The sequence below is a fragment of the Hordeum vulgare genome, chromosome 5H, assembly GCF_904849725.1.
Source record: "Hordeum vulgare subsp. vulgare chromosome 5H, MorexV3_pseudomolecules_assembly, whole genome shotgun sequence".
Taxonomy (NCBI): Eukaryota; Viridiplantae; Streptophyta; class Magnoliopsida; order Poales; family Poaceae; genus Hordeum; species Hordeum vulgare.
The window spans coordinates 426238350-426310438 of record NC_058522.1 but is presented as its reverse complement, the minus strand read 5'-3'; the positions used below and the strand labels follow the sequence as shown (position 1 = coordinate 426310438).

Here is a 72089-nt window from a genome sequence, read left to right as displayed (position 1 = left end):
ACCACTATATATAGGAGGGAGGGGGAGGAGGCTTTCCTTGAGGGCCAAGCCCTCAAGGGTGCGCCGTCTAGGGAGGAGGAGGAGTCCTTCTCCAATCCTAGTCCATCTAGTATTGGAAAGTGGAGTCCTTCTCTCCCTTCCCACCTTTTTTTTCTTTGGTTTTTCTCTTCTTGGTGCATAGGCCCTCTTGGGTTGTCCCACCAGCCCACTAAGGGCTGGTGCACCACCCACAGGTCCTTTGGGCTTCCCCCAGGAGGGTTGCCCCCCTCCCGGTGAACTTCCCGAACCCATTCGTCACTCCCGGTACATTCCCGGTAATGCCCGAAAACTTTCCGGTAACCAAATGAAGTCATCCTATATATCAATCTTCGTCACCGAACCACTCCGGAAAACCTCGTGACGTCTGCGATCTCATCCGGGACTCCGAACAACATTCGGTAACCACACATATAACTCAACTATACTAAAACATCGCCGAACCTTAAGTGTGCAGACCCTGCGAGTTCGAGAACTATGTAGACATGCCCCGAGGTACTCCTCGGTCAATATCCAATAGCCGGACCTGGATGCCCATATTGGATCCTACGTATTCTTCGAAGATCTTATCGGTTGAACCTCAGTGTCAAGGATTCATATAATCTTGTATGTCATTCCCTTTGTCCTTCGATATGTTACTTGCCCGAGATTCGATCGTCGGTATCCACATACCTATTTCAATCTCTTTACCGGAAAGTCTCTTTACTCGTTCCGTAATACAAGATCCCGTGACTTACTCTTAGTCACATTGCTTGCAAGGCTTGTGTGTGATGTTGTATTACCGAGTGGGCCCCGAGATACCTCTCCGTCACACGGAGTGACAAATCCCAGTCTTGATCCATACTAACTCAACGGACACCTTCGGAGATACCTGTAGAACACCTTTATAGCCACTCAGTTACGTTGCGACGTTTGATGCACACAAGGTACTCCTCCAGTGCCAGTGAGTTACATGATCTCATGGTCATAAGAACAAATACTTGACACGCAGAAAACTATAGCAATAAAACGACACGATCAATATGCTACATTCATAGTTTGGGTCTAGTCCATCACATGATTCTCCTAATGACGTGATCCATTTATCAAGCAACAACACTTTGCACATAGTTAGAAAACCTTGACTATCCTTGATCAACTGGCTAGCCAACTAGAGGCTTGCTAGGGACATTGTTGTGTCTATGTATCCACACATGTATCTATGTTTTCATTCAATACAATTATAGCATGGATAATAAACGATTATCTTTAAACAGGAAATATAATACTCCCTCCGTCCCGAAATAAGTGTCTCAAGCTTAGTGCAACTTTGTACTAAAGTTAGTACAAAGTTAAGACAGTTATTCTGGGACGGGGGGAGTAATAACTATTTATCATTGCCTCTAGGGCATATTTCCAACACATAATGTGTTATTGAAATGTTTAGCATGCATTGCATTGTTCATGGTTTTGCATATTAGAGTGGTATTTCCCTTCGGAGAGTTTTTGGATTGACTTGGCACATGCTTACACATGTTTATGACTAGAAGTCTATGAAGCCTTAACGATCTTTTTATTTCAGAATAGTTATATCGCTTTCATGCCCGATTCAATGTTGCTTTGTCGCTGTGCATGATTATGGCCGTTATTGCTCTCTAGTTGGTCGCTTCCCCGTCTTCTGCTAGACTTCACCTGTACTAAGCGGACTGACTGCTTGTGCATCCAAAATCCTTAAAACCAGTTGTGCCATATGAGTCGACCATACCTACCTATATGCAGTATGCATATGTCGTTCTAAGTAAATTTGCATGTGCCGTACTCTAAATTTTCAAATAAATATTTTCTTTTGTATGTCTGAACTGCTCATGTAGCGATTAGGGGCTATCAGTATCTTCCATGCTAAGTAGGCCATTCTCAAGATATGTGTTGATTCACTATCACTCACAAGAAAGTGGCTGGTAACCGAGATGCCCAGTTCCATGCTCAAAGTCAATTCGAATTTAATGAAACAAAACTCCCCTAGGATTGTTGTTTGTATGGATGGTACCCGTGCATTCGGCCCGCCGTGGAGTGTGATCGATTGGTGGAGGGGGAGTAAAAACTTTACTATTCTGTTTGGGAACCGCCTATAATGTATTTAGCATGGAAGATATTGAGATCTCTTAGTTGTTACATTGACAATGAAAGCATACCAACCAAAATTTGATTTATCTCTGTTTTAAAGCTCAAACTCTGGCACCTCTGCAAATCAATGCTTCCCTCTGCGAAGGGCCTATCTATTTTACTTTTCTGTTGAGTCATCCTCTTCTATAAAAAACACCAACTATAGAGAGCATACTGTTGGAATTATGCCCTAGAGGCAATAATAAATGTATAGTTATTATTATAATTCCTGTATCAAGATAATAGTTTATTATCCATGCTATAATTGTATTGAATGAAGACTCATTTACATGTGTGGATACATAGACAAAACACCGTCCCTAGCATGCCTCTAGTTGGCTAGCCAGTTGATCAATGATAGTCAGTGTCTTCTGATTATGAACAAGGTGTTGTTGCTTGATAATTGGATCACGTCATTGGGAGAATCACGTGATGGACTAGACCCAAACTAATAGACGTAGCATGTTGATCGTGTCATTTTGTTGCTACTGTTTTCTGCGTGTCAAGTATTTATTCCTATGACCATGAGATCATATAACTTACTGACACCGGAGGAATGCTTTGTGTGTATCAAACGTCGCAACTTAACTGGGTGACTATAAAGATACTCTACAGGTATCTCCGAAGGTGTTAGTTGAGTTAGTATGGATCAAGACTGGGATTTGTCACTCCGTGTGACGGAGAGGTATCTCGGGGCCCACTCGGTAATGCAACATCACACACAAGCCTTGCAAGCAATGTAACTTAGTGTAAGTTGCGGGATCTTGTATTACGGAACGAGTAAAGAGACTTACCGGTAAACGAGATTGAAATAGGTATGCGGATACTGACGATCGAATCTCGGGCAAGTAACATACCGAAGGACAAAGGGAATGACATACGGGATTATACGAATCCTTGGCACTGAGGTTCGAACGATAAGATCTTCGTAGAATATGTAGGATCCAATATGGGCATCCAGGTCCCGCTATTGGATATTGACCGAGGAGTCTCTCGGGTCATGTCTACATAGTTCTCGAACCCGCAGGGTCTGCACACTTAAGGTTCGACGTTGTTTTATGCGTATTTGAGTTATATGGTTGGTTACCGAATGTTGTTCGGAGTCCCGGATGAGATCACGGACGTCACGAGGGTTTTCGGAATGGTCCGGAAACGAAGATTGATATATAGGATGACCTCATTTGATTACCGGAAGGTTTTCGGAGTTACCGGGAATGTACCGGGAATGACGAATGGGTTCCGGGAGTTCACCGGGGGGGCAACCCACCCCGGGGAAGCCCATAGGCATTGGGGGATCCACACCAGCCCTTAGTGGGCTGGTGGGACAGCCCACAAGTGCCCAATGCGCCAAGAGAAGAAAAATCAAGAGGAAAGAAAAAAAAAGGAAGGAGGTGGGAAGGAAGGGGGACTCCTCCCACCAAACCAAGTCCAACTCGGTTTGGGGGGGAGTCCTCCCCCCTTTGGCTCGGCAGACTCCTTGGGGGTCCTTGGACCCCAAGGCAAGGCCCCCCCCCTCCCTCCTCCTATATATATGGAGCAATTAGGGCTGATTTGAGACGACTTTCTCACGGCTGCCCGACCACATACCTCCACGGTTTTTCCTCTAGATCGCGTTTCTGCGGAGCTCGGGCGGAGCTCTGCTGAGACAAGGTCATCACCAACCTCCGGAGCACCGTCACGCTGCCGGAGAACTCTTCTACCTCTCCGTATCTCTTGCTGGATCGAGAAGGCCGAGATCATCGTCGAGTTGTACGTGTGTTGAACACGGAGGTGCCGTCCGTTCGGTACTAGATCGTGGGACTGATCGCGGGATTTTTCGCGGGGCGGATCGAGGGACGTGAGGACGTTCCACGACATCAACCGTGTTCTCTAACGCTTCTGCTGTACGGTCTACAAGGGTACGTAGATCACTCATCCCCTCTCGTAGATGGACATCACCATGATAGGTCTTCGTGCGCGTAGGAAAATTTTTGTTTCCCATGCGACGTTCCCCAACATAATTGTCATTCTCAGTGTAATGTGCATTGTCCCAAAGCACCACATTGTCTTCTGCATGATTGTGATATTCCTTATTCTGAGTTATTTATTTCTAGTCTCCTTTAATACTCTGAGGAGCGTCTGCATTTATGTTTTGCTTCACTCATGGGGGCTAGCGAGATACCATTCTATTATATCCAAGTCATGTGCATTGTGATCTCGTTATGCTTTTCAGTTACACATTATTCATTCTTAGTTGTTTGAAACTCTTCACATGATCGAAGAATTGCTTCGTACATTGTCTTTGTAGCATTACTTGAATACTTGTTGGACTTGTTCCTAGTGCATGCTTATATACATCTGATGAAGCAGATGAGTTTGTCAAGTTTTCTTTGTCGCGTTCAGTTCGTTGAACTGAATTGCTTGAGGACAAGCAATATGCTAAGCTTGGGGGAGTTGATACATCTCAAACATATCGATTTTTCCAAACACTTTTGCTATAGTTTTAGCCTCATTCTTGCATGATCTGAATGAAACTAACCCGAACTGACGCTATTTTCAGCAAAGCTGCATATATGGTTTTCTTGTGTGCATGAAAATGGATATTTAGACGTCCTGGAAAATTCCCATAAAAATAGAGAAAATCCACGCACCAGGAGGGACCATGGGCCAAAAGATGGGCCAAAGGGGAGCCACAGGGCCCCGAGGCGGCCTGCTGGCGTGGCCTGCCCCTGGCCACGCTGAGAGGCCGCCTGGGTGGGGCCCACCCCCTCTGGTGCCCTACTTTGGCTCCTATTTTTACCCGTGATGGAGAAATCCTAGAACAGAAGTCCTTTTGCAAGTTCTCGATGTGGAGCCGCCGCCATCCTCGGTTCTTCTTCGGGAGAGCTAATCTGGAGGTTGTTTTGGACCCGGAGAGGGGAAATCGACGCCATCGTCATCAGCATCACCACTCCATCATCCTTCCATGGCTTATCCCATCGTGTGTGAGTAATTCCCTGATGTAGGTGAAGGGGATGGGAGAGATTGGATGAGTTAGATCATGTAATAGTTCGTCGGATTGTTGGGGGCATGTTGCCTATCATCTACTATGGTGTTTATCATCTTTCCTACTACTTGTTACACTTAATGCTTGTCACTTTGGGACCGAGTACCATGATTTTAGATCTAAATACCTTATGTTTTCATGAATATATTTGTGTTCTAGATCCTATCTATGAGTAGTATGCACCTATTATAGTCCGGAATCGACGATCCCAATGGTGACAGCTTGGGACACCAAAGGGGATGGGCTATAGTTTGAGGATTCCATGTATCCATTGATTGTTAATGCTTTGTTCTGGTGCTCTTTGACAGGAGCACCTTAATCTCCCTAAGTTCCTTTTGGCCCCGTTGATAGCGGGATGGTAGGACAAAAGATGTTGTGCAAGTTCTTATTGCAAGCACGCACGACTACCTCGGGATACATTCCTTATATTTGATATATGCCAAGATGATCATTACTTTTCTATGTGCCTTGCCCCAAGTGAAATACATGATATCTCTCATCCATGACCAACCATCCATCTCCCTAGCCTACAGTGTTTTAATATTACTAGTTACAAGTTACTTTACTTTTGTTGTTTTACTTTTGTTGCTTTGCCACCATTATTTCCATTGCCACCATCACCTCCATATCACCGTTGGTACTAATATTTCGTTGCCAAGCAAGTATCCTTCAGTTGTGGTTGAATTGACAACTCAACTGTTAAAGCTTATAAATATTCTTTCTTTCCCCTTGTGTCGAATCAATAAATTGGGTAAACTTACCCGCGAAAACTGTTGTGATCCCCTACACTTGTGGGTTATCAGTGAACATCACACAACTCCGGTCCATATCACCACCATTGCTTACACCTCCATCATTTACTTATTTCATTTACTTTCCCGTTGCAATCACTATCACTTTTCCCGCTTGTGTTTTGATCCTTTGGAAACTACAGGGTCGGAGAGATTGACAACCTCTTTGTACTCCTTGGGAGCAAAGTTATTTCTGTGTGTGCAGGTCCACGCCTTCTGCTAGCGCCAGGGTAGGAGGTACCTACTTGTTGATCCTCGGAGTCCTCCTCGTTCGATAAACCTTACAGTCTTTGTGTAAGGGAAAACTAGCTGCTGGCTACATCTCAACCTTCCACTTGGGGTAACCAACGAGGAGCGAGAAGTATATGCATCATCTCGTTATCAATATCATATACACCTTGACCTGGCTGACCGTTTCTGTTGCATTCACCAATAGAAAACAGTTCATTCGAGCGAACTGTATGTCGTATATCGCATAAACCTTGATATAGCTGCCCATTTTTGTTGTCCTCCCTCATCGCAAATAGTTCTTATGGATTAACCGTATATCACGCATCGTACACACAACTATAATATGAACCATGTTTGATGTATCCTCCATCACAAACATTTTTCATCCTTTTTTACAGTTTTTTACATCACCGTTTGCGATTAATGCATCGCACATAGTTTCGTTGAAGGGTCTCTGATTGTAGTTTTGTGTTAGCAGCATCCTACAGTAGTGAACCTTGTCTATGCCATCATGGCTTACGTCCACGAAGTACTAGCCTCAATTGGGGCAAATATTCACAAAGTAGGCGTTCTCCTCGCCCTTACAAACTTCTTTGTTCAACTCCACACGATTTGGAGGCTCCTAAGCGAGACCTAACCAATCTAGGTGACACCACTTTCCAAAAGGTAATAGATTGTGTATGGATGATGAACTCCTTGCTCTTGTGCTTCAAAATATAGTCTCCTCAACACTCCATAACTCTCTCACATAATTTGTCTTGGTAGAAGAGGATGATTGGGTGGAAATCTACTTGGGGAGGCTAGAAATCAAGATTCATATGGTTGGATTGGAATATCTTGTCTCAAAATGTTAGTAGGTGGTTCTCTCTCAAAAATGAATTGTGGAAGTGTGAAAATCTTCTAAGTGATCTCTCCATGAAAGAGAGGGCGTGGGGTGGTATTTATAGCCATATCCAAAAATCCAACTATTACAACATTATTGCCCAACTCGGTGAAACCCGAGTAAAAACTCGGTTCTGCCGACTAGTGCAAAATGTCCTAACTTTTGAGTTCTCGATGAGAATGAAGGATAATAACTCGGTGAGACCTATTTGGTTGACCTAGCCAGTTCTAGTGAGTCGGTGGCACCGAAATGCAAAACTCAAACATTCCAATTTTTGACAATTAGATACTAGCAACGTGGTCACTTCTTTTAGGTTGTACCAAACCAAAACTTGATGGTACCGAGATGCTACGATTTCGCTTGGGTTATGCCTAAGGAAAACTTGGTGGGGCCAAAATGGAATATGTTGGTGGCATCGATATTGATCATTTAGATTTTGGACATAATGTTTTTGTGAGAGTTTGGCTGAGGTTTCTCGTGGCATATCCCTATGCACTTGAGCAACCAGATCATTATCAATAACTCATCCCCTTTTAATAGTATTGCCTTTCCTATGGACTCAAATGTGATTTCTCACAAAAAGTAAAATGTAGAGTCTTGAAGCTTGAAACTTTTCCAATAAGATAAATTTCCATCTTGGATATCCTTCTCACAATTCCTAGCCACTCCACTCATTGGACTATATCTTAAATAGACTAGATATAACTCTTAGTCCAATAGGCAATGTATGTTACCATTAATTATTAAAACCACCAAGGGAGCATTTTTGCTTCGAGACACGTATTTGTATTGTTGCTACTAAGGATAAAACAGCGGGGTGTGAACATATTGCTTGTCTTAGTTTATCTACATCATGTCATCTTGCTCCAAGCATTACTCTTGTTTTCATGAACTTTATACCTAGAGAGGCAAGCATAGAAGCACTCTCAAAGTGGAGTTATAGTAGTAGATGCACGCACGAGTCGGTCGACTTTTTTATGGATGTGCTGCCTATATACACATAATCATTACCGTGAATAACATGTCATAACTATGCAATATTCTATCAATTGCCCAACAGTAATTTGTTTACCCACCGTGTGCTATGTTCGAGAGAGAAGCCTCTAGTGAAAACTATGGCCCCCGGGTCTACTTAATCCTATTGTTTAATACTCAATTTACCTTGTTGCATTTTATTTACTTTTGTTATTTATATCAGCTATTTATAGAATTAATCCTTGCAAGTAACGAGTTCAACTGGCTTGACAACCCTTTTGCCCGTATTGGTTGCAAGTGTTCGGTTTTGTGTGTGTACGTGTTCACAACGATAATTTTCTTGGTTCTGTCTGATAACCTTGATTCTCATTGCGGGAAATACTAGTCTCTACTATACTGCATCTCGCTCCTCTTCGGGGGAAAACCTAACACAGTTTACAAGTAGAAAATAATGAAAGCGATTTCATAACGCGTGATTTCAGTAGGTGGAGGCTCATCTCTTACCAATTGTTCTTGAGGTGAAGATACCCCCAAACAGGCCTCTCAAATGATTGTTCTCTATAGTAACAGGTGTAGATCAAATTTAGGACATGTAATAAAACAATTCTTACCAAATTCCACTTTCCAAGAGCTCTACGCTCCCAGCAACGACGCCGGATAGAGTCTAGGGAAGGACGTGATAACCCACAAGTATAGGGGATCGCAACAGTTTTCGAGGGTAGAGTATTCAACCCAAATTTGTTGGTTCGCCAAAGGGGAAGCGAAAGAATATTCTCAAGTATTAGCAGCTGAGTTTGTCAGATTCAACCACACCTGAAAGATTCGTGTCTGCAAGAAAAGTATCAGTGGCAAAGTAGTATGATAGCAACGATGCCAGAAACGATATGTTGACGGCAGACTATTCCTAACTGTTGTATCAATGGCGCCAGTAGGTTGCACATGGGCGAGTAACTATTCTTCCCCGACAACAGTGTCAGAAAAGATCTTGCAACAAGTAACAGCAAAGTAGCAAGGAACAGCAGTAGCAGCAGCAGCATGGTAACAGCAGTAGAAACAGTAGCAGCAAAGTGGCCCAATCCCTTTTGTAGCAAGGGACAAGCCTAGACAAAGTAACATAGCAAGAACCAGTAGTAAAAGACTCGTAGGCAGTGGATCGGTGATGGATGAGTATGACGGATGTGATTCATCATGTAACAGCTATAACACGGAGAGATATGTAACTAGCTCCCGTTCGTCAATCTAATGTAGGCATGTATTCCGTATGTACTCATACGTGCTTGGGAAAAGAACTTGCATGACATCTATTGTCCATCCCTCCCGTGGCAGCGGAGTCGTAATGGAAACTAGGGGATATTAAGGTTCTCCTTTTATTAAAGAACCAGACCAACGCATTAACATGCGGTGAATACATGAACTCCTCATACTACGGTCATATCCGGGAGTGGTTCCGGCTATTGTCACTCCGGGGTTGCCGGGTCATAACACATAGTAGGTGACTACAGCTTACAAGATAGGATCTAAAACACAGATATATTGGCGACAACATAATAGGTTCAGATCTGAAATCATGGCACTCGGGCCCTAGTGACAAGCATTAAGCATAGCCAAGTAGTAGCAACATTAATCTAGAACATAGTGGATACTAGGGATCAATCCCCGTCAAAAACTAACTCGATTACATGATAGATCTCATCCCACTCATCACCGTCCAGCAAGCTTGCAATGAGATTACTCACGAACGATGAAGAGCATCATGGAATTGTCGATGGAGGAAGGTTGATGATGACGATGACGATGATTTCCCCTCTCCGGAGCCCAAAACGGACTCCAGATCTGCCCTCCAGCTGAAGAACAGGAGGTGGCGGCGCCTTCGTATCGTAAAACGTGATGAAACCTTCTCTCTGATTTTTTTTCTAGGCGAGACGGAAGATATAGAGCTGAGTTTGGAGGCGGTGGTGACACGTGGGCCCCACAAGCCCTCACGGCGCGGCCTAGGGGGGTGGCCGCGGCCTGTGGGCTTGTGGCCCACTGGCACGCCCCCTCCGGTGGATCTTTGCGCAGGTATTTTTCTTTTATTCCAGAAAAAATCTCCGTAAATTTTCAGGACATTCCGAGAACTTTTATTTCTGCACAAAAACAACACCATGGCAATTCTGCTGAAAACAGCGTTAGTCCGGGTTATTTCCATTCAAATCATGCAAATTAGAGTCCAAAACAATGGCAAAAGAGTTCGGAAAAGTAGATACGACGGAGACGTATCAACTCCCCCAAGCTTAAAGCCTTGCTTGTCCTCAAGCAATTCAGTTGACAAACTGAAAGAGACAAAAGAAAAACTTTGACGAACTCTGTTTGATCTTGTTGTTGCAACTATGTCTAGCTCATAACCAGAATTTCAGCAAGATCACAAGCAAACCACATAAGCAAATGACATCTAGGTCTCACGGTAAACTCATATCAGTGGCATAATCAACTAGCGAGCAAATAATAATAAGCCTCAAGTGTCAACACTTCAATCAAAACAACATGAAGCAGTACGAATAGATGGTATCTCGCTAGCTCTTTCTGAGACCCAAAAACATAAATGCAGAGCACCTTCAAAGACCAAGGGCTGACTAAACATTGTAATTCAAGGCAATGAAGATCCAGTCATAGTCATACTCAACACAGTTAAAAGCAAAGCATAAAAATGACAGAGGTGCTCTCTAATTGGTGCTTTTGTAAGAGGAGGATGACTCAACAGGAACATAAATTGACAAGCCCTTCACGGAGGGAAGCATTGATTTGTAGAGGTGCCAGAGCTCAAGCTTTGAAAACAAAGATAATAATTTTGGGTGGCATGCTTTTCATTGTCAATGCAATGACTCAGAGTTCTCAACATCTTCCATGCTACACATGCTATAGGCGGTTCCCAAATAGAAAAGTAAAGTTTTGACTCCCCCACCACCAATCAATCACACTCCACGGCTAGCCGAATCATCGGGTACCGTCCATACCAACATCAATCCTGGGGGAGTTTTGTTTGCAATTATCTTTTCGATTTGAGTATGGAACTGGGAATTCCAATTACCGGCCCCTTTCTCGTGAATGATAGTGAATAAATACATATCGAGGATAACACGCCTAGCATGGAATATACCAATAGCCCCCTGTCACCACATGAGCGGTTCGGGCATGCAAAACAGACTATTTCTTGAAGGTTTAGAGAGTGGCGCATGCAAATTTACTTGGAACGGCAGGTAGATACCACACATAGGTAGGTATGGTGGACTCATATGGCACAACTTTGGGTTTATGGAAGTGGATGCACAAGCAGTATTCCCGCTTAGTACAAGTGAAGGCTAGCAAAAGACTGGGAAGCGACCAACTAGAGAGCGACAACAGTCATCAAAATGCATTGAGATTAACTAACATTGAGTGCAAGCATGAGTAGGACACAAATCACCATGAACATGAATATCATAGAGGCTATGTTGATTTTGTTTCAACTACATGCGGGAACATGTGCCAAGTCAAGCCACTAGAATCATTCAAAGGAGGATACCATTGATACGTCCATTTTGCATCATGTTTTCATGTTGATATTTATCACTTCTTGGGCTGTTATTTCACTTCACGGTACAATTCTTATGTCTTTTCTCTCTTATTTTGCAAGGTTTACATGAAGAGGGAGAATGTCGGCAACTGGAATTCTGGCCTGAAAGTGGAGCAAAGTTGAGATGCCTATTCTGCGCAATCTAAACACTGTAAAAATCAACGAGGATTTTTTTCCTGATTTATCAAAAATACTGGGCCGAAGAAGTGCCAGAGAGGGGCATGCAGGTGGCCACAAGCCTGCACGGCACGGCCACCCCCCCAGGCCGCGCCATGAGGGCTTGTGGGCAGCCTGCAGGCCCACTTGCCCCCCCTCTTTTGCTATATGAAGGGTTTCGTCCAGGAAAAAATTAGGGAGGAGCTTTTTCGTGGATTCGCTGCCGCCACGAGGTGGAACTTGAGCAGAACCAATCTAGAGCTCCGGCAGGACGATCCTACCGGGGAAACTTCCCTCCCGGAGGGGGAAATCGTCGCCATCGTCATCACCAACACTCCTCTCATAGGAGGGGACTCGTCACCATCAATATCTTCATCAGCACCATCTCATCTCCAAACCCTAGTTCATCACTTGTAACCAATCTCCGTCTCGCAACTCCGATTGGTACTTGTAAGGTTGCTAGTAGTGTTAATTACTCTTTGTAGTTGATGCTAGTTGGATTGTTTGGTGGAAGAGTTTATGTTCAGATCCTTGATGCTACTCATTACCTGTCTGATCATGAATATGATTATGCTTTGTGAGTAGTTACTTTTGTTCCTGAGGACATGGGATAAGTCATGCTAATAGTAGTCATGTGAATTTGGTATTCGTTCGGTAATTTGATGTGTTGTATGTTGTTTTTCCTCTAGTGGTGTTATGTGAACGTCGACTACATAACACTTCACCATTATTTGGGCCTAGAGGAAGGCATTGGTAAGTAGTAAGTAGATGATGGGTTGCTAGAGTGACAGAAGCTTAAACCCTAATTTATGTGTTTCTTCACAAGGGGCTGATTTGGATCCACTAGTTTAATGCTATGGATAGACTTCGTCTTAATTCTTCTTTCGTAATTGCGGATGCTTGCGAGAGGGGTTAATCATAAGTGGGATGCTTGTCCAAGTAAGGGCAGTACCCAAGCGCCGGTCCACCCACATATCAAACTATCAAAGTAACGAACGCGAATCATATGAACATGATGAAACTAGCATGACAAAAATTCTCGTGTGTCCTCGGGAGCGTTTTTCCTCCAATAAGACTTTGTCCAGGCTTGTCCCTTGCTACAAAAGGTATTGGGCCACTTTGCTGCACTGTTGCTAGTCATCTCAACATTCATGTGGGCAACCAAGACAAACCATTATAAGCTACTAGCTAAGTAAGCATGGCATAAGCAACTATGATCTCTAAGTTGTCATTGCAAACATGTTTCTCTCACAACAAAGCTAAATCAGGCATGATGAGCTAGTCATATTTACAAAAACAAAATAGATCGAGTTCATACCAGCTTTTCCAGGCTCAGTCACTTCATCATATATCGTCATTATTGCCTTTCACTTGCACGACCGAACGATGTGAACAATAATAAGAGTGCTCGTGCATTGGACTACGCTGGAATCTGCAGGCAAACACAAAGGAGAAGACAAAGTAATATGGCTCTTTGAAAATTAAACAGGTATGCATGCAAGAGCCACTAAACATTGTGACCATTATCTTCTACCTTGACCCAATGAAAAAGAAAACTATCTACACAGGAAAACTCCCAACAAGCAAAAGAAGAAAAGAAAATCTTTTTGGGTTTTTCTCAAACTAGACAGACACACGAAAAGAAAACGAGAAAGAGAAAATAAACTAGCATGGATGATACAGTGGCAAAGTGTGAACACCGGCTAACAAAGTGAAAGCATAAGCAAGAATGTAAAGTCGGTGAGAACACGTACTCCCCCAAGCTTAGGCTTTTGGCCTAAGTTGCTCTACTCCCAAGGATGGTCCTGGCGAAACCCAAAATCATAATGAGGGTTATACGGGAGCACTACAGCCACAGCCTGAATAGATGCCTCATGGAGACGAGCAACCTTTGCCTCCCTCTCATACTCCTCTGCCTCTTCTCTGGTTATGTAATATCTCTGTTTTACCTGAAAGTCAAAGAAGGCAGGAGCAGGAAGGGTAATATGGAAAACACGCTGCCGGTTAAATATCAGACGGTATAGGAGGGATTCGTCATCCCTCTCAAGGAACTGGTAGCGTGTCAACACGACGCGGTCAAGGAAAGTTGTATGGAGCGGGGGATCTCCTTCGCGGATGGGTACTCCAAGAAAATTTGATATGCGAGTGGCATAGATACCACCAAAGAAATCCCCTTCAATAGCATTCTTATTCAGCCTCCTTGCTATAATAGCTCCCATGTTCAAGCTTTTGTCACCCATCACTGCGCTCTTAAGGAAACAGAGGTCGGGTGCGCAGAGGTGACAATGTTCAATCTTGTCACTAATGCATCTGCCTATGAAGAGGGCAAAGTAATGAAAGGCAGGAAAATGAATACTCCCCATGGTAGCTTGCATAATGTCTCTAGTTTCTCCAACTGTAATACCAGAGCAAAATTCTCTAACCGAAGATTTAGGAGGATCAATGAGGCTACCCCAAATAGGTGTTTTACAAATTCTATTGAAATCCTCTAAATCCATGGTATATGATTTATCATAAAGATCAAACAGTACTGATGTCTCACGGCCAGCTGAAAATTTGAATCTACGAACAAAAGAGGCAGTGAGAGCAACATACTGTTCACATTTATCAGAGATGAATTCTTCGAGTCCAACGTTGTGAACAAGTGCATCAAACTCATCTTTGAAACCTGCCTCAATCATAAATTCATCAGAAGGCCATTCACATGGTTGTACCTGCGCGTCCCTTGGTTGGTAAGGATGAGGCTCCCGAATCGCAAGACGGGGACCTCTCTTGCTTGAGGAACCACCATGAAAGTTTCTCCTGAACATCTTCCTTTTCTAAAATTTTCAGTGACCCAAAGGAAAAGTGAACAAGGCTCAACTAAACTAGTAGCAACTACACCCACAAGTGCCTAGAGGCCATATTACGCATCAAAACTACTTGGGACCAGCTAAAATCAGCATGCAAAGCTCAAGAACAGGGTCACCAAGGCATCAAAAATACGTGGAGTATAAGGCACTAGAGCAAAAACTAATTGGACCAATGGAGGAGTCACTTACCAAGGAGTAATTTCCCCAAAACAATTCGGAGAACGGTGATTTGAGCAAAGAGATCAAAAATCCCAGCAAGAGGAGCAAGAACACGGGTTTGAGCTGCGAAACGATTTTTTCTGGAGGAAGGAGAACTAGATGAGAGCAAGAATGAGTGGAGGGGGTGCCTGTGGGCCCCACAAGCCTGGGTGGCGTGACCAGGGGGTGCCCGCGCCGTCAGGGCTTGTGGCCCACTGGTACAGCCCCCAGACAAACTCTTTGTCTCAGAATTTCTCAAAAATTCCAGAAAAAATCATACTTGATTTTCAGGACGTTCGGAGAACTTTTATTTTCGGGGTACTTTTCTACCGGACGCTAAAACAGAAAACAGGGAAAACTAAACTAAACCTATCATTTTTCTTCTAAGCAACCTAAAGTGAAAGCTTGGAACAGAGGTTTGTGACTCCTCGATTCATCCATCTCATGGTCATCGAAAGAAATCCGTCAGTGAGGTTGATCAAGCCTCTTTGACAAACCTTTTCAAATCGCAAAAGAGAACGGAGAATTTTCGAATAGTCACTAGGTTAACTCAATGGGGATGTGTATCTCCCCAACAAGCAAGTCATACTTCATCTTGAAACGAGGAATGGGGCATTCAAAGCTCCCAATAAGAATCGATGAAGTTTTTTCGATAGCATTGATGCAATGTACTCGATATTGTTTCTTTGGAAAGTGCACCGTATGCTCATTACCGTTGACATGGAAAGTGACATTGCCTTTGTTGCAATCTATAACAGCCCCTGTAGTGTTTAAAAAGGGTCTTCCGAGGATGACAGCCATGGCATCGTCCTCTGGAATATCCAAGATAACAAAGTCTGTTAAGATAGTGACGTTAGCAACCACAACAGGCACATCCTCGCAAATGCCGATAGGGAAAGAAGTTGATTTGTTGGCCATTTGCAGAGAAATTTCAGTGGGTGTCAACTTATCCAGTTCAAGTCTATGATAAAGAGAGAGACGCATAACACTGACACCAGCTCCAAGGTCGCATAAAGCAGTTCTAACGTAGTTGCCTTTAATGGGGCAAGGTATAGTGGGCACACCGGGATCACCTAGTTTCTTAGGAGTTCTACCCTTGAAAGTGTAATTGGCAAGCATGGCGGAGATCTCAAGATCAGGTATCCTCCTTTTATTAGTCACAATATCTTTCATGTACTTAGCATACGGAGACATCTTGAGCATATCCGTCAAACGCATTTGCAGAAAGACAGGTCTGATCATTTCAACGAATCGCTCAAAATCCTCATCATCTTTTTTCTTGGATGGTTTGGGAGGAAAGGATATAGGTTTCTGAACCCATGGTTCCCTTTCTTTACCATGCTTCCTAGCAGTGAAGTCATTCTTATCATATCTTTTAGTCTTAGGCTGTTGGTTATCAAGATCAATAGGTTCACTCTCCACATCCTTATCATTGCTAGGTTGAGCATCAACATGAACATCACTATTGATATCATCGTTAGGCTCATGTTCATCATCAGATTGTGTTTCAGCATCAGAGACAGAAGCATCGTTTGGACTCTCGGGTGTAGCAGCAACAAGGTTGCTAGCGTGCAGGTTCCTATCATCTTTCTTCTTCTTTCTAGGATGACTAGGTGCATCAGTGCTAACTCCTTGAGAATCTTGTTCAATTCTCTTCGGATGACCCTCGGGATAGAAAGGTTCCTCAGTTATTCTACCGCCTCTAGTAACGACTCTGACAGAATTATCATTCAACTCATTGAGCAAGTCATTTTGAGCTTTAAGTACTTGTTCTACCTGAGTAGTAACCATAGAGGCATGTTTACTCAAAAGCTTAAGATCATTGACATTTCTGTCCACACAAGCGCTTAAATGACTAAGCATACGAGCATTTTGTTCCAACTGTCTGTTAACATAATCATTGAAACTTTGTTGTTTGTCAACGAAGTTATCAAATTCATCCATGCATAAGCTAGCAGGTTTATCAAAAGGAATATCACTCTCATCAAACCTAGGCAGAGAATTTACTTCTACTACCTGTATCGGGTTATCGACACCATGGATCTCTTCGATAGGTGGTAGATTTTTTACATCTTCAGATTTAATGCCTTTCTCTCGCATAGATTTCTTGGCTTCTTGCATCTCTTCGGGACTGAGGAATAGAATACCTCTTTTCTTCAGAGTTGGCTTAGTAGGTTGTTCGGGAATAGTCCAAGCATTCTCATTGCACAAGATGTTATTCAGTAGAATCTCAGCTTGTTCTACGGTTCGTTCCCTAAAAACACTATCGGCACAACTATCTAGGTGGTCTTTGGAAGCATCAGTAAGTCCATTATAGAAGATATCAAGTATTTCATTCTTCTCAAGAGGGTGATCAGGCAAAGCATTCAGTAGCTGGATAAGTCTCCCCCAAGCTTGTGGGAGACTCTCTTCTTCAGCTTGAGCAATGTTGTATATTTCCTACAAGGCAGCTTGCTTCTTATGGGCAGGAAATATTTTTCAAAGAAGTAGTAGACCATATCCTGGGGGCTACGCACACAACCAGGAGCAAGAGAAGTGAACCAGGTCTTAGCATCATCCTTTAGCGAGAAAGGAAACAGCTTGAGCATGTAGTAGTGGCGGATCTTTTCCTCACTAGTGAATAGGGTGGCTATATCGTGCAGTTTGGTAAGATGGGCTACAACCGTTTCACACTCGTAACCGTGAAAAGGATCAGATTCGACCAGAGTGATTAACTCAGGGTCGACAGAGAATTCATAATCCTTATCGGTCACAAAGATAGGTGAAGTGGCAAACTTCGGGTCGTATTTCATCCTAGCATTCAGAGATTTTTCTTTCCACTTGCGCAGTAATTTCTCAACATCAAAGCTATCCTTACACGCAAGAAAATCCTCAGCTATCTCTCCCTCCATAACATAGCGCGTATCAGGCATATCAGGCAATTCAGGCATAGTAGCAGGCTCTACTTCAATAGTATTAGCAGTTTCAGAAGTATCATCACATCTAGCAGCAACTCTAGCAATTTGTGCATCAAGGGCACCTAGTGGCAAAGCAGTATCAGGCATAGCATCATCAGGCATAGTATCAAGCATAGCATCATCAAGCATAGTATCAAGCATAGCATCATCAGGTGTAGTATCAAGCATAGCATCATCAGGCATAGTATCAAGCATAGCATCATCATAAGCATCATGGGCAGCAGAAGTAGCATCATCAAGCACATGCGACATATCAAGATTTCTAGCAGGAGGTGATGTCGCAAACTTACTCAAAACTAAAGGTTAATCAAGTGCAGAGCTAGATGGCAGTTCCTTACCTCTCCTCGTAGTGGAAGGCAAGATTTTAGTTCTTGGATCTTTTGGATTCCTCATAGTGATCAACAGACGTCAATCCCAAGTGACTCAGAGAATATAGTTGTGCTTCCCCGGCAACGGCGCCAGAAAAAGGTCTTGATAACCCACAAGTATAGGGGATCGCAACAGTTTTCGAGGGTAGAGTATTCAACCCAAATTTTTTGGTTAGCCAAAGGGGAAGCGAAAGAATATTCTCAAGTATTAGCAGCTGAGTTTGTCAGATTCAACCACACCTGAAAGATTAGTGTGTGCAAGCAAAGTATCAGTAGCAAAGTAGTATGATAGCAACGGTGCCAGAAATGATCTGTTGATGGCAGACTATTCCTAACTGTTGTATCAATGGCGCGAGTAGGTTGCACGTGGGTGAGTAACTATTCTTCCCCGACAACAGTGTCAGAAAATATCTTGCAACAAGTAACAGCGAAGTAGCAAGGAACGGGAGTAGCGCCAGCAGCAAGGTAACAGCAGTAGCAACAGTAGCAGCAAAGTTGCCCAATCCCTTTTGTAGCAAGGGACAAGCCTAGACAAAGCAACGTAGCAAGGACCAGTAGTAAAAGACTCGTAGGCAGTCGATCGATGATGGATGAGTATGACAGATGTGATTCATCATGTAACAGCTATAACATGGAGAGATATGTAACTAGCTCCCGTTCGTCAATCTAATGTAGGCATGTATTCCGTATGTAGTCATACGTGCTTAGGGAAAAGAAGTTGCATGACATCTATTGTCCATCCCTCCCGTGGCAGCGGGGTCCTAATGGAAACTACGGGATATTAAGGTTCTCCTTTTAATAAAGAACTGGACCAACGCATTAACACGCGGTGAATACATGAACTCCTCATACTATGGTCATCTCCGGGAGTGGTTCCGGCTATTGCCACTCCGGGGTTGCCAGGTCATAACACATAGTAGGTGACTACAACTTGCAAGATAGGATCTAAAACACACATATATTGGCGACAACATAATAGGTTCAGATCTGAAATCATGGCACTCGGGCCCTAGTGACAAGCATTAAGCATAGCCAAGTAGTAGCAACATCAATCTAGAACATAGTGGATACTAGGAATCAATCCCCGTCAAAAACTAACTCGATTACATGATAGATCTCATCCCACTCATCACCGTCCAGCAGGCCTATGATGAGATTACTCACGAACGATGAAGAGCATCATGGAATCGTCGATGGAGGAAGGTTGATGATGACGATGGCGACGATTTCCCCTCTCCGGAACCCAAAACGGACTTCGGATCTGCCCTCCCGGTGAAGAACAGGAAGTGGCGGCGCTTCCGTATCGTAAAACGCGATGAAATCTTCTCTCTCATTTTTTTCCCGGGCGAGACGGAAGATATAGAGCTGAGTTTAGAGGCGGTGGTGCCACGTGGGCCCCACAAGCCCTCACGGCGCGGCCTAGGGGGTGGCTGCGGCCTATGGGCTTGTGGCCCACTCGCACGCCCCCTCCGGTGGACCTTTGCGTAGGTATTTTTCTTTAATTCCAGAAAAAATCTCCGTAAATTTTCAGAACATTCCGAGAACTTTTATTTCTGCACAAAAACAACACCATGGCAATTCTGCTAAAAACAGCGTCAGTCCGGGTTAGTTCCATTCAAATCATGCAAATTAGAGTCCAAAACAAGGGCAAAAGAGTTCGGAAAAGTAGATACGACGGAGACGTATTAGGATGCATTGGCAAGAGACGGTGGGATTAGTCGTAGACTCCAGGGGCAATCAAGATCGCCATGGAGGACACGCAAATTGTAAGCCGCTGATACGTCTCAAACGTATCTATAATTTTTGATGGTTTCATGATGTTATCTTGTCATCTTTGGATGTTTTATGTACCTTTTATATCTTTTTTGGGACTAACTTATTAATTCAGTGCCAAGTGCCAGTTCCTGTTTTTTTTGTGTTTTTGGCTCTTTTCAGATCTGATTTTGGAACGGAGTCCAAATGGAATAAAATCCCCGAAATGATTTTTTTCCCGAACGGAAGAAGATCAGGGGGCCTGTGGGCCAAGCCAGGAGGGCTGCAGGGAGTCCACAAGCCCCCACTCCGCCACCAGGGGAGGCGGCGGTGGGCAGGCTTGTGGCCTCCCTGGCGCCCCCTGACCTAGATCTTGCGCCTATATATTCCCTAAAAATCAGAAAAAAAATCAGGGGAGCCTCGAAAATACTTTTCCGCCGCCGCAAGCTTCCGTTTCTGCGAGATCTCGTCTGGAGACCCTTCCCGGCGCCCTGTCGGAGGGGACTTTGGAGTTGGAGGGCTTCTTCATCATCATCATCGCCCCTCCAACAAGTCAGTAGTTCACTTTAGACCTACGGGTCCGTAGTTAGTAGCTAGATGGCTTCTTCTCTCTCTTGGATCTTCAATACAAAGTTCTCCATGATCTTCATGGAGATCTATCCGATGTAATCTTCTTTGGCGGTGTGTTTGTCGAGATCCGATGAATTGTGGATTTGTGATCAGATTATCTATGATATATATTTGAGTCTTTGCTGATTTATTATATGCATGATTTGATATCCTTGTAAGTCTCTCTCAGTCTTGGGTTTTGTTTGGCCAACTAGATCTATGATTCTTGCAATGGGAGAAGTGCTTGGTTTTGGGTACTTACCATGTGGTGACCTTTCCAAGTGACAGTAGGGGCAGCAAGGCACACATTGAGTGGTTGCCATCAAGGGTAACAAGGTGGGCTCTGTCGTTGATATGAGATTGTCCATCTACATCATGTCATCTTGCTTAAGGCGTTACTCTGTTCTTTTGGACTTAATACACTAGATGCATGTTGTATAGCGGTCAACGTGTGGAGTAATAGTAATAGATGCAGAAAGTATCGGTCTACTTGTTTTGGACGTGATGCCTATAGATATAATCACTGCCGTAGATGACGTCACAACTTTGCGCGGTTCTATCAATTGCTCGACAATAATTTGTTCACCCACCGTCTACTTGCTTTCATGAGAGAAGCCACTAGTAAACACTACGGCCCCCGGGTCTATTCACATCTATCGTTTACACCTCCGCTTTTACTTTGCTTTGTTACTTTGTTGCTTTCAGTTCTCACTTTGCGAACAATCTATAAGGGATTGACAACCCCTTCATAGTGTTGGGAGCAGGTTCTTTGTGTTTGTGCAGGCACTTGTGATACTCCTTCGCTGGATCGATACCTTGGTTCTCAAAACTGAGGGAAATACTTACCACCGCTGCGCTACATCACCCTTTCCGCTTCGAGGGAACACCAACGCAAGGCTCCAAGGCCATGGGGAAATCCTTTGCATATTTTCCTAGGAAGTCCCTAAAGGCGTAGCCGTAGCAGAACAATTCCTGGTGCCGTTGCTGAGGAGAATCAAGACAAGAACAGTCTCCCGTCAGCACGTGTTTCTAGCGTCGTTGGAAGGTCTTTTGTTGCAGTAGCAGAAGTATTTCTGGCGCCGTTGCCGGGGAGGAGAGATCTATCCAAGTAGGTCTCACAAACTCATCTCCTCCATTTACTTTTTTTGCCAGTTGCCTCTCGTTTTCCACTCCCCCACTTCACATTTGCCGTTTTCGTTTGCCTTTCTCCTTTGTCGTTTTCTTTTGCCTTTGCCGGTTTTCTTGCTTGCTTGTGTGCTTGTTTGTTTGTTGAAGTCATCATGGCTGAAAACACCAAACTTTGCGACTTCTCGGGCACTAATAATAATGATTTTATTAGTACTTCGGTTGCTCCCGCCACTAGTGCGGAATCGTATGAAATCAACGCAGCTCTGCTGAATCTTGTTATGAAAGAGCAATTCTCTGGCCTTCCTAGTGAAGATCTCGAATCCCATCTCAATACCTTCATTGAGCTTTGTGATATGCAGAAGAAAAGAGATGTGGATAATGACGTGATTAAGTTGAAACTTTTTCCTTTCTCGTTGTGAGGTCGCGCAAAAACTTGGTTTTCTTCTTTGCCTAAAAATAGTATCGATTCTTGGGATAAGTGCAAAGATGCTTACATATCCAAGTATTTTCCGCCGGCTAAGATCATCTCCTTACGTAACGATATCATGAATTTCAAGCAACTTGATCATGAACACGTTGCACAATCTTGGGAGAGGATGAAGCTTATGATTAGAAATTGTCCCCCTCATGGCTTGAGTTTGTGGATGATTATACAAATCTTTTACGCTGGCTTGAATTTCGCTTCTCACAATATCTTGGACTCCGCCTCAGGTGGAATGTTCATGGAAATCATGTTAGGAGACGCTACAAAACTCCTAGACAATATCATGACCAACTACTCTCAGTGACACACTGAAAGGTCGCGTGCTAGCAAAAAGGTACACGCTATAGAAGAGATTAACTCGCTTAGTGCTAAGATGGACGAGTTGATGAATTTTGTTGCTAGTAGAAATGCTACCGTAGATCCTAATTACATGCCACTATCTTCCTTGACTGAGAATAGCAACGCTAGTTTGGACGTGAATTTTGTTGGTAGGAACAATTTTGGCAACAACAATGCTTTTAGAGGAAATTATGTTCCTAGGCCTTTTCCTAGTAACTCCTCTAACAACTATGGAAATTCCTACAACAACGCTTATGGAAATCACAACAAATTACCCTCTGATTTAGAGAGTAATATCAAAGAGTTCATCAACTCTCAAAAGATTTTCAATGCGTCCATAGAGGAAAAACTACTCAAAATTGACGATTTGGGTAAGAGCGTTGATAGGATGTCTTGTGATATTGATGCTTTGAAAGTTAGATGCGCTCCTCCCAAGGTCAACTTGGATGAAACTTTGAAAGCTATGTGTGTCTCCATGAATGAGAGCAAAGAAAGAACTGCCCAAATTCGCGCTAGGCATGAATGGTTTAAAAGGGTGCGTTCTAGTGATGCAAATCACAAAGATCTTAAAGTGCTTGGTGTGTCTCCTCTTGAATCTTTGTTTTCTCGTGTCAAACCTATTTATGGAGGGGCTGGATATGAATCCACTTTGGTTGAAAAACGCCCCAATGATTCGGAGTCCATCCATCTTGATGATAAAGGTGTGGAGAGTGGAGTAGAAGAAATCAAAAATTTGGGTAGTAATGAAACTCCCACTTTGGATTTCAAGGAATTCAATTATGATAATTTCTCCTTGTTTGAATGCATTTCTTTGATGCAATCCATTGCAAACTCTCCACATGCTTATAGCCAAAGCAAAGCCTTTACTGCGCACATCGTAGATGCTATGATGAAATCTCTTGAAGAGAAGCTCGAACTAGAAGTCTCTATACCTAGAAAACTTCATGATGAGTGGGAACCTACTAACAAAATCAAGATAAAAAACTATGAGTGCAATGCTTTATGTGATTTGGGTGCTAGTGTTTCCGCGATTCCAAAGTCTTTATGTGATATTCTTGGTTTTCATGAGATTGAAGAGTGTTCTCTTAATTTGCATCTTGCGGATTCTACCGTCAAGAAACCCATGTGAAGCATCGATGATGTTCTTATTGTTGCAAATAAGAACTATGTACCCGTGGATTTCATTGTACTTGACATAGATTGCAATCCTTCATGTCCCATTATTCTTGGTAGACCTTTCCTAATGACTATTGGTGCTATCATCGATATGAAGGAAGGAATATTAGATTTCAATTTCCTTTAAAGAAGGGCATGGAGCACTTTCCTAGAAAGAAAATAAGATTGCCTTATGAATCTATTATGAGGGCTACTTATGGTCTGAGCACCAAAGATGACTATACGTGATTCCATCACCATTCGCCTAGCTAAGGGTGTTAAACAAAAGCGCTTGTTGGGAGGCAACCCAACGAATCTATCCTTTTTCTTTCTTTTTTTTGTTTTCCACACTTTCATAATTCTGTTATGATTGTGTTTTTTGTGTTCCTTTTTACGTTTGTACCAATCAAAACCGTTATGATTAATCTTGGGGATGATCGTTTGGTCATGCCGGAAAAGACAGAAACTTTCTGCTCACGAAAAGAATTTTCATTTTTTTCTGTAAGAGCTTTTGAGTTGATTCTTTCTGCTGCTGATTTATACGCAAATTCTTCAGACTGTCATAATTTTTCAGAATTTTTGAAGTACCAGAGGTATACGAAATATACATATTGCTACAGACTGGTCTGATGTTAACAGATTCTGTTTTTGTTGTGTTGGTTGCTTATTTTGATGAAACTATTGATAGTATCGGGGGGTATTAGCCATGGAAGATTGAAAATATAGTAAGCCAACATCAGCACAAGTAGAATTTAAGTTTTCTACAGTACCTAAGGAAGTGGTGGTTTGCTTTCTCATACTAATGTTATCACGAGTTTCTGTTTAAGTTTCGTGTTGTGAAGTTTTCAAGTTTTGGGTGAAGTTCTTATGGACAAAGAGATAAAGAGTGGCAAGAGCTCAAGCTTAGGGATGCCCAAGGCACCCCAAGAGATTCAAGGATGTCGTAAAATCCTAAGCTTGGGGATGCCCCGGGAAGGCATCCCCTCTCTCGTCTTCAATCCATCGGTAACGTTACTTGGGGCTATATTTTTATTCACCACATGTTATGTGTTTTTGCTTGGAGCGTCTTGTATCGTAGGAGTCTTTTTTTTGTCATAATCATCCTTGCTACACACCTAGAGAGAGACATGCACTCATCGTGATTTTGTCGAGCTTCACTTATATCTTTTGGTAGACAATCCAGCTCACATGTGCTTCACTTATATCTTTTGAGCTAGATACTTTTGCTCTATGTGCTTCACTTATATCTTTTAGAGCGCAGCGGTGCGTGGCTTGGTAGTTGATCTATGCTTTGAAAGTAGTCTCAAAAGGGGTAGTTATCCAAAGGGATACGAAAACTTCCACATTCATGTGCATTGAATAGTTAGAGAAGTTTGATTCATCTCAATTAGTTTTGAGTTGTGGTTATGGTAATATTGAAGTCATGCTAGTAAGGTGTTGTGGATCTAGAAATACTTGTGTTGAAGTTAGTGATTCCCGTAGCATGCACGTATGGTGAACCGCTATGTGATGAAATCTGAGCATGATTAGTCTATTGATTGTCATCCTTTGCGTGGCGGTCGTGATCGCGCGATGGTTTATACCTACCAACCCTTCCCCTAGGAGTATGTGTCGAATGCTTTGTTTCGATTACTAATAAAACTTTTGCAACAAGTATATGATTTCTTCATGACTAATGTTGAGTCCATGGTTTAGATGCACTTTCACCTTCCACCATCACTATCTTCTTAGTGCCGTGCAACTTTCGCCGTTGCACAAAACCCACCATTAGCCTCCCTCAAAACAGCCACCATACCTACCTACTATGTCTTTTTCAAAGTCATTCCGAGATATATTGCCATGCAACTACCACCATGACATGTGCCATCACGTCTACATTTCCATTGCATGATCGTAAGATAGCTAGCATGATGTTTCCATTAATGTCTATGCCATGCTAGATCATTACCACGGTACACTATCGAAGGCATTCCATATAGAGTCATAGTTGCTCTAAGTTCTGAGTTGAAAGTGTCATGATCATCATTGATGGAGCATTATCCCATGTGAGGAAATAAAAGAGGCCAAAGAAGGCCACCAAAAAAAAAAGAGGCCAAAGAGCCCACCAAAAAAATAAAAAAAAATGAGAGAAAAAGAGAGAAGGGGCAATGTTACCACTTTTTCCACACTTGTGCATATTAAGCACCATGATCTTCATGATTGAGAGTTTCTCGTTTGTCACCACCATATAGCTAGTGGGAAATTTTCATTATATAACTTGGCTTGTATATTCAAATGATAGGCTTCCTCAAAATTGCCTTAGGTCTTCGTGAGCAAGCAAGTTGGATGCACACCCACTAGTTTTATTTTGAGAGCTTTCACATACTCTTAGCTCTAGTGCATCATTTGTATGGAAATCCCTACTCATTCACATTGATATCTATTGATGAGCATCTCCACAGCTCATTGATATGCCTAGTTAATGTGACTATCTTCTCCTTTTTTGTCTTGCAACCTCCACCACACTCCACACCATCTATAGTGCTATAACCATGGCTCACGCTCATGTATTGCGTGAGAGTTGAAAAGGTTTGAGAAAGTAAAGGTGTGAAACGATTGCTTGGCCAATACCGGGGTTGTGCATGATTTAAATTCGTTGTGTAATGATGATAGAGCATAGCCAGACTATATGCTTTTGTAGGGATAACTTTATTTTGGCCTTGTTATTTTGAAAGTTCATGATTACCTTGCTACTTTGCTTGAATTATTATTGTTTCCACGTCAATAGCAAACTATTGTTTTGAATCTAATGGATCTGAACATTCATGTCACATAAGAGGAGTTACAAAGGACATCTATGCTAGGTAGCATGAAAGCATCAAAAATTCATTCTTTATCACTTCCCTACTCGAGGACGAGCAGGAGTTAAGCTTGGGGATGCTTGATGCGTCTCAAACGTATCTATAATTTTTTATGGTTTCATGCTGTTATCTTGTCATCTTTGGATCTTTTATGTACCTTTTATATCTTTTTGGGACTAACTTATTAATTCAGTGCCAAGTGTCAGTTCCTGTTTTTTCTGCGTTTTTGGCTCTTTTCAGATCTGATTTTGGAACGAAGTCCAAACGGAATAAAATTCCTGAAATGATTTTTTCCCGAACGGAAGAAGATCAGGGGGCCTGTGGGCCAAGCCAGGAGGGCTGCACGTAGCCCACAAGCCCCCACTCCGCCACCAGGGGGAGGCGGCGGTGGGCAGGCTTGTGGCCTCCCTAGCGCCCCCCTGACCTAGATCTTGCGCCTATATATTCCCTAAAAATCAGAAGAAAAAATCAGGGGAGCCTCGAAAATACTTTTCCGCCGCCGCAAGCTTCCGTTTCCGCGAGATCTCATCTGGAGACCCTTACCGGCGCCCTGCCGGAGGGGACTTTAGAGTTGGAGGGCTTCTTCATCATCGTCATCGCCCCTCCAATGACTCGTGAGTAGTTCACTTCAAACCTACGGGTCCGTAGTTAGTAGCTAGATGGCTTCTTCTCTCTCTTGGATCTTCAATACAAAGTTCTCCATGATCTTCATGGAGATCTATCCGATGTAATCTTCTTTGGCGGTGTGTTTGTCGAGATCCGATGAATTGTGGATTTGTGATCAGATTATCTATGATATATATTTGAGTCTTTGTTGATTTCTTATATGCATGATTTGATATCCTTGTAAGTCTCTCCGAGTCTTGGGTTTTGTTTGGCCAACTAGATCTATGATTCTTGCAATGGGAGAAGTGCTTGGTTTTGGGTTCTTACCATGTGGTGACCTTTCGCAGTGACAGTAGGGGCAGCAAGGCACACATTGAGTGGTTGCCATCAATGGTAACAAGGTGGGCTCTGTCGTTGATATGAGATTGTCCATCTACATCATGTCATCTTGCTTAAGGTGTTACTCTATTCTTTTGGACTTAATACACTAGATGCATGTTGGATAGCGGTCGACGTGTGGAGTAATAGTAGTAGATGCAGAAAGTATCGGTCTACTTGTTTTGGACATGATGCCTATAGATATAATCATTGCCATAGATGACATCACGACTTTGCGCGGTTCTATCAGTTGCTCGACAATAATTTGTTCACCCACCGTCTACTTGCTTTCATGAGAGAATCCACTAGTAAACACTACGGCCCCCGGGTCTATTCACATCTATCATTTACACCTCCGCTTTTACTTTGCTTTGTTACTTTGTTGCTTTCAGTTCTCACTTTGCGAACAATCTATAAGGGATTGACAACCCCTTCATAGCGTTGGGAGCATGTTCTTTGGGTTTGTGCAGGCACTTGTGATACTCCTTCACTGCATCGATACCTTGGTTCTCAAAACTCAGGGAAAACCACCGCTGCGCTACATCACCCTTTCCGCTTTGAGGGAACACCGACGCAAGGCTCCAAGGCCACGGGGAAATCCTTTGCATATTTGCCTAGGAAGTCCCTAAAGGCGTAGCCGTAGCAGAAGGATTCCTGGTGTCGTTGCTGAGGAGAATCAAGACAAGAACAGTCTCCCGTCAGCACGTGTTTCTGGCGACGTTGGAAGGTCTTTTGTTGCAGTAGCAGCCGCCTGTTAGAGCATATTTCTCCATATGTGTTTTTGGTAATTGATGACAATCTCTATGGACTAATAGTTTTCTTCAGTTATATTCTAAGGATTTGTCCATAGGCACTTCTTGAAGTCCATATGTTGGTTTCAAGGAGTTTATATGATGACTAAGGTGGTATTCAAGGTTTTATCCAAAAATTGGTCATAGAGAAGATAAGACACAAGGTTGATCAAGACTAAGTCAAAGAGTGAATCAAGTTGATCAACACACAAATCATACAAGATGTACCGAGAGGGATCAAGTGATCCCATGGTATGGTAAGCATTGTCCATTATGCTTTGTGTACTAACCCATGGTCCTCGTGAGAGTTCTGTGTGGGGTTAGGTGTGTTATCATCGGCCTGCGTCAAGAGGAATATCTCATACAACCCATGGAGGATGACATCAAGTGGTGATCGTTATCAAGATTGTGGTGTGAAAGTTCAAGTGGAGCATCGCGAAGAGGTCATCCTTGAAGCTTGTTATCCATTGTGGTGGCAATGGACTTGTGAAGATGTGCTGAAGAGCGGCTCACCCATAGTGGAGTATGGGAAGGAATCTACTAGTCTTCGTCTAGCCGGCGCAATCAAAAAAGGTGGTACATCTTTAGGAGGACAACATCACCATCATCTAGCTCAAGTGTACTATGCGCAAGGAACATGTTTGTCCTTGATAGGTTTTCTATTTTAACCGGTTTCGGTGTGTTTGTTGGGAGACCGGGTTATAGGATAGATTGTCGTACTATCAAGGGGGTCTCCCAAGTGAGTAGCTTGATCGTATCATTTGTTGAGATTTGAAACCATTCCATCCTTGGCATCATCATCTTTCTTGGTTCTTAGTTGGCTTTTCTCTTTGTGGGTGATTGAGCTTATGGTCATCTTCATGACAAGCTCGAGTTCATCGAAAATGAAGTTCATGTGCATCATCTATGATGTTTTTTGTGATTGGAGTTTTTGTTGGTTCTTCATTCATAGAGGTTTCACATCTCTATATCATTGACATTTTGATCGTTGTTTGGATAGTACTTGTCGTGTGCTATCCAACAAGCTTGAGTTTGTTCAATTCGGAGCTCGTGTGCAAAAGTTATGGCAGTTTTAGTGCCAAGGCAGGTTTTCTCTCTCAAGCGGAAGTACCGCACTCAAGAGCAGGAGTACCGCCCCAACGGTACTACCGTCCTCCAGTTCCGGTCCCACTTCCGCTTAAATTTTCTTTCTCGCATCTTAGGTGTTTTTTACATTTCAAGTAGAAGTACCGCTTGGGGAGGAGCGGTAGTACCGCTCCAGCGGTACTACCGCCCTCCCCTTCCGTCCTCACTTCTGCTTAGTTTTTCCTTCCGGCATCTTCGGTCCATGTCATCCATGTTGAGCGTAAGTACCGCTGGGATCAGGGCGGTAGTACCGCTCTGGCGGAATTACCGTCTCCCGGACCGTGTCCATTTGCCCGTGATGCCCGGTACTTCCATGCAAGCAGAAGTACCGCTCCCCTGCGCGGTACTACCGCTTGTGCGCGGGTTGAGTGCATAATAGTTGGATTTCGATGGACCTATTTAAGGGGGTCTTCTTCCATAATGGTCCCTAACTCTTGAGCTCATGTTCTTCCCCCATTGTTGACCTTCTTCGAGCTTGCTAACTCCCAATCCCTCCAATGATTCTTGCTAGTTCTTGAGGAAAAAGAGAGAGGAGATCTAGATCCACATTTGCACCAATCACTTTCTCCTCTTTGTGAGGGGAACCCCTTGGATGTTGATCTTGTAGTTCTTCATGTTCTTCCTCTAATTTTCTTCCATAAAATTAGTTGTTGTGGCGGGATTTGTGAGATAATGACTTGGGCACTTCGTGTGCCCTTGCCATTGCATTCGATTGATAGGTTTGAGTTCTCCACGGTGATACGTGGAAGTGAAGTTTGAGAAGCTTATTACTCTTGGGTGTTTCAGCACCCTAGAGCTTGTTCCTCTTCGGTGCCTCGGTGCCCTTGACGGTTGGTGGTGCCTCGGAGCTCAATCATTGTGGTGTAAAGCTCCCCGCAAGCGTCGGGGTCTCTAATTAGGTTGTGGAGATTGCCCCGAGCATTTGAGGTTACCTCGAAGCCATATTCCATTACGGTGAAGCTCCGTGGTGGTGTTGGGACCCTCCAATTAAGTTGTGGAGATTGCCCCAACTTTGTTTGTACAGGTTCAGTAACCGCCCTCAAGGGTCCCTTAGTGGAATCACGGCATCTTGCATTGTGTGAGGGTGTGAGGAGATTACGGTGGCCCTAGTGTCTTCTTGTGGAGCATTATGTCTCCACATCGCTCCAAACGGAGATTAGCATCCGCAAGAGTGTGAACTTCAGGATACATCATCGTCTCCTCGTGCCTCGGTTATCTCTTATCCGAGCCCTTTACTTATGCACTTTACTTTGTGATAGCCATGTTGTTTCTTGTTATATATCTTGCTATCACTTAGTTACTTATCTTGCTTAGCATAAGTTGTTGGTGCACATAGATGAGCCTAGTTGTTTTAGGTTTTGTGCTTGACTAATTAAATTAGTTTTATTCCGCATTTGTTCAAGCCTAAACCATAATTACTTTAAAGCGCCTATTCACCCCCTAGGCAACATCCACGTCCTTTCACCGCCCCTAAGGGAAAGTTTATTAGGAATTACCAGTGGCTGGTGTAATCCCTTTCCATTTGTGTATCTTGCATTTTAAGAGACAAAGTGCATTATAATTACGTCATAATCTGAAATATAACTTCAAAATAAGATAAAGAACATTATAAAAATATGATATGAAATAGACATATCACTTCGTTAACTGATTGTGTATAAATGTAAAGTATGCAATGATGGCATTCTTCACGCACCGAAAGGTCAATAATGTTTTTTGCTCATACACTGAAATGTTAGAATTGATAATAACAACATTTTTTTCATGTAGATAAACATATTTCAATGTACGTGGGAGTTTTTTCAATTCAAACACGCAATCACCCTTAGGTGGAGGCGCATTTCCCAAAATTTCAACAAGCATATTACACTTAAGGATAGGTTCTTGCCTAATGAATATTTCATCTATTTCATTTCTTTCATTCATATATATATCATTTTCATGATATAACAAATATTTCTCTAAAAGATCAGTACGAGGCACAACAATAAAAGTAAGACCAATAATAACATCCTCATTCGATAAATCTTTCGCGTGATGTTGTTTGGTGAACTTCAAAAAATTAAATTCATGAGATTCATCACCAAACTTAACTCTAACTTCCATTTTAAGACAATCAATTTCCAGTATTTAGAAAGGGTCTATCAATGAAACAAAAATTATCTTGTTCAGATCCAAGTGTTAAGAAATCAATAGGATATTTGATCTTACCATAAAATAGTTCAACATTCCTTACAGTAATTCACATAGTTCATCCATAAAAATTAAGTGCATTTCAGGATATCGTTCCATCTCCTGAATAAGGATTAACATGTATTTTTTTTAAATGCCGAGAGTGATTTCATAACAAGTGTAAGCCTCTGGCCAAACCATCAGTAATATAATTTCTTTTACCCCAAAAAAAAAAGATGCAAAGTTTTCCAAAGAAAAGTTTGTTTGGAAAAAGGAAACATCCCAAACACGCGCACCCCCTCGATTTAGGCCGATCAAAGCCATCGCACGACGCCACGCTCAAAGAGAAACGGATCGTGTGCCTAACAGCATCTACGACCAGGAAGGACTCCAACTCCACCCTAGTCACAGATCGCAATGATGGAGTCACCAGTGCCCTTTTCTCACGCGGCGGCTCCGATCGGCGAAGGCACTCCGGCCGCAGCAGGAACAGCAAGGCGCGTGGGGCAACCCCGCGATCGCCGCAAGCGCAGGAGGATCGCCGAGGAGAGCGGCGGCTGGGCGTCGCTCCCCGGCGACCTGGTCCGCCTCGTCGCCGAGCGGGTGCGGCTCGTCGGGGACGTGGTCGACTACCTCTCTCTCCGCGCCGCCTGCTCCGGCTGGCGCTCCAGCACGGATTTCCCCCTCAGCCCGCAGGAGCAGTTCCATTACTGCCGCCCCGGCGACTTGGTCGCGCTCTGCGACGGCGACGAGACGCGCCCGGACGACGCATGCCACATCGCCTTCTTCAAGCCCAGCACGGGACGGCGCCTCCGCGTCCGCTTGAAGCTCAAGGGCTACAGGATCGTCTCCTTCAGCGGCGGCCTCCTCGTCCTCGTCCACAAGCGCTTCTCCACTCTTCGCTTGCTCCACCCCTTCACCCGGAGCGACGTCGACCTCCCGCCCATGGCCTCGACCTTTCGCATCGTGGTAGGCGTCAAAGACAAAAAGGGGTGCTTCCTCCGCATGAACGCCGCCATCTGCGCGAGCGCCGCGGCGGCGGCCCCCGACGCCTCCATCGACGTGGTGGCCTGGTTCCCGAGGGAGAAGGCCATGCTCTGGGCCAAGCCCGGCGATGCCAGCTGGAACGCCATCTACCTCGACGTCGTGCTCCAGAGCGTCCTCGCCTACCGTGGCCGCCTCTATGCCACCACCCGGGACTCGGCAAACATCCTTCAGGTCTACCCTCAGAGCAATATCTTTCCGGTGGATACTCCTATCCCCGACGAGCTCGGCCCTCCATCGGAATGCCGCTCCTTCCTCGTCGAGTCCAACGGCCGCATGCTGCTAGCTGTTCGCTACTATGACGCGCCTCCCAACAGGACACACACCGCCGTCAGGATCTTCGACGTGGATCTCGACCGCCGGCAGCTGGCCCCGGTGAGCAACATCGGCGATCGCGCCCTGTTCCTTGGTCAGGACAGATGCCTGTCCGTCTCGTCCAAACACCTGCCGTCCATCAGAGCAAACTCTGTCTACTACTCGTCATCTGAAAGCCCTGTCATGTTATACTCTCTCAGCAGTGACTGCCCCGACGACCACGAGTGTTCGTGGGCGTCGTGCCGCGCGCGGCCCTTCGCCATTGCTGACCATCTCATCACATACTGCAACCATCTCGAGTGGTAAGCATACCCTGTACTCTACACCCCTTGTACTATGACTATGAGGTAACTAGGATCATGACTTCCAGATCGAGCCTAGGTTTTATCCAGTAAAAAAAAAAAGATCAAGCTTAGTTTCAGACTCACATCCTAATCTATTTTCTGAATCCTCTCTTGTTTGTTGTAGGGCGAGAGGACTCATGTTTTGTGAGCATTGGTGTGGGCTAGGTTTTTCCAAGGAACTAAAGGAGAAAGTCAGGAAGCAAGATTCACAGATGCGTATTCCAACTGATGCCGCCAAGGAGAAGACGAATTTTACACAATATATATAATATGATCCAAATACAATACAAGAAGTGAGGCCAAATTACGGGTACTCTTATAAATATACTACTAGTACGAAGCATTGAGTAGTACTCTCCTAAATATAAGACATTTTAGATATTTCACTACAAGACTACGTATGAAACAAAATGAATGAATCCACACTCTAAAATATGTCTATGTGCATTCGTATGTATTTCATAGTGCAATCTCTAAAAAGTCTTGTATTTAGGAACGGAGGGAGTATATCGTAGTTATCCTAACCATTGGTTTCCTTGGTCAATCATTTTTCAGCTGTCGAAACCAGCATTGTAGTCATTGGGGATGCAAGCTGGGCGGGCTGATCCCCTGATGTATAATAACATAGTACTACAAAGATAGTGTTAATTTTTTATGAATGATATGTGAATTATGAGCTAATTGATGAGTTTTGCGGGGCGAAGCAGAATACCGCTTGCACCCCTACTAGCCACGGAGGCGCCGTAGTGGCGCCTGCCTGGCCAGCGGCAGAGACAAGGGCGACCAATAGAGGCCCTGCCCTTCCACTGACAACACTGAGTTATGTCTAAGACTAGTTGTAATGGGGAGTATTATATACTGGTATCATGTATATGATACTAGTGTATGGTACTATATTCGTAATGCATAGTATCATATGTTATTATCATAGGATAGTTCATTTATTATCATGCATGACACATAATAGCATAATATTTAATATGATACAGTCTCATGATATGATACTCAACCTTCTTTTTTCCGTTTAATTCTATATCGTCTCATCAAAATTAATTAGTTGGCATGCATGATACTATCTATGATACTTTTATTACGACCAGCGTAACATGCATGTAAATAGATAATTGTTGGCTGCTAAAACAATACTAGTTCTCTTCAACTATAAATATTTAGATATAAAAAATATATAATTTTAATGGGCTGGCCCTTTCCAACAAGGATTAAAAACACTCTCGCCCTTCCCACTCATTTTTCTTGGCTTCGCCACAGCCTATGGTCACAACATGGTGCACGCTCCGAGCACCAGCTTATTACGAGCCCCTGGGCTAAAATGTACTACTCCTTCCAATAGAATTAATTAACATTGTCTCTACACAAAATAGTCATTGTATACAGACTACGTCATTTCACTAGATTGTAGGGAGTACAAACGAATTGAAGTTGAACGAAATAAAAGCCTTTGCAACTGTAAACAAGACACCATTGGATGATTATTCACTGTTCCTCAAGGCACCCTGGGTATGCATCTTGACCGGCTGGATCTGGCCGCTCCACTGCCGTCGGCGGATCGTCGCCCTGCGTGTGGTGATGGGTTGGGCCCCTCCCCCACTCGATTCGGATGTTGTCCCCGACGTCGTTGTGCACTCACCGTAGCCGTCGTTGGCTGCATCATGGGCCGCCCTCGCCGACGACGATGGCGGCAGTGACGATGACGACGAGCTCACCCCAATGACGTCGTTGACTGCCAGATCCAGCATGGTGCGCGTTCAGGATGCGGTTGTAGTCGATGCTGCTCATGAGGCGGCTTCGGAGCTGGGATGGGAGAAGGTGGGGGGCCGGCGTCGGTGCAGCAGGAGTTGGCACCCGTGCCGTCGCACAAGATGGAGACTGCCAGCTCCCTCGCCTTCAAGCGGAGAGCCTTCGGCCTTCGTTATTGCTCCTTGGCACTGAAGCATTTCGTCACCGTTGTTGCGGTCCTGTCAGATGCCTCGCATGTGGTCTCCCGGGCCATCGTGAGCGTGGTTGTCCCTCGTGCCGGCCTTTGGGGGGAGGTCCTCACCTCCGTCCCCGCTCGCCTCCGGCTTCCCCGATCGTCCCAAGGACCTGCCGGCCTGCCGAGTTCCTCGCCACTGTAGCCTTTCGACTCCTGGATCTCCGCATCCGTAACAACGTTTCTGGGGTGCTTGATCTTCGGTCTCTCGGCTTGTTCTCTTGGATTGAATTGTCGTTGTAGTTTGGGGTACCCGATGTCTTGTGTCGGGATCACTTTGCATGGTGATCGTGTTGGTGAGTTGTTCGTATGTGGTCAGTTTGTGTCGGTTTTCATCCGGTTTTTTGTGAATTAACTGGGCAATTTTTTTTCTTTTAAATTAATTGATGAGGCAAAGTTTTTGCATCCCTTTTGGAAAAAAAATTAACCAGGATGTTCACCATACCTCAACGAGCGGTAGCATGGATGGAGACAGTCTTATGCCTCAGCCCAGGGCATCACTCGCGCCGGCGCCAGCCGCCTTCGCTTTGAAGTACTGAATGACGAGGTTCCAAATCATTTGTCTTTCCTCCTGGTATCAAAAGGTCTTGGGAAGATCAATTTCTGAAACGGAATTACCTGTGTATGACAGTATCGCCTCCTGCGTTTGTACGATGATACAATGGATTGTGAAGATGCTGCATCAAGTTGCAACCAACGCTGCCTATCATGCCGGGATCAGATAACTTTTGTCGTACATGAAACATTGCTCTTTTTGTAAGCCAGATGCTGGTCTGCTCCATGCCTTCACTGGTGCTGCTCTTGGTTGTTTATCACGACAGAAAATGCTTGAACTCCACGGTCCACTTTTTTTTTTTGAACTCCACGGTCCACCTCAGTGCATAGAAAACAATGTTTTCTAAAGTTCTTCTGCCCCACCAACATTACGATGGGTGTTGAGATGACGATTTTTCTCATTTTAGTTGTGCTTGTATTTGAATTCAACTTTTTTCTATCCACTTCTAGCTTTACATTTCCTTTGTTCTATGTTTCTTTTCTAGGTTTATCTGTCCATTGTGTTGTTTTGTTCATCTGTAATAACATAGTGTCCCTCTTTTCAGTAACATACCCTTGTATAACATTACCGCAAGCTTCAGTTGTGTAATCGTTATTCCAGTATTTGAACCACGAGCTTCAGGAATCCAAATAATCTACACATCCATGTGATCGTTGTTGAATGGTTCATGGTGTCAGCTGAACCTCAAAGAATTTAGTATTAGCATTAGTTTCACAATATATATGCATGCTAATCAACTAATATTAGTTGGTTAATTTCCAGTTATATCCCGTGTTTGTTTCAATGTGTAATTTGTCGTAATGTTGTGGCCTCCCCACATTGCTCCACCTCATGTGTTCTATGAATCCCACCCTACCCTTTATCGCTGTTTGAATCGAATGATGGAATAGCATGGAGTATATATATCCTCTGAAGAGATGCGACGATCTAAAAAGCGTCGGTTCCAGGAGACAGAGGGACAAACCGCACAACGGTTTGGATAAGGGGAGATTTCCTCCTAATTATAATATGTAATTTAATCTTAACCGCCACGGCAAGTAGCATGGCAATCATGCTCGCCATGGGCTCCTTAAGCCTTGTACAAGCTAGGTGTTTAAAGAAGTGCTTAGAAAAATAAACTGAATTTTACTAAGCATCTACCCTCTATAAATAAACACCAATGCATAAAGAAAGACTAATTTATTTCTCCCTGCATTGTACAAGGCCTTAGAAGCTCTCATGTTGATGGAAGAATCTACTACGGACATAAACCCATTTTGCTGGAAAATGGATAGAAGTAAACAATAATATTCTTCTATGTTTGACTGGAAGGGGTGTCTCTTTATTGTAGACAATACTTGATCACAAGCCCATAATTCATTCAAACTCTAATACGATCTTTAAACTGATCGGACTCTTTCCTAGCAAAAGTTATTTGATCAACTAGGGCTCTGATAAGGGACAACACACCATGCTTGATTGGTTGTCCCACATACATAACATCTCACCCTTTTTTGAAAAATAGGTTGCCCGCAAGTTGTAACTTGTCAAGTGCAGACAAAAGACCGAAAGTGGTCGGACCCTTCCCCTGCACAAGAAGGAGCTACAAGCACCAGGCTGCCCTTTTTATTGAAAATGCTCTAAGAACAGGGTCAGTCAGTCACACGCTTAGGCTGCCTGGCACCCAGTGTGTTCCACGCAGGCACTTCATCTATTAATAGATCGGCAGATGCAGTAAAACTGACAGAACTTTTATACGATGTCGTTAAGTCTGTAAATTAACATTTCAAGACAATCTAGAGTATGTACTAATAGCAAGGCAGAAAAGAATTACAGACTAAGGAAGTGACAAAATCTCAAAAAGATCTCTAAGGCCTGCCCTGTGAGTGCGGGAGTATCAATCTCCCCACAATCCTTGCTCCCATGGGCTTGTGCATGTAATTCAGAAACAACTTGCTTGCCTTACTGCGGCGCTCCGTCGTCAAACTCGTTCATGTGGTCTAACAGGTAGTTTGCGGCTAGGGTCTCATCCTTGTTGCAGGCGAAGTAAACCTCCAGAACAAGCGCCCGGTCAAAGCCCATTCCCTCAAGCTGCATAAGCAAAATGTAGTGAGGTTTTATCATGGTGCCACAAACAAGTATGACAAAGTAGACAAAAATGCAGATGCAGGCAGTTGTGGAGAAACTTTCTCAACATCAATGAACTTACACGAAGTATAGCTTCATTCTCCTCAGGAGTAACAGCTATGGTCTGAGGCACTCCCTCAGCAAACTGCTCTAGGAGATTCCTGGTGAAGCAAGTATGAGATTGTCAAGCAACATGCAAAAGCCCAAAGTAAAATGTCACGGCGATGAAAAAAATTCATACTCGTCTTCATCGCCCTCAGCTGGCTCATTGATTAAACGAAGGAACTCAGCCTGGTTGTCCTGAATCAACTGCAAAATCTGAGGGTTTTGCTTTCCCAGCTCTTGAAGCAGTGGCTGTAAAAAAAATGATCCTGTTAGTCAGCTGTCATAAGTAGATTTGGGACAAAGAAAAAGAGCAGCAGCACAAAATGTACCTGTAAGATCTGAGGGTTAGCCTGCACTAAAGAAAGTAAGCTTCGGAACTGCGCATTGTTACGCAAAACATCCAGATTTCCCTCACCAGCAGCATTTGTGGAAGCATTTGGAAGGGCCTGCAAGGTACAAAGGGCAAGCATTAAAAATATGCAAAAGAGGTAACCGCAGACCACACAGAGGGAGAGAGGGAGAGAGTACTTGAGGGAAGAGGTCCAAGGGACTAGCATTAGGACCAGAGGAGGCAACTGCAGGTTGAGTTGCTAGTGAAGCCTGGGCAGGATCAGCTGGCTGGGCACTTGGTGCTGGTGCAGGAATCTCCATCGGCTCCGGAATACCCTACAATTAAGATCAAAGGGTATTAGTTGTATAGCCAAGAGATCTGCAATATAAGTTGTGTCAACATGTATTTCCTGTAGTACATATTTACACAGATTCAAAGACGGGTAAAGCTTGTAAAAGACATAAAGTCAATAATTTAGTAATTTACTCATCTGTAGCTTTATGTAAGCAAGGCATTATGTGTTCTATTGAAGAACACTGAGTCATAATCAAACTAAGGGAGGATATCTTCTTACAGAATATAAATACTCAACAGCCCGCTCCGGGTTGTTGAATGCAGCACGTAGGGCACGAAGCACAGTATCTCTGTCCCATGTTCCACCGCCCATTTCAAGAATTGACTGAATTGTTGCCTCTAGGGTGCCTCCCGCAACAAGGTTTGAAGCAGCCTGACCATAAGTTTCTGCTTCGGTGCTGCACAGATGACAGTAGTAAAGATCATGTCAAAGGTTAAGAGGTAGTAATATAACTTCTTGAAATAGGAAACACATTTTATGAGATTACAAATCAAAATAAGATGAAATAAAGAATATAAATCAACTCACGAGACAGCAACAGCAGGAGCTGGTGAGGCTGTGGCAGCTGGAGCAGGAGCACTGACAGGTACACTACTTCAGTAAAGATAAGGATAGGGTTATCTAGCTGGCAACAACCACTAGCCATATAACATAACAATAATAATACAAATCAATAATAGGAAGCTATCATTTACTAACAACCTTTGGAGACTTTCCTGATTATAAGTTAAAAAGAAACTATAGCCAAGATACTATGGGCCAGTTCTTTTGACGGCTTAAAAAATAAGCCGCCTCCCTGATTTATTGGGGCTTCTAAACTAGATATTGGATAACTAATTTAGAAGCCTCAACAAATTTAATAGGAGGCTTATTTCTTAAGCTGGAGAGAGGCAGTTTATTTTTTAAGCCAGCCAAAAGAACTGACCCTAAAATACATATCTTCTGTGACTGATTAAGAAAGATAGAAATACAGACTTGTGCATCTCATGGCATGTCAATTAAAATGGCAAGGCAGCACTTCTATACCAAAAAATATCTTTAAAGAGACCAAAAGAAACACTGAACACAACAAAATATATCTGAAAAGGATCAAATCATTTTTTTCATATGAGTAAAACTCACATAGGTGCTGGCGCAGACACTGCTTGAGGTGCTGGTGTGGCTGGTGCTTGAGAGGCAGGAGTAGCAGGCACTGTCTGAGTAGGGGGTGCCTGCATAATAAATGCAAGTCAAAAAGTAGAATCACACCAATAGAAGAACATAGGCACCATAACATAATAACACTATAGTATATATTTTTGGTGAGTTAATGAGAAATTCAACTTTACACCAGAAAAAAACAAAAATAGATAACAAAAATACATAGAGTCAAGAGCTCGTAGTTGTGAACTTCGTAAAAATCTGCTATTCTAACTCAACTATATAGTTGGCTGAGAGCTTAACTATCTCTGCCTATTAAAGGAACAACGAACTTAAAGTGTACCATCATAGTTTCAATGAAAAAAAAATGGCGAAAGGTACTGTATGCAAATAACTCCAAGAATCATGACAAATTTTTGGATATATGGTACGAGTGAAAAAAAAATTGCGCCAAAAGAACATAAATAAAGACACTTTAGTGGTGAGCAACCCATATCAGTGCAATCAAGTTCCAACTCACCTGATTTGACGGTTCCTTGGATTTAGCTGGAGCTGCACTTGATGAGCCCTTATTCTGTGAAAGGTCGAAAGTCAGAAGCAATAACAACAATCATCTATCTTATGATCAGTTAATAGAAAGCAGTCCTGAAGCAACTCTAGCCTGTAGCCATTCCAAAACGAAGTTTGTACAAAAACTAGGACCAGCAATAGAAACACCTACACCTTTTAAGGCAATTTCAATAGAGACACTGAAGTTCATTACGTTCCTAGAGTTCAAGATCTTGATATCCGAAAGAGATACTTATGATGCACAAGGGAAGGTATTGTTATGAAAAAAAAAATAGCATCCTACGCATCGCTATGGTACTCCACAATTTTATGATATCTATTAAACTAGTATCAAGCAGGATGCGTACCTGTCTAAGCATTATCACAAGAAAGTTGTTTTCAACAACTTTGTTTTCCTCCAACGTAGTCTCATCCTTAAGAACTGACCCTTGGTAGATGAGCATTTGTTGATCAGCTGGGTACACATTTTGCCCTTGTGAACTCTCAATGAGCTTCTTTACATCAGAAACCTGAATCAATGAACCAATTACTAAGTTGTAGCATTCCAATTGCAAAGAATCGAAAGAACCAGGAATTCACATGCTGGTAGAATCTAAAGGCTACATAACCCATACCATGTAACCACACGGCAATAAACCCCAGTATCTTTACACATATGAATGATTGTTTGGCAAAGACCCGCCTATGATTCTACCATGCTGGCAAAATCTGAAGGCTACGTAACCCCATGCCATGTAAACACACGGCAAAGACCCCAGTATTTTTACACCTATGATTGTTTGGCATAAAGTGAAGTAGCATATGTCATCATATAGATAATTATATCATTTCAGTTAGTTCGGCCAAATATTTCTCTACTATTTGCTTCACTAGTAATACACAATACATGAGTAACAAAAATGCTAAGTAGCAATACAGTAACAGTTAAGAACGCCCATTCCCATTCTGTTGCTACACTGTGTACTGCAACTGCACTTGCACATTCATACAAAGAAAAGGTAGCTACAGTCCACAGATAAAAAAGATGTGGCCAGCCCGAACCCTGTCTCCAACTGACTCTAATTTGTAATATTGCTTTCCCTCTAGTAGTTGCCAGTATTCCATTCCTTGGGTTTGATACAAAATACTTAAGAAAGAACAACCACCTTCGTCATATAGTCCTAATCTATTTTGGCAACAGCACGAAAGGTTACTGAAGTTTACACCAGCCAGCAAATGTATGTATTTCTAAAGCTTCAAATGCTCCTGTGCAAACAGTCCGCATTAGCAGACAGAAAGAAGAAGAAAATCCAGCATTACATTGTATATTTCGCATAAATTAATTCTCTGCAGTCCTTATAACATATAATAGATTAACAAGACATCCAGCCGCCACTAACATACGGCAACTAAGGCCTGCAATTTCAAGAGTTTCATCCGCACACAAATGAAAAGGTCCATAAATCGATGCTACCTGTAGTAGCATGCAAGGAGAAAGTCCGACCAGAACGACCCTTAGCTTCTGCACTTCGGTTCACGGTCAGGATTCAAGTTGGTTGTGCATCTGGTAACACACGAATCAGTACAGCCTCACAGATTCCACGCCCCTGTATACTCGCCAAACAATCATAACCTACACATCGACGCGACCATGACCTAGGCGAACTCCGCATCTGCTCTCCGCTCCGCCCAGAGCAAAGCCCAAACAAACGAACCACAGATTGGATTCGCGGCGCCATCGCTCGCGCAGCACACAACTCGCGACTCAGCAGTTCCCCGCACGCCCCACCAATCCCCCGGCGCGAAAACCGTGCCCCGCGGGGCAACTCGATAACCCACCCCCCTAAATCTCGCCCAGATACGCCAACCCTCGCGACGACTGACGGACAGATCGGGAGGGGGCGGGGCGGGAGCGGCCGTACCTTGTCGGCGGGGTTCACTTCGATCTCGAACTTGGAGCCCTTGAGCGTCTTCACGGAGACCTTCATCTCGCCGCCGCGCTCGCGTGCGTCGGTCGCCGCGCTCGACGAGTTCGAGAGGAGGCGGAGGCGGAGGGGGGAGAGAGGGGAGAGAACAAGGAGGCGGCGAGTTTTCTCTGTTTTTTGTTTTTTATTTGGGCCCCTGGCGCACCGTGGACGGGCGGTTTTGTGGGTTAACCCCTCTGGTTTGTTGTATTTTTAGTTTAGTACAACGCGGCCGTGCTTCTCTGCAAGGGTCGCTTTTTGTGTCTTGATCGTTTTTTGTTTTCTGACGTTGGAGTGGAGGCTTCAAAGCTAAAGAGTAGACAGGGACCCAGGCGGGACCGCGGGGGCATCTGCTGACCATGTAATTCCCGAAAAAGAAAATCCGCTGATTATTATGTCAGTGATGTGCGTTTGGGATGTTACAAACACAAGCAACTCCACCTCTTAAAAAAAAAACTCTCACCAACTGACAAGCAACTCCATCTCTCGAAAGAAAAAAAATAACTTTCACCAACTGACAAGTAAATCCATCTCTCGAAAGAAAAAACTCTCATCAACTGACAAGCAACTCCATCTCTCGAAAGGAAAAACTCTCACCAACTGACAAGCAAGTGTCATGTTTATGTTATTTTCATCCAACAAACTAATATATACTGTGCTTTCTCTAAATATTAAGAATTGGACAGCAAGAGAGTTATGAACTACGTACGTTACTAAACAATAGCTCAACAGAGTTTTATGTATGTAATTGATTTACACCTATCATATAGTATGTGTGATGAGCAACTTCAAAATTAAAATTAAGCTATGATGATTTAGATCGTTGGATAACTTAAACTTACATATATACATATTAGTATCAGTCTTTTGTTCATCAAGTTTTAGTTGCTTACCACGTGCGCCACGTGTTATGTTAATATGGGTCTTCGGATCGATAAAAAAGCATCAAAGACTCCATATTAAGCGCATGTTTACCCCGTGTCTTATAACTTTTTTTTAAGCGACACAAAAGGAATTGAAAATCAATATAATTGTTAATCGTCAAATTCTTGAAACTACCTTATTGTTGTACCGGTGATTATTATTATAAAATTAACACATAAACAAATGCCAGGAAATCTACACCTCCATCGTTTTCTCAAGTAAGCATAGGAAAGTGAGAGTGGTGTTTTGGTGCCAAGGCTCAGATGCTCCCGTAATTTTGGTTGTTGCATGTGCTATTGAATTCGAAAAAAGGAGGCTCGGGCGTTAGTTCGGTTCCGCTGAAAAGTCTAGTATTTGAGATGTACTACTGTGGAAAATTTCATACGGTGGGGCCATTATGTATTGTGGGAGTGCAATTCAATTTTGGGTAGTCAGCTTTGTTCGTCTCGAAATGCTGATCCATGGAACATCAACGTCTAATCTATCGGAGCAATGGCACAATTTGCCAAGCAACACTGCTCAGCTTCATTTAGACTACTCGTTCACATACGAGTGCGTCCTTGAGGATGAATTATGTGACCGACCATTATAGAGGATGAGATGAATTTTCTACTAGATCTAGTTGATAAGCACAGTCTCCAATTGAAAGTGCGTTATATCGACTAGAGGGGGGGTGAATAGAAGATTTTTAGAATTTCATCACTGAGGAAATTCCTTTTGAGGAAATTCCTCACTGATGACTAACTTACAGCGGAAACAGTAAAGGATCAGAAGTGCAAAGTTTCACAACAGCAGTTTTTCAGAGCTAAGAATGTGAAAACAGATTGCACTGTGAGCAGGCACGCAGAATACAGATGAGGATTAATTGACGTGAAGAATTTGGGGTTGAGGAAATTCACAGAAAGTCTTCAGCAAATTCTTCAAACAGTCGCAGTGAAAGTCATCAACACATAATTCGAGGAAAGTAAGGAGTTGAGGAATTAGAACCCGTTTCTCAGTGAAGACAATCGTTGATGACCCAGTTCCAACTGCTGTGACAGTCGTACATCTGGTTTGGAGCGGCTTGGTATTGAAACCAGAGGACACACAGTCCCGGGACACACGGTCCCTACCGTATTCTCCTTGAGCTAAGGACACACAGTCCTCGCCCAACACTCGTGGTAAGTCTTCACGGCAGACTTTCAAACCCTCACAAACTTGGTCACCCGGCGATTCACAATTGACTGCTGGAAAGCTCTAGACCATGACGCCTAACCGTCTGGAGGATGCACAGTCCTCAAAGGTAAAAGGCTTCAGTCCCACACAGGAACAACTTCTTCAGTGATGCTCAATCACTAGGTTTGGTTTGTGGTTTCGGTGTATGGGGTATTTCCTCACTGATGAATTACTCTCGAAGACTCTGAGGAATTGGGTTGCTCTTATGGCAAGTGTCAGTTTCTAACGGAGCAGCCAACCAGCTAATGGTTGTGGGGGTGGCTATTTATAGCCTGGGAGCATCCCGACATGATTTGACACTAATGCCCTTAAATAATATGACCGTTGGAGTGGATAAGACCAATGACTTGGCGTGGCTATCGAAACGGTCAGAACCCTCAACTGTGAGAGTCCTCATGTCACTCGTATTCCTCACTTGAGGCTTTTGGTAGGATTAGGCTTGGGTTGAGCATCATGAGGAAATTCATTCCGAAGTGTAACTTCGACCCCCTTTAACAGTACGGTGTTCCTATTACTCAAATGTGAAGAAAATAAAACAGAAAGAGTAAATCTTCATGCTTCAAATTTTTCAAAGTGATTTTCTTTAGGACACAACGGATTCCTCAATATCAGTATCTTCATGAGGAATATCAATTTCATCGCAGATTCCTCGCGATTCATTTCTTCAGCTTCAGACCAATTTCTTCAACCGAAGATATATATTTTTAGGGGTCGATATTCTTCAAATATCTCAAACTCCTCAATGACTTATAGATCCTGTGTACACTCATAAACACATTAGATACTTAACCTATAAGTCTTCAAACCACCAAAATCACTAAGGGGCACTAGATGCACTTACAATCTCCTCCTTTTTGGTGGTTGATGACAATTAGGTTAAGTCTTCAACAGGGATCAAAAATAAGAAGTGTAAATACTCATTTGAGGAATTTGAAATCAAGATTCAGAGAGACTCCCCCTGAAGATGTGCATATCTTGAGGATTTTGCTTTTCACAGCAAATGCACATTGATGATTTATATCATGGAGATCTCCCCCTGAGTCTTGTAAATCATGCATATATGTAACATATCATATGAAGAAAATGAAAATGCATGATGACAAATGGTATCTGACGAATTCCAGCATGCGTGCATTAAAACTTGAGGAATAAGCATGCGAAGAAAAACGTTCAAAAGCGTCAGAGTACCATCAGGCTTAAGTTACAACTCATTACATAAAAACTTCAGAAGAGCCAAGATTTTGTAACTTAAATATAGTTCATAAGCCCCAAAAATATCCCGCTTGAAGACTAACTCTCAAGTTTCTCCCCCTTTGTCATCAAGTGACAAAAAGGGACAAACTGAGGACTAACGTCCGTGAAGACTTCACTTCGTGGCAGTTGAGGAAGAGCCGTGATGCTTCTTGGGAGTACTCTTCTTCCTTGGACCGGTAGCAGTGTCGAGCTGTTCTTCATCAGTTTCAGCAGTGCGGAATGAAGAAAAGGAGCTGTCTTCAAGGTCTGGCACTAGAATAGGCCTGAACTTCTTCTTGGGAGGCCACGACCATTCAAAGTCTCGCTCAAAGTCCATTTCTTCAAGCTCAATCTGAGTCTTCAGATGTGCAAGTGTAGCCCAGGTGCGATCAAAAACCTCATGCAGATTGTGATGGTTGAGCTTCACAGAGTTCTGTGTTTCAATGAGGGTTTTCACAATGGCGCCAAACTGGCGTTTGACCCACTTGTGATTGCGATCCACCTTCTGGTGAAGACTGAGGAGGAGCTCTCTTGTATTCATCACGCGAGGAGGAACGGGGCTTGCCGGACGAGTCTCAGTATCATCCCATGAAGAATAAGCTTCTGGTTCTCTGAACTGGCCATCAAGGGACCTACTGCCTTCTTCAATCACTGATTTGCCTTTTCCTTCAATGGACTCGAAAGTCTTCTTGTTGACCCGGATAGGAGGCATATAACCAATATGGTTTTGGAAATCAGCGTGGAAGTTGATGCATGTCCTTGTCCTGATGAATCTCATGATCCATGGGGCATATATCATGTGATCAAAAGGACACATAGCATTGTCGGCCAAAGTCTTCAAGAAGAAATCATGGATGTTGATAGGAATACCATGGATAATGTTGAAGAGGATATTCTTCATGAGGCCTACGACATCTTCTTCATCATCATGGCCTTTGATCGGCGCGAGCACACTGCAGAGGATTCTGTAGACAGACCTGGGTGTGTACTTGAGCTCGTGGACGAGGAAGGTTGTTCTCGGAGATTTTCCTTCAGCCAAAGGCTTCATGAGGACTTCCATCATCCCATTTGGCAGCTCACGCTCACCATAAAAGCGTCACAGCCTCATCTAAGGGAATTGGTACAAGCAGTTCTCGGAGAAGTTCAGTAGCAGGAGCCTTGTAGTGAGTGTTTTGTGACATCCAGTCAAACACCCAAGTGTTAATGTCTTCAGGGTTGCCGGATATGTGAAGAGTGGCATAGAACTGAAGAATTAGCTCGTTGTTCCAGTCAGAGATGTCGGAGGACATAGGTAGTAAACCAGCATCATGGGGTACACTGAGGACTGGCTCCACGCACGGTATTGCTTCAAGTTCAACATGAGGAATATGCCTGTGCTGGAATATCTTGTTTCGTCCACATAGCACAGAGGCATAGTAATTCATCTGAGTTCTAGTCCAAAACTTCAGATGCCTCATTTGAGGCTTGTCATAGGGGTTTTCTCCAATGAACTACATGCGTTCTTCAAAGAAATTTTCCTTTTGAAACTTAGGACGCTTGGAGAATGGATGACGCTGAACTGGCTTAAGATTTTGTTGAGGAACAGGAGGGGAGACAACAATGACAGTCTCTGGGTTGAGCATGATGAATGCATTGTCTTGGTCAGGTGCATTCTCCTCAGCATTTTCCTCAGGGTGAGGAATTTCAGCGGCTGGTACTTCAGGCTGAGGGGATGGAGCTGGCTGGGCTTCAGGCTGAGGGGCTTGCTCTGGCTGTGCATCAGGCTGAGTAATAGCTTCTTCTTGCTCAGTTGGAGGAGTTGGGTCAGCCTGTTCCTCATCTTGAGGATTTTGCTCAGAGCGTTCAATGTCATCAGTTTGAGGATTTTCAGTTTGTTCTTCCTCAGCTGGCTTGGTGGCAGATGCAGTTTCATCAGCTGGTGCAGCTGATTCTTGAGGAGTGTCTTTCTAAGGAATGAAAGGCTGAGAACTGTCGTCTATATGAATTTCCTCGCCAGTGTGTTCCTCAGAGGCGGCATCCTTCATTTCCTCATCTGCCTTTTTCGCTGGATCATCAATGATGACCATTTCATAAGAAGGAGCGACATTTAGGGGCACAGGGTCCAGAGGAGCAGTTTCTTCAAGTGCTTTGAGGCGCTTGGCCTCTGTTTCTTCTTTTGCTGAGGAGGCCTTTCTCTTTTTGGCTTCCTTCTCAGCAGCCCTGGTTTTCTTCACGTCTGATGCAGACGGAGTCATCTTCTTCACCGTTGAAGCTTTTGGTGAAGGGGTTCTCTTGACAGATTCTTCAGCTGGTATTGAGGAACCAGATCGAACAGAGTCATCAGCTTGCTTTGGCGAAGCAGCTGGGTCAGGGACAATCTCATCAGCTGCAGCAAATTCATCAGCTGGAGTTTCCATGATGATTTCTTCAATAGCCGGTTCATCCTCACGGTGTTCTTGGTGTACTTCCTCAGCTTGAGGAGTTTCCTCATCATGAGGAGATTCATCTGCTGGCTCCTCAATCAAGGGTTGAGAAGTTGGTGCTGGGGGTGCAACCTTCTTGTTGTAGTCATCAACAGCACTAGTGGCCAGCTTGATGAAATTGCTCTTGAGACTCTTACGATCTGACAGCTTTGAATACTTGTCAGTCAATTTCTTCAGCTCTGCCTGTGTTGATACCAGTGCATCAGGAGTCAACTTGAGGAGATTCTGCTTGAGGAATTTCTCCTTTTTAAGCTTTGCAACTTTGGCCTGCTTGGCCTGCTGTTCTTTCCACTTGGCTTCATTGATGAAAGTGGTCACCATGTGGCTGATGCCAGGGGGAAGTTTCAAATCATCAAGCAGAGTGTTTGGGTCCTCATACCAGATGTTGATGTAGTCAAGGAGGACCTTGGGGTCCATTGCCAGAGGAATAGTACTGCCTGATGCTTGAGCTACTCTTTCCTGCTTGATTCTGATGATTGCTTGCAGGGTTTGATCATCAAATTCATCACTGCCCTCTGATGCAGACGGGACGGTGATGATTTTGCTGGGGCTTGGCAGAGTTGCACGTTCAACAGATACCTGAGTCTTCGCAGGAGGTGTTGAAGACTTTGTCTCCGAGTTGATTGCAGTTGGGAGTGAGGAGTTGGAGCTGGCGGTCATAGGCTTCATGACTTGCTTCTGTACTAGTTTCTCTTGAGGCTTTGGCGGTGGTGCTGAGGATTTTGGAGCTGAGGAGATTGGTACTGAGGGCTTTGGCGTTGATGGTTTTGGTGTTGAAGGTTTTGGTGCTGAGGGTTTTGTGACTGAAGCCTGAGCAGACTTCTCTTGAGGCTTTGGAGCCCTTGGTTTTGATGGTACAGACTGCATTTGAGAAATTTCTGAGCCAAAGGTCTCAGCGGCAGAGGAAGTAGCAGCAGCTGAGGTAACAACTGACGATTCATTGAACTTCCTCACTGCAGTTTCCGCCTGTTTCTTGAGCTTAGCCAGATGCTTTTCCTTCTCATCTGAATAGTCATCAATGGTCATGAGGCTTGAGGGATGTGCTACTTGATGATCCTCAAGTGGGGCCCGTCTGCTAGGGGGCTTCAGAGCGAATTTCTTCGCATACTTGGGAGTCACAAATCTATATTCCTTCCATTCCTTCGCCCATCGCCGTTCTATCTTCTGCAGCCGTATCTTCCTCTTGGCCATTGTCTCATTTTCATCAGCATGTAATAGTCCAAGTAAATATCCTCAGGGACATCCACAGCTGTGTTTTGCTCAAGTTTCTTTCCTCCCTTCTGTTTTCTGTCATCCTCCATTTTCTTCAGCTGAGAATTTTGCTGATGAGATTGAACTCTTGAGGATTCTGATGAGACTTGAAGATTTTCTTCCAGAAACCCTGCAAATGAGTTAATGTGATGAGAACCGAGAGATTCATCAGCTGACATGTGTGTACCTGTGAACAGAGTATAGTTGCGAGGAATTTGGAGAGGTCATATGTGTTCTCAGATTTGAAGAAAATGAAAAAGTTTGACAATTGAGGAATATAACCAGTGGTTGAGGAATTTTCCTAAGCATACTGTTCTTGGGTTCCAGAGTTGTACAGATCCGAAAATTCGAACAATTGAGGAATCTCGTGAAAATATTAGATGCTTAGCATAATTCATCAATGATGTGGTGATAGGCAGTGTTTGAGGAATCAAGTGCTTATCGATTCTTGAGGAAAAACAGATTTCACATAGAAGATGTAAAATTTTAGATCTAACTTGCGGTAAAAATGGGATTTATTTACCCTGGAAGGTGCGCGAACACAGAAAGGTGTGTAGAGAAGCTCTTCGGTCGCGTGTCCAATGCACCCTAACCCGGCGACAGAGGACGTCTACGGCGGCGGCGGACGAAGATGGTCCGACTCCGGCGTGGTTCCGGCGATGGAGAAGTCGAGGCAGTGAAGCTCTTCCTCACCGGCGACGAGACTACCAGCGATGGCGCTAGGGTTCGGTGGTGTTTGCTGTGGTAGAAGAGCGATGGAGCGAAGAAGAGTATGCCGAGGGGGATAAGGACATATCTATAGCCAAAAGTTACTGTTGGCGCGAAAATTTCGGACCAAACAGCCCCTGCCTCTACATCTCCGCAGGACACGTGTAGCTCCCGAATAGTGCGGTGGAGATAGTGGAGATCGTGGTTATCCGATCGTGGGAAGTGGGGTTCAGTTACTATGTATTGAAGAAGCAATTTTTGAAGATTTGAGGATTTTCGTTACAAAATCATGATCTGACAAGGACGTAGTGAGGATTTTGAACAAAGTTTCAAGTAGAACGCATATGAAGAATTGAATAGACTGGATGAGTATAGCATAGAGGGAAAGTAGGGTCCGACCACATTCACTTAGCAGAAATATCAATTTGAAGAAATAGCAATAAGTGAATGATGTTGAGGACTTGAAATCACAGTCTATCTAGTCAAATGAAAGTCATCAAGTGTTTTTGAAATATTTTTGTGATAAATCGTCACACTGAAGAACAACTGTTTTGAAGAAAAACACATTTTGAGGAAATAGAACATTTGAAGAAAATCAACTTGAGGAATTTCACATTGGACGGTGGCTTGACCCACCATATAAGAATGTTGATTACAGACGCCGCGTACAATTGTCGTAGGGCCCTGAGAATCAATTTCTTCGTTGATTTCTTCACATTCAGAGTGACATTCTCCATTAGTTGAAGAAAATCGATTCATCATGTGTTGCACATCTAAGTCATCAATTTTGCATAAGTGTTAGGATGTGTGCATGTTTTTACAAAATATTTGAAGATTCTAAGATATTTAGCTCACACCGCAACTTGCAAAACCTTTTCTCATCCAAGGGCTTAGTGAAGATATCTGCCAGTTGATCATCAGTCTTCACATGGTCGATGAGGATATTGCCCTTGAGGACATGGTCCCGAAGAAAATGATGACGAATCTGGATGTGCTTGGTCTTCGAGTGTTGTACTGGGTTGTATGCAATCTTGATAGCACTCTCATTGTCACAGTAGAGAGGCACATTCTTCATGTTGATGCCGTAGTCCTTGAGGGTTTGCTTCATGCATAATAATTGAGCACAGCAAGAACCAGCAACAATGTACTCAGCTTCGGCAGTGGAGAGTGATACACAGTTCTGCTTCTTTAAGGACCAGCAAACTAGTGATCTTCCGAGGAAATGACATGTGCCAGAAGTTGACTTGCGATCCACACGGTCACCAGCATAGTCAGAATCAGAATACCCTAACAGATGAAGATTTGAGCCCTTGGGATACCATGATCCTAGTGTTGGTGTGTGAGCTAAGAATCGAAGAATATGTTTCACAGCCTTATGGTGTGATTCCTTCTGTTTTGCTTGAAAACGTGCACACATGCAAACACTAAACATTATATCTGGCCTAGATGCACATAGATACAATAAAGAACCAACCATAGAACGATATACCAGCTGATCGAAATCTTTACCATTTTCATCAGTGTCGAGGTGGCCGTCGGTAGGCATTGGAGTCTTGGCACCTTTGCATTCATGCATGTCGAATTTCCTCAGAACATCTTTGAGGTATTTCTCTTGTGATATGAAGATTCCATTGCTTTGTTGACGAATTTGAAGACCTAAGAAGAATTTCAGCTCCCCCATCATGGACATCTGATATTCTTCACTCATCATGTAAGCAAATTCATCACTGTATCGTTTGTCAGTACAGCCAAATATGATATCATCGACATATATTTGACACACAAATAGCTCATTATCATAGGATTTAGTGAAAAGAGTTGGATCGAGTGAACCAGGTTTGAAGCCTTTCTTCATGAGGAATTCCTTCAATGTATCATACCATGCCCGAGGGGCTTTCTTGAGACCATAAAGAGCCTTTTTGAGTCTAAAGACTTTGTCTGGATTCTTTGGATCCTCAAAACCTGGGGGCTGAGCAACATATACTTCTTCCTCAAGCTTACCATTGAGGAATGCACTTTTCACATCCATTTGATATAAGATGATGTTATGATGATTAGCATAAGCAAGTAGTATTCGAATAGCTTCAAGTCTAGCAACAGGTGCAAAAGTTTCATCGAAATCTATTCCTTCAACCTGGGTGTAGACTTGGGCTACAAGTCATGCCTTGTTCCTCACCACTTGACCGTCCTCATCTTGCTTGTTTCGGAAAATCTACTTGTCGCCGATGATGTTGTGCTTGCGAGGATCTGGTCGTTTGACGAGCTCCCATACGTCATTCAGCTTGAATTGAAGAAGTTCGTCTTGCATAGCTTGGATCCACTCCGGTTCCAGAAAAGCCTCAACAACTTTTGAGGGTTCTGTGATGGATACAAAGGAAAAATGCCCACAAAAGTTAACTAAGTGTGAAGCTTTTGAGCAAGTGAGAGGACCTGGCGCGTTGGTGTCGTTGAGGATTTTGTCAAGTTCTACTTCATTTGCAATCCTCGGATGAGCTGGTTGAGGATTTCGTCTGGGCTGAGGAAGTGGTTCTCGTGCAATTTCCTCAGGAGCATCTTCTTGATTTTCATCAGTGATGGGGATCGTTTCTTCACCAATTTCCTCGGTGGGGACAATGTCTTCAGTAGGTTTGAGCTTTATTGCTTCCTCAGGAGACAACTTATCTAGATCAGAAGGCAATTGCTCTCTTTGCGAGCCATTAGTTTCATCGAACCGCACATCTACAGTCTCAACAACTTTGTTGTAATAGTTGTTGAAGACTCTGTAAGCGTGCGAGTCCTTGCCATGACCGAGCATAAAACCTTCATGTGCCTTAGGTGCAAATTTTGAGCTACGGTGAGGATCTCTAATCCAGCATTTTGCACCGAAGACTTTGAAATAACTTACATTGGGTTTCTTGTCAGTGAGGAGTTCATATGAGGTTTTCTTGAGGAATTTGTGAAGATATACCCTGTTGATGATATGGCATGCAGTGTTGATTGCTTCAGGCCAAAAGCGACGAGGAGTCTTATATTCTTCAAGCATAGTTCTTGCCATTTCAACCAGAGTCCTGTTCTTCCTTTCGACGACACCATTCTGCTGAGGAGTATAAGGAGCAGATAATTCGTGAGTAATACCAAGTTCATCAAGATAATCATCAATACCAGTGTTTTTGAACTCGGTTCCATTATCACTCCTGATATGTTTGATCTTGATGCCAAAGTTCGTCGAGGCCCTTGAAGAAAATCGTTTGAAGATTTCCTGCACTTCAGTTTTATACACTATGATATGCACCCAAGTATATCTGGAATAATCATCAACTATGAAGAAGCCATATAAAGATGCTGCATTGGTTAGTGTGGCATAGTGAGTAGGTCCAAATAGATCCATATGAAGCAATTCAAATGGACGTGTAGTGGTCATGATAGTCTTCGAGGGATGCTTGGATCTCGTCATTTTCCCAGATTCACAAGCACCGTAGAGATGATCCTTGAGGAATTTGACTGATTCGATGCCGATGACATGCTTCTTCTTCGCGAGCGTGTGCAAATTCCTCATGCCTGCATGACCTAGTCTTCGGTGCCACAACCATCCTTCTGAGGTTTTTGTTAGTAAGCAAGTGGCTGGTGAAGGACCTGTAGAGAAATCAACAATGTACAAATCCCCTCTTCTTACACCTTCGAAGACTTTGGATCTGTCAGATTCGATGATGACTACACATCTATATCTACCAAATATAACAATCATATCAAGATCACAAAGCATCGAGACTGACATAAGGTTAAAACCAAGGGATTCAACAAGCATCACTTTGTCCATTTGCCTATCCTTGGAAATGGCCACTTTGCCAAGTCCCAATACCTTGCTTTTACCTTTGTCAGCATATGTGATTTGCTTCAGAGGTGATGGAGTTAGTGGCATATTCATCAGTAAGCTTTTATCACCAGTCATGTGATGTGTGCAGCCACTATCAAGAACCCACTCAGTATTCTTGGGTTTGTCATCCTGCAGATGAATTAGTACAGCTTACCATCTCATATGCTTCATATTTGAAGAATATGATACTAATTTCATCAGATCAGTAATTTCATCATAACATAAATGTAAGGACGTGTGAAATATTTCTATTTCATCAATCATTAGCTTGCGTGCTATCAAGCATTTCCTCAGGTCTCCAAGAAATTCTTTAGATGATGATGTTCATCTGGAGACCTGACCTGCAGAAGTGATTAGTTCGATGTCTTCACCACCCACATCTGAAGGGGTGGCAAAGCATTCATCATCCTGCGAGCACCATATGAGAACGGTGGCATTGAGGCCAATGCACTTCTCTTAGCAGTAAGGGGTTAAAGTACTCATATGAATATGCAGAGAACTGGTTTGAGGATTTATGAACATAATGATTTGAGGGGTAACACTCATATTCATATTCCTTGTAGTTTCCCTGCATGTTAGACGCGTTAGCACGGGTACGAGCATAGTTTTGACCAGTTGAGGACTTTGATCCTCTTGAAGACTTTGGTCCTCCTGAGGAATTTGATCTGGGGTTCAGATTCTTCAGTGGTAGTGTCATGAGGACATTCACCTGAAGATTTTCAAGACAGCTTTTGGGAACCCAGATTTTCCTCAGGGGAGGACCATTCCTGCAGTTAGTTCCAACATATCGAGAAAATACTTCACCAGATTGATTTTTGAACAGTTTATAGTTGGAGTCAAATGACTCATCTGAGGAATAGGATAATTCACATGAAAAGCCAGTTAGATTAGATGTATCAAAAGGAGGCCCAGTAGCAGCAACCCATGAGGTTTTGGGATACTGCTCAGGTTTCCAATAAGACCCATCAGCATTTAATTTCCTCTCAAAGGCAATTCCTTCTTTCCTCGGATTCCTGTTCAAGATTTGCTTTTTGAGCACATCACAAAGGGTTTGATGTCCTTTGAGGCTTTTGTATATGCCTGTCACGTACAATTCCTTCAACCCTGCATTTTCATCAGTAACATTTGTGTTTTCCTCAAGTGAGGAAATAGACACAGCAGGTGCAGTTGAAGAATTTGTAGCAATGGTAGCATTTGATGGTTCTGGTGAGGAATTAGCAGTTTCGCGTTCAATGCATTTAAGACATGGAGGAATGAATTCAACTTGACCAGCGCTGATCTGTTGAGCTAGTAATGAATCATTTTCCATACGAAGATCATCATGAGACATCCTCAGCTTCTCAAGATCAAGCTTCCTTTGAAGAAATTCATAGGAAAGCTTCTCATGATCAGTGAGAAGTGTATCATAACGATCCTGAAGATTATCAAATCTAGACTGAAGACTTTTCACATCTTCAGTGAGGATTTGGGTAAGGTTCATTTCATCATTCAACAGATAATCACTTTTATCTAGTAGTTTCTAAAGCTTTTCCAGAGCAGTTTGTTGTTTAGTGGCAATGATAGCAAGTTTACTGTAACTGGGTTTCTTATAATCATCAGGTTCAGAGTCACTTGAATCAGAGGAGGAGGCATTATTTGGTACCTTTGAACCTTTTGCCATGAAGCAATAGGTTGGAGCGAAGTCATCAGCATAGTCATGAGTGTGGATGGTGCTATCATTTTCTTCAAGGTTGAAGATTGACTTGCTGACGAAAGTGGTTGCCAGTGCAAGACTAGCCTGTCCGGATTCTGAGTCTTCATCAGAACCCTCTTCTGCATCACATTCCTCTGATTCTGCCTCGGAGTCAATTTCCTTGCCAATAAGTGCCTGAGCCTTTCTCGAAACTGGTCTTCTTGTGCGATGAGGGCTTTGAAGATGAGGATTTTGAAGATTTCTTCTTCATCTTCGAGTCATCAGAACTGTCATCCTTGTATTTCTTCTTCTTTGATTCCTTTCCCCAACGGGGACAATCAGCAATGTAATGACCTGATTTCTTGCATTTGTGGCAGGTTCGTTTCTTGTAGTCCTCAGATGAAGATTCTGACTTCCTCATATCTCTTCTTGAAGATTTACGGAACTGGTCACATCGTGTAAATCTCTGGAATTTCCTCACGAGCATTGCAAGCTCCTGCCCAAATTCTTCAGGGTCACCAATGCTGTAATCTGTATCTTCTTCAAATGAGGAAATTGCTCTAGCCTTCAGCACGTGATCTGGAATAGCTTGGTCCATATAGATCTTTCTTTTCTTCTAGCTGGAATTCATGAGTATTTAGCCTTTCGAGTATATCAGCTGGATCAAGCATCTTGTAGTCTGGTCTTTCTTGAATCATCAGAACTAAAGTATCAAATGAAGAATCCAAAGATCTCAGCAGTTTCTTCACTACTTCATGATCAGTGATGTCTCGAGCTCCTAGTGCTTGCAGTTCATTTGATATGTCAGTGAGGCGATCAAAAGTGTCTTGGCAGCTTTCATTGTCATGTCTCTTGAAGCGATTGAAGAGATTGCAAAGAATATCAACACGAGAGTCACGCTGGGTTGATACTCCTTCATTTACTTTGCAAAGTCTCTCCCAGATCAGTGTTTTAGAGCCCAAAGCACTTACTCTTCCAAACTAGCCTGGGCTCAGATGGCCACAGATGATATTCTTTGCTTGAGAATCGAGTTGCTTGAATTTCTTCACATCAGCAGCAGAGACACTAGCAGAGATGATGGGGACGCCATGTTCCACAATATACCAGAGATCATTATCAATAGCTTGTAGATGCATTTGCATTTTGTTCTTCCAGAAGGGAAAGTTCTTTCCTTCGAAGGTAGGACATGCTGCAGTCACCTTAAACATGCCTGCAGTCGACATAACTAAAACTCCAGGTGGTTAAACCAAAATCAAACAGAACAAGGGAGTACCTTGCCCTGATACCAATTGAAAGTGCGTTATATCGACTAGAGGGGGGGTGAATAGGAGATTTTTAGAATTTCATCACTGAGGAAATTCCTTTTGAGGAAATTCCTCACTGATGACTAACTTACAGCGGAAACAGTAAAGGATCAGAAGTGCAAAGTTTCACAACAGCAGTTTTTCGGAGCTAAGAATGTGAAAATAGATTGCACTGTGAGCAGGCACGGAGAATACAGATGAGGATTAACTGACGTGAAGAATTTGGGGTTGAGGAAATTCAGAGAAAGTCTTCAGCAAATTCTTCAAACAGTCGCAGTGAAAGTCATCAACACATAATTCGAGGAAAGTAAGGAGTTGAGGAATTAGAACCCGTTTCTCAATGAAGACAATCGTTGATGACCCAGTTCCAACTGCTGTGACAGTCGTACATCTAGTTTGGAGCGGCTTGGTATTGAAACCAAAGGACACACAGTCCCGGGACACACAGTCCCTACCATATTCTCCTTGAGCTAAGGACACACAGTCCTCGCCCAACACTCGTGGTAAGTCGTCACGGCAGACTTCCAAACCCTCACAAACTTGGTCACCCGGCGATTCACAATTGACTGCTGGAAAGCTCTAGACCATGACGCCTAACCGTCTGGAGGATGCACAGTCCTCAAAGGTAAAAGGCTTCAGTCCCACACAGGAACAACTTCTTCAGTGATGCTCAATCACTAGGTTTGGTTTGTGGTTTCGGTGTATGGGGTATTTCCTCACTGATGAATTACTCTCGAAGACTCTGAGGAATTGGGTTGCTCTTATGGCAAGTGTCAGTTTCTAACGGAGCAGCCAACCAGCTAATGGTTGTGGGGGTGGCTATTTATAGCCTGGGAGCATCCCGACATGATTTGACACTAATGCCCTTAAATAATATGACCGTTGGAGTGGATAAGACCAATGACTTGGCGTGGCTATCGAAACGGTCAGAACCCTCAACTGTGAGAGTCCTCATGTCACTCGTATTCCTCACTTGAGGCTTTTGGTAGGATTAGGCTTGGGTTGAGCATCATGAGGAAATTCATTCCGAAGTGTAACTTCGACCCCCTTTAACAGTACGGTGTTCCTATTACTCAAATGTGAAGAAAATAAAACAGAAAGAGTAAATCTTCATGCTTCAAATTTTTCAAAGTGATTTTCTTTAGGACACAACGGATTCCTCAATATCAGTATCTTCATGAGGAATATCAATTTCATCGCAGATTCCTCGCGATTCATTTCTTCAGCTTCAGACCAATTTCTTCAACCGAAGATATATATTTTTAGGGGTCGATATTCTTCAAATATCTCAAACTCCTCAATGACTTATAGATCCTGTGTACACTCATAAACACATTAGATACTTAACCTATAAGTCTTCAAACCACCAAAATCACTAAGGGGCACTAGATGCACTTACACCAATCCCGAAACATGAGTTTTCCCACGCTCTGGCTATGGCTCTTTCATTTAGTTTATGTGTCGCTTTGTGTTGGTGATGTAGGCGGGGTGCCCCCATGGGAGGAGATTGAAGACATCATGAAGAATTCGAAGCAGGTGCATATGGTAGGAGTGGTTTGCCCTCTGCCTGTTCACGCCAATATTGCGTCAGCAAGGCAATCAGAGACCATGTGATTCGTGAGTCCGAGAAGAAAGTGGCGTTGAGGAACAAGGCATCGCTGACGCAGTTTGTTGAATCCACTAGAAGCTGAATCTTAAAGACCACGATGATGGGTGAAGATGTATATGTTGGAAATATGCCCTATAGGCAATAATAAATTAGTTATTATTATATTTCTTTGTTCGTGATAATCGTTTCTTATCCATGCTATAATTGTATTGATTGGAAACATAGATACATGTGTGGATACATAGACAAAAACATTGTCCCTAGTAAGCCTCTAGTTGACTAGCTCGTTGATCAAAGATGGTCAAGGTTTCCTGACCATAGCCAAGTGTTGTCGCTTGATAACGGGATCACATCATTAGGAGAATCATGTGATGGACTAGACCCAAACTATGAACGTAGCATATTGATCGTGTCGTTTTATTGCTATTGTTTTCTGCGTGTCAAGTATTTATTTCTATAACCATGAGATCATATAACTCACTGGCACCGGAGGAATACCTTGTGTGCATCAAACGTCACAACGTATCTGGGTGACTATAAAGGTGTTCTACAGGTATCTCCGAAGGTGTCCGTTGAGTTAGTATGGATCAAGACTGGGATTTGTCACTCCGTGTGATGGAGAGGTATCTCGGGGCCCACTCGGTAATACAACATCACACACAAGCCTTGCAAGAAATGTGACTAAGTGTAAGTCACGTGATCTTGTATTACGGAACGAGTAAAGAGACTTGTCGGTAACGATATTGAAATAGGTATGCAGATACCAACGATCGAATCTCGGGCAAGTAACATACCGAAGGACAAAGGGAATGACATACGGGATTATATGAATCCTTGACAGTGAGGTTCGACCGATAAGATCTTCGGAGAATATGTAGGATCCAATATGGGCATCCAGGTCCCGCTATTGGATATTGACCGAGGAGGGCCTCGGGGCATGTCTACATAGTTCTCAAACCCGCAGGGTCTGCACACTTAAGGTTTGGCGATGTTTTAGTATAGTTGAGTTATATGTGTGGTAACCGAATATTGTTCGGAGTCCCGGATGAGATCACGGACATCGCGAGAGTTTCTGGAATGGTCCGGAAACGAAGATTGATATATAGGATGGTTTCATTTGGTCACCGGAAAGTTTTGGGCAATTCCGGCAGTGTACCGAGAGTGACGAATGGGTTCCGGGAGTTCACCGGGAGGGGCCCACCCACCCGGGAGTGAGCCCAAGGCACTACAGTGGCACCACAAGTCCTTAGTGGGCTGGTGGAGTCAGCCCAAGGGGCCCATGGCGCCACATAAGAAAATACCAAAAGAAAATAAAAGAAAAAGGGAAAGAGGGAGGTGGAAAGGAAGAGGAGGACTCCTCCTTCCCAAACCGAATTGGAGGAGGAGTCCTCCTCCTCCCTTGTCCGTTGCACCCTTGAGGCCTTGTGCCTCAAGGCTAGCCCTCCCCCTCCCTCCTATATATATTGGTGGTTTAGGGCTGATTTGAGACACAACTTTGCCACGTGCAACTCAAACCTATACCACGTAGTTTTACCTCCAGATTGGATTTCTATGGAGCTCGGGCGGAGCCCTGCAGGAGTAGATCATCACCACCACCGGAGCGCCTCCACGCCGCCGAAGAACTCGTATACTTCTCCATCTTGCTTCTTGGATCAAGAAGGTCGATATCATCGTCGAGTTGTACGTGTGCTAAATGCGGAGGTGCCGTCCGTTCGACACTAGATCGGAACGGGCCGTGGGACGGATCGCGGGACGGTTCGTGGGATGGATCGCGGGACGGTTCGTGGGACGGATCGCGGGACGGTTCGTGGGACGGTTCGAGGGACGTGAAGATGTTCCACTACATCAACCGCGTTTCTTAAACGCTTCGTGTTGTGCGATCTACAAGGGTACGTAGATCCAAATCTCCACTCGTAGATGGGCATCGCCATGATAGGTCTTCGTGTGCGTAGGAATTTTTTTGTTTCCCATGCAACGTTCCCCAACAGTGGCATCATGAGCTAGGTTCATGCGTAGATGTTACCTCGAGTAGAACACAAAAGGTTTTGTGGACGGTGATGTTCGATTTGCTGACCTCCTTAGTCTTTTCTTGATTCGGCGGTATTGTTGGATTGAAGCGGCCCGGACCGACATAACTCGTATGCTTACGAGAGACTGGTTTCATCGATTGACATGCAACCTCGTTGCATAAAGATGACTGGCGGGTGTCTGTTTCTTCAACTTTAGTTGAATTGGTTTTGACCGAGGCAGTCCTTGGAGAGGTTAAATAGCAATTTGCACATCTCCGTTGTGGTTTTTGCGTAAGTAAGATGCGATCATACTAGATACCCATAGTGCAACGTAAAACATGCAACAACAAATTAGAGGACGTCTAACTTGTTTTTGCAGGGTCTGCTTGTGATATGATATGGCCAATGACGGGATGTGACATATTGGATGTATGATATGATCATGTTGTAATAGTTAATATTGACTTGCACGTCGATGCTACAGCAACCGGCAGGAGCCATAGGGTTGTCTTTAAACTAACGTTTGTGTTTGCAGATGTGTTTACTATATTGCTAGGTCGTAGCTTTAGTAGTAATAGCATAGATAGCAAGACAACCTCGATGGCGACACGTTGATGGGGATCATGGTGTGGCGCCGGTGACAAGAATATCATGCTGGTGCTTAAGTGATGGAGATCAAGAAGCACAAGATGATGGCCATATCATGTCACTTATGAATTGCATGTGATGTTAATCCTTTTGTACACCTTATTTTGCTTAGAACGACGGTAGCATTATAAGGTGATCTCTCACTAACATTTCAAGATGAAATCGTGTTCTCCCCGACTATGCACCTTTGCGACAGTTCGTCGTTTCGAGACACCACGTGATGATCGGGTGTGATAGACTCAACGTTCACATGCAACGGATACAAAACATTTGCACGCATGGAACACTCGGGTTAAACTTGACGAGCCTAGCATGTGCAGACATGGTCTCGGAACACATGAGACCGAAAGGTCGAGCATGAATCGTATAGTTGATATGATTAGCATAGAGATACTTACCACTGAAACTATTCTCAACTCACGTGATGATCGAACTTGAGTTAGTGAATTTGGATCATGTACCACTCAAATGACTAGAGAGATGTACTTTTTGAGTGGGAGTTTATTAAGTAATGTGATTACTTAAACTCTAATTATCATGAACATAGTTAAAAGGTCTTTGCGAATTATGATGTAGCTTGCGCTATAGGTCTACTATTTTTTATATGTTCCTAGAGAAAATTTAGTTGAAAGATGATAGTAGCAACTTTGCGGACCGAGTCCGTAAAACTGAGGATTATCCTCATTGCTGAGCACAAGGCTTATGTCCTTAATGCACCACTGGTGTGCTGCACCTCGAGCGTCGTCTTTGGATGTTGTGAACATCTGACATACACATTTTTTATGACTGCGTGATAGTTCAGTGCGTAATACTTAATGGCTTAGAAACAAGGCGCCGAAGACGTTTTGAAACGTCACGGAACATAAGAGATGTTCTGAGAGATGAAATTGAGATTTCATGCTCGTGCCCTTGTTGAGAGGTATGAGACCTTCGACAAGATTCTTTCTATACAAAGTGAAGGAGAAAAAGCTCAAATCATTGAGCATGTTCTCAGATTGTCTGAGTACAACAATCGCTTGAATCAAGTGGGAGTTAATCTTCGAGATGAGATAGTGATGGTTCTCCAAAAGTCACTGCCACTAAGCTGCTAGAGCTTCGTGATGAACTATAGAATATCAAGGATAGATATGATGATCCTTGAGCGGTTCGCAATGTTTGATACTACGAAAGTAGGAATCAAGAAGGAGCATCAATTGTTGATGGTTAGTAAAACCACTAGTTCCAAGAAGCGCAAGGGCTAGAAGGGATATATCATGAAACGACAAACCAGTTGCTACTCTAATGAAGAAACCCAAGATTGAACCCAAACCCGAGATTAAGTGCTTCTATTATGAGGGGAACAATCACTGAGGCGGAGCTATCCTAGATACTTGGTAGATGAGAAGGCTGGCGAAGTCAACAGAAGTATATTTGATATACATGATATTGATGTGTACTTTACTAGTACTCCTAGTAGCACGAGGGTATTAGATACTGATTTGATTGCTAAATGATTAGTAACTCGAAATAAAAGCTACGGAATAAACGGAGACTAGCTAAAGGCGAGGTGACGATAAGTGTTGGAATTGTTTCCAAGGTTGATGCGATCAAACATCGCATGCTCCCTCTACCATCGGGATTGGTGTTAAACCTAAATAATTGTTATTTCGTGTTTGTGTTGAGCATGAACATAATTGGATAGTGTTTATTGCAATACGATTATTCATTTAAAAGGAATAATAGTTATTCTATTTGCTCGAATAATTACCCTCAATGGTTTATTGAATCTCGATCGTAGTGTCACACATGTTCATAATATAGATGCCAAAAGATACAAAGTAATAATGATAGTACCACTTACTTGTGGCACTGCCACTTCAGTCATCTTGGTGTAAAATGCATGAAGAAGCTCTATGTTGATGGATCTTTGTATTCACTTGATTTGAATCACTTGAGACATGCAAAACATACCACATGAAACAAGAGAGTAACTTGTTGGAAGTAATACATTTTTGATGTGTGCAGTCTAATGAGTGTTGAAGCATGCAGTGGATATCGTTATGTTCTTACTTCACTGACGACTTGAGTAAATACATGAGTATTTACTTGATGAATCACAAGTCTGAAATATTGAAAAGTTCAAAGCTGTTTCAGAGTGAAGATCGTCGTGATAAGAGGATAAACTATCTACGATATGATCATATAGATGAATATCTGAGTTACAAGTTTTGGTACATAGTTAAGACAATGTGGAAATTGTTTCGCAATTCATGCCACCTAGAACACCATAGTGTTATGGTGTGTCCGAACGTCATAGCCGCGTCCTATTTGATATGGTGCATATTATGATGTCTCTTATCGAATTACCACTATCGTTTATGGGTTATGCATTAAATATAACCTCATTCACTTTAAATAGGGCACCGCGTATTTCCGTTGAGATGACACGGTATGAACTATGGTTTGGAGAAACCTAAGCTGTCGTTTCTTAAAAGTTTGGGGCTGCGATGCTTATGTGAAAAAGTTTCAGTCTGATAAGCTCAAACCCAAAGCGGATAAATGCATCTTCATAGGATATCCAAAACAGTTGGGTACATCTCCTATCTCAGATCTAGAAGCGAAGTGTTTGTTTCTAGAAACGGGTCCTTTCTCGAGGAAAGGTTTCTCTCAGAAGAATTGAATGGGAGGGTGGTGGAACTTGATGAGGTTAGTGAACCTTCACTTCAACCAGTGTGTAGCAGGGTGCAGGAAGTTGTTCCTATGGCGCCTACACCAACTGAAGTGGAACCTAATGATGGTGATCATTGAGCTTCGGATCAAGTTACTACAAACCTCGTAGGTCGACAAGGTCGCGTACTACTACAGAGTGGTATAGTAACCTTGTCTTGGAGGTCATGTTGTTGAACAACAATGTACCTACGAGCTATGGAGAAGTGATGGTGGGCCCGGATTCCGACAAATGGCTGGAGGCCGTGAAATCTGAGAGAGGATCCATGTATGAAAACAAAGTGTAGACTTTGGAAGAACTACTTGATGGGCGTATGACTATTAAGTAAAGATGGATCTTTGAAAGAAAGACAGACGATGATGGTGAAAAGTCACCATTAAGAAAAGCTCGACTTGTCGCAAGGATGTTTCCAACAAGTTCAAAGAGTTGACTATGATGAGACTTTGTCACTCGTAGCGATGCTAAAAGTCTGTTGGAATTATGTTAGTAGTTGCTGGATTATTTATGAAATATTGCACATAGGATGTCAAAACATTGTTTCCTCGACGGTTTCCTTGAGGAAAGGTTGTATGTGATACCACCAGAAGGTTTTGTAAATCTTAAGGATGCTAACAAGTATGCAAGCTCCAGCGATCCTTCTATGGACTCGTGCAAGCATCTCGAAGTTGGAATATATGCTTTGATGAGATGATCAAAGCTTTTTGGTTTGTACAAGGTTTATGAGAAACTTGTATTTCCAAAGAAGTGAGTGGGAGCACTATAGAATTTCTGATAAGTATATGTGGCTGACATATTGTATATCGGAAGTAATGTAGAATTTCTGTGAAGCATAAAGGGTTGTTTGAAAGGATTTTTTCAAAGGAAAACCTGGATAGAGCTACTTGAACATTGAGTATCAAGATCTATAGAGATAGATCAAAACGCTTAATATAACTCTCAATGAAAAGCATGCCTTGACAAGTTTTTGAAGGAGTTCAAAATAGATCAGCAAAGAAGGAGTTCTTGGCTGTGTTGTTAGGTGTGAATTTGAGTAAGACTCAAAGCCCGACCATGCCAGAAGAAAGAGAAAGGACGAAGGTCGTCCCCTATGCCTTAGCCGTAAGCTCTAAAGTATGACAAGCTGTGTACCGCACCTGATGTGTGCCTTGCCATGAGTCTATCAAGGGGTACCAAAAGGTGATCCAGGATTGAATCACTAAAACAACGGTCAAAGTTATCCTTAGTAACTAGTGGACTAAGGAATTTTTATCAATTATGGAGGTGATTAAAGAGTTCGTCGTAAAGGGTTACGTTGATGCAAGCTTTGACATTAATCTGAATAACTATGAGTGGTAAAATGGATTCGTATAGTAGAGTAGATATTTGGAGTATTTCTGAATAGCACGTAGTACCATCATCTATAAGATGACATAAAGATTTGTAAAGCACACATGATCTGAAAGATTCAAAACCGTTGACTAAAACCTCTCTCACAAGCAAGACGTGATCAAACCCGAGAACTATATGGGTGTTGGATTCGTTAAAATCACATGGTGTTGTGAACTAGATTATTGACTCTAGTGCAAGTGGGAGACTGTTGGAAATATGCCCTAGAGGAAATAATAAATTAGTTATTATTATATTTCTTTGTTCATGATAATCGTTTATTATCCATGCTATAATTGTATTGATTGTAAACATAGATACATGTGTGGATACATAGACAAAAACACTGCCCTAGTAAGCCTCTAGTTGACTAGCTCGTTGATCAAAGATGGTCAAGGTTTATTCACCATAGACAAGTGTTGTCGCTTGATAACGGGATCAAATCATTAGGAGAATCATGTGATAGACTAGACCGAAACTATGAACGTAGCATATTGATCGTGTAGTTTTATTGCTATTGTTTTCTGCGTGTCAAGTATTTATTCCTGTGACCATGCGATCATATAACTCAGTGGCACCGGAGGAATACCTTGTGTGCATCAAACGTCACAACGTAATTGGGTGACTATAAAGGTGTTCTACAGGTATCTCGGAAGGTGACCTGTGAGTTAGTATGGATCAAGATTGGGATTTGTCACTCCGTGTAACGGAGAGGTATCTCGGGGCCCACTCGGTAATACAACATAACATACAAGCCTTGCAAGCAATGTGACTAAGTCATGGGATCTTGTATTACAGAACAAGTAAAGAGACTTGCTGGTAACGAGATTGAAATAGGTATGCGGATACCGACGATCGAATCTCGGGCAAGTAACATACCGAAGGACAAAGGGAATGGCATACGGGATTATATGAATCCTTGACACTGAGGTTCAACCGATAAGATCTTCGGATAATATGTAAGATCCAATATGGGCATCGAGGTCCCGCTTGGATATTAACCGAGGTGGGCCTCGGGGCATGGCTACATAGTTCTCGAACCCGTAGGGTCTGCACACTTAAGGTTCGGCGATGTTTTAGTATAGTTGAGTTATATGTGTGGTAACCGCATGTTGTTTGGAGTCCCGGATGAGATCACAGACATCACGAGGGTTTCCAGAATGGTCCGGAAACGAAGATTGATATATAGGGTGGTTTCATTTGGTCACGGGAAAGTTTCGGGCAATTCCGGCAGTGTACCGGGAGTGACGAATGGGTTCCGGGAGGGGCCACCCACCAGGGAGTGAGCCCAAGGCACTAGGGTGGCGCCACAAGTCCTTAGTTGGCTGCTGGAGTCAGCCCAAGGGGCCCATGGCGCCACATAAAAAAATACCAAAAGAAAATAAAAGAAAAAGGGAAAGAGGGAGGTGGGAAGGAAGAGGAGGACTCCTCCTTCCCAAACCGAATTGGAGGAGGAGTCCTCCTCCTCCCTTGGCCGGCGCACCCTTGAGGCCTTGTGCCTCAAGGCTAGCCCTTCCCCTCCCTCCTATATATATTGGTGGCTTAGGGCTGATTTGAGACACAACTTTGCCACGTGCAACTCAAACCTATACCACGTAGTTTTACCTCTAGATCGGATTTCTGCGGAGCTCGGGTGGAGCCCTGCAGGAGTAGATCATCACCACCACCGGAGCACCGTCACGCTGCCGAAGAACTCATCTACTTCTCCGTCTTGCTTGCTGGATCAAGAAGGTCGAGATCATCGTCGAGCTGTACGTGTGCTGAACACGGAGGTGCCGTCCGTTCAGCACTAGATTGGAACAGATCGTGGGACGGATCGCGGGACAGTTCATTGGACGGATTGCGGTAAGGTTCGTGGGACGGTTCGAGGGACGTGAAGATGTCCCACTACATCAACCGCGTTTCTTAAATGTTTCCTGCTGTGCGATCTACAAGGGTACGTAGATCCAAATCTCCACTCGTAGATGGGCATCGCCATGATAGGTCTTCGTGTGCGTAGAATTTTTTTTGTTTCCCATGCAACGTTCCCCAATAGTATACTTCCTTGAGATAATCTAGTTATGTGCGTTGACTTAAACGTGCCACACTAGATTAGTTGTATGGAAATTCTTGAATGAATCAAGTATAGTTTAAGGCAATTATAGCATAGGTGTGCTTTACAATGTAAAATATATGTTTTCAAAACAGTTATTTGATAATTCGCATGTCACTATAATGTACTAGAAGCCTCGTAAGGTAACCTACTAGCAATTAATTGATGGGACGTTTTTAGTTCTAATGAATACACGAGAGAGTTACAACTAGTAATGAAGCATGCAATACTAATATCAAGAAGAAGTGATGGTTGGGATGTCGAGAGCAGCTAAGCTCGAGCTCAAAATTGAGTTTTTGTAAGGAAATCCTAAGTCGCATATTATGTTTCTAGTTTTTGTCAGTTTTTCCTAGTTGCATCAATATTTTTGTTGTTGCAAAACTAGTTACATAAATTGTTGTAGAGCCTTGTGTCGGTGTCAAAATTGGCAGATCTCGGGTAGGGTGTCTGGAACTGTGGACCTTGGATCGACGGGTTGTAGGAAGAAGGGGGAGACATTGGTTTACCCAGGTTCGGACCCTCTTATGGAGGTAATACCCTACATCCTGCTTGATTGTATTGATGAAGATGATTATAGAGTTGATCTACCTCGAGATCGTGTATGCTAAACCCTAGATGATTCAGCCTCCTCTACACAGATAGGGGTCTCCGGTTTATATGGACACCAGAGACCATAGGGTTTACAGGTTATCGACTATTAGTCAGAGATAGATGAGCCAACCTTCGGAACATTCCTTTCAGAGTAGAGATCTTCATAAGGCCCGATCTTCAATAGTACGACCCAATGGGCCAGCCTGGCATTGACTAACCAACCACCCCAGGACCCGAGAATCCTGAACTCCCTTACCTTGGCCACACATATAACGAGGATGATTTCTAACTTCTACCTAGGAACGACCACCATGGTACGCATGAATTCAAAGAGAGAGAGAGAGAGAGAGAGAGAGTGTAACACCGGATCATCGCCCCCTGCATGCTCGTTAGCCTAGTTTTGAAGGAAAGAGTTATACTTGCGACCATAAGATTAATAAGCCTCTAGTCAAAACAACTCAACTAACGCATGTGGTAGATATTACGAATCTGACATTATGGGAGTTACGAACTATAGTTACACGGTAAATCAACACAATTTTCTTTATAAGCCTAGCAACATTATTATGTATGTAACTCATTTACACTCATCATACAACATGTGTGATAAGCAACTTCACAATTGAAATTAAGTTATGATCTTTAGGTCATCAGAAAAAAATTCTAATATATACTTGTTTATACTATTTTTTCATCAAGATTGAGTTGCTTACCATGCATGCCGCATGATATCTTAATAACAGTTTTAGGATCAAAATAGCATCAAAGACTCATTACGCTCATGTTTAGCCCCTTATGATTATCTTTACTAAATGTCTTGTAGCTAACTAAATTTGTTAAAAGCGTTGCCAAAGGTGTTGAATTTAATATAATTGGTAAGCATAAAAATTCTTGAACTACCTTATAGTTGTAAAAAATAAATTATCATTGTAAATATAACACATAAACAAAATCCACGAAATCTACATCTTTGTTGGTTTCTTGAGTGAGCATAGGAAAATGAGGGGGCATCTTGGTGCTCAGGCTCAGACGCTCCCATAATCATGGTCGTTGCAAGTGCTATTAGGATTTCGGAAATGCAGGCTCGGGTATCACTTCGGTTCTGATCAAAAGTATAGTATTGAAGATATACTGGTATGAACAGTTTTCGCACGGTGAGGCCTTGCATACCGTGAAAGTGCTCTCCAGTTTTGGATAGTCAATTTCGTTCATCTCACAATTCTAGTCCATGTAAAAGCAATGTCTAATCCTATCGGGGGCATGGCCCAATTTGTCAGGCACGTGGCTAATGGTTGAAGCTTTTCTTCAAATACAAACTAAAGACCCGGTTCATCTTTAAAAAGATGACCCGACCCTTGGGGGCTACACGTTGAAAGGTTATACAAAGCACGATTCATCATGGATGATTCGCCCTTTGGAGGGCTAATGGGAGGACATGTCAAGAAGGTTAAACATGTATCATACCTCATGTTTTCTTCACATCATGTTAACCAAGCTTTTTTCCATTTCATGGCTCGTCTCCAGGCGGCTCACAAAACCAGAGTACAGTTCATCAAACTCCAATTTCTCATAATTGGGAAGCTTCAGTATGGTGATGTCTTTTCTGCAAAGACCGGGACGTCTTTGGGTGCATGCTTGGTTAAAACCGCGGTTGCAAGCTTAGAATAACCGGTACCAATGATGACAACTGGATCCTTGTCAGGTATCACATCTTCAGCCGCCTTATGAGAACTGGGCGGGTTGAGTAGTGGCGAAGCCACATTGAGATGAGTGTGGTCAATTGACCACACAAGTTTTTGACAAATCCTTTATACACAAGTAGAAATCGTGTATTTTTTTAATAAATTTAGTAAAACCACATGTATTTGACATCATAGATTTGAAATGACATCATAGACTTCTGATCCTGGCACCGCCACTGGGGTTGAGGTCTTCAGTTAACTCCTTTTGAGGACTTGGAAGCTCGTCCCGGATGTCACGGAAGTAAGACACCGGCATGAGTCTCAGCTGGCTCGTCTTGATCTTCTGGGATGGAGGTACTCATTCCAAATATTTCAGCCGCCTTGGGAGGAGAAGATGACTCGCCGGTTTCCCTCTTCTTTGCTTGAGCCCTACGGAATGATGGTACAAATGTTAAAATAGAAACATTGACACCCGAAGGAACATGTTAATAAAGGAACTTACCCCTGAAGACGAATCAATGGGGGAAGAGTTGAGGCAGCTGACTCGTCAAATGAAGGAGTTGAAACCTGTTGGATGTAGGATTGAAAGATTGGGTAAATCGCAAGAATGGTTTGTACAGGAAGAAAGGATGTTTTATAAAATGTACCTCGTTCTGTCGTTTGCGACCAGTTGTTTTCTCGGGCAAGCCGGACAAAAAGGTCCCTAGAGTGGCTTCGAGTATGATGCTTGGGCGTAGAACTCACCTTCTTCGAAAGGAAATTGGGATCCAGATAAGCATCCGGGTGAGACATGGGAACTTTCCTCCAGATTCGCCTTGTCAGTTTGGGAGGAGACGAAATGGAAATTACCTCGATGTCTTCATCTTAGGTCTCCAAGTCACCATCCTATAAATATAGGTAGCAAAGCATGAGTACAAGTCAGATTAAAACAATAAAGACAAAGAGCATTTACCTCAGATTGTTCTTCGGCAACCCGAGACTCGCCCACAACGGATGACTCCTTTGTAGTGGCCTTGCCCTTGGTTTTCTTTTTCTTTGGGGTGGGTTTGGGCGCTTTCTTGACGATGGTTTTGGGCCTTCGGTTCCAGAAGGCCGAACCCCTCTGATTGAGATAATTAAAGCCCAGATCAGAGATAATCATGAGTATATTAGAAAGCTAGAAGGGCGAGTTGGGATGTTTTACCTCTGGAGCGGGTTAGAAACGCAGAAAGGTTTCAACCCGGTTTTGGAGCAGTTCTCAACAGGCTCGCCACTTAGTTTCTTCACAATTTCAACAATATCTCCTTCTTCAAGCCTCACGTCGTAGAAACATTGAGGGTGGTTTAAGTGGCCATTGAATTCACACATTAAGCCATTCCGGCGGCTCAAAGGCATAATTCTCCACTCCACCCAGCAGCGGATCGGATCGATCCCGGTGAGAACATTGGCGGTGAGGGCCCTGAGCTTTGCGAAGACAGGCACAAATGAAGCTTCTTCTTCTTCGGTTAGCTTTTCAGGCAATTTGAAATCCATGGGCAGACGTTCCTCCCTGAAACCTGGTAAGGGGTTCTCATTGGGTGGAGAAGTATCGCGGCAGTAAAACCAAGGTTTTGCCCAACCCTTGGGATGACTGGGCAATGCAACAACTGGGAACCCACATTCTCGTCATCGCTGGATGTTGACTCCCCAAGCTCTAGGCAGGGCCCGTTGGCAAACTCTATTTGGTGGTTCAGATAAAAGAATTTCCTGAACAAAAGTATAGTAGGCTTTATGTGCCGGTAAGCCTCGCAAAACACTTGGAACTGGCAAAAGTTGCTAATGGAGTTTGGACCTAAGTCTTGGGGATGGAGGTTGAAGAAATGCATGGCGTCCCTGAAAAACTTTGAGTCGGGCGATGTGAAGCCTCGCTCGAGGTGATCAGCAAAAATGACTACTTCCCTTTCTGCGGGTTGCGGACGTTGCTCTCCTAGGGCGGTTTGCCAGCCGATCATTTCTTTAGGTGCAAGGTTGCCCACTTTCACAAAGTTCGCAAGATAGGCATGCTACAACGATAGAGATCTTCTGTCATCTCTTGAGCTTGCATTGGTTTTTCCCTTGAAGAGGAAAGGGCAATGCAGCACAGGAGCAGTAAGTATTTCCATCAGTTTGAGAACCAAGGTATTAATCGAGTAGGAGAATCTCGCCAAGTCCAGAGTACCTGAACAAACACAAAAGAGCTTGCACCCAATGCTATAAAGGTGTTGTCAATCCCTTCAAGATTGATTGCAAAGTGAGATCTGAAGGCGGAAAGTGCAACAAAGAAAAAGTGTAAGGCTGAAAATATGGTGTGAAGTAGACCCGGGGCCATAGTGTTCACTAGAGGCTTCTCTCAAAATAGCAAATATTACGGTGGGTGAACAAA

General features: G+C 43.3%; 2 protein-coding genes across 5 annotated transcripts; one reads left to right on the top strand and one right to left on the bottom strand.

The window, feature by feature from the left end:
* The first annotated feature begins 32005 nt into the window (after nucleotides 1–32005).
* Nucleotides 32006–33623, top strand: LOC123396817. The gene is made up of 2 exons (XM_045091627.1): nucleotides 32006–33246; nucleotides 33413–33623. The coding sequence occupies exons 1-2, from the start codon at nucleotides 32006–32008 to the stop codon at nucleotides 33555–33557; spliced, it is 1386 nt and encodes a 461-aa protein (XP_044947562.1). The 3' UTR covers nucleotides 33558–33623.
* Nucleotides 33624–37543: 3920 nt separating this feature from the next.
* Nucleotides 37544–42509, bottom strand: LOC123396360 (probable ubiquitin receptor RAD23). Of its 4 annotated transcripts, none has more exons than XM_045091312.1 (11): nucleotides 42343–42509; nucleotides 40789–40950; nucleotides 40392–40445; nucleotides 39854–39942; nucleotides 39260–39325; nucleotides 38951–39128; nucleotides 38574–38711; nucleotides 38375–38491; nucleotides 38182–38294; nucleotides 38023–38101; nucleotides 37544–37904 (listed from the first exon to the last, which is right to left on the bottom strand). In XM_045091312.1, exons 1-11 carry the CDS (start codon nucleotides 42406–42408, stop codon nucleotides 37776–37778), a joined length of 1191 nt encoding a protein of 396 aa, XP_044947247.1. In that variant the 5' UTR covers nucleotides 42409–42509; the 3' UTR covers nucleotides 37544–37775. The 4 variants fall into 4 exon arrangements, with proteins under 4 accessions (XP_044947247.1, XP_044947248.1, XP_044947249.1 ...); XM_045091313.1 differs by having other exon boundaries at nucleotides 39260–39322; XM_045091314.1 differs by having other exon boundaries at nucleotides 39260–39310.
* Between the last annotated feature and the right edge of the window lie 29580 nt (nucleotides 42510–72089).

Coding starts and splice junctions, on each gene's coding strand:
- LOC123396817 (XM_045091627.1), top strand. CDS start 32,006: ATGGAGTCACCAGTGCCCTTTTCTCACGCGGCGGCTCCGATCGGCGAA. Junction 33,247..33,412: donor TACTGCAACCATCTCGAGTG/GTAAGCATACCC, acceptor TGTTTGTTGTAG/GGCGAGAGGACTCATGTTTT.
- LOC123396360 (XM_045091312.1), bottom strand. CDS start 42,408: ATGAAGGTCTCCGTGAAGACGCTCAAGGGCTCCAAGTTCGAGATCGAA. Junction 38,102..38,181: donor GCTGAGGGCGATGAAGACGA/GTATGAATTTTT, acceptor TTGCTTCACCAG/GAATCTCCTAGAGCAGTTTG. Junction 37,905..38,022: donor AGAATGAAGCTATACTTCGT/GTAAGTTCATTG, acceptor TTGCTTATGCAG/CTTGAGGGAATGGGCTTTGA.